A 72,089-nucleotide genomic window follows, 5' to 3' on the forward strand; every position below is an offset into this window, starting at 1 on the left:
AGAAACTGAAGCAAAATCACCTCTCTGACAGCATTTCTGAACTTCTCGGGTATGCTGTGTCAGCGTCAAGACGGGAAAAGCGGTGTGTGATGCTGAGGAAAGCCCCCTTTACTCTTCCTCAACAACATGAATCTGTCTCAATCTTAGCTTCCAGTCACATACCAGCAAATTGCAGCATCTCCAAGTCTGAGTGCCATTTAGTAGTTTTGGGCATTAGTCCACTGCTGACTGGATGGCTGAAAGTTGATCCATGTGGGACTCTCACAGCCATCAGGCAGAGGAGGTTTTACCCATCAGCCATGCCACAACTTAAGTCTCTAATCAGTTCCCAAAGAGGCTAACAATAATCTTAATACTTTATAACCGCTTCAATTAAAAAAAAACACACAATTTAGTGATGCAGGGATTGTTATCCCATGACCAAAGAGGATTAAGGATAGATTTAATAGAGCTTTTCAAAATTATGAACGGTTTTGATAGAGCTAATAAGGAGAAACTTTCCACTAGTAGAAGGATTGGTAACCAGCGGACACAAGTTAAAGATAATTGGCTAAGGAACTAAAGGAAAGATACAGAAAAAAATAAGCAGTGGATAATTATAATCTGTACAGCATGATGGCACAGTGGTTAGCACTGCTATCTCACAGTGCCAGGGACCCAGATTCAATTCCAGCTTCTGACACTGTGTGGAGTTTGTACGCTCTCCTCGTGTCCCCATGGGTTTCCTCTGAGTGCCCCCCACAGTCCAAAGAGATGCAGGTTAGGTCGATTGGCCATGGTAAATTGCCCCATAGTGTCGGGGGGGGGGGGGGGGGGGGGCGCTAGCAGGGTAAATATGTGGGGTTAAAGGGATAGGACCTGGTTGGGATTGTGGTTGGTGCAGACTTGATGGGCTGAATGGCCCCTTTCTGCACTGGATTCTATGATTCTATTCAATGTACTGTCTGAAAGAGTGGTGGAAACAGACTTAGTAGTAACTTTCTAAAGGAAATCAGATTAATACTTGAAAAGGAAACATTTGCAGGACTATGGGAAAGTGGAATTAATTGGATGGCTCTTTCAGAGGGCACATATAGGCTCAACGGGCCGAACAGCCCCCTTCTGTGAATGTGAAACCCACTATTTGAGGTAGTTTAGAGATTAATAGACCGATGCTAAGAAAGGGTTGCAGTATATAATATACACGATTCAAAAGTAAGAATGGTGATTTCATTGGAAATACATTTGGGTAAAGAACACTTATTTTAATACATTATCTATCACAAGCTCGCCCTTGTTAAATAATCAGGTCACAAAACTAGAAATAGAAAAAAGAGTTCAAAATAATAAATCAGTCATCAGTTGAATGAACAAACGCATAAATAAATCATAAACTTTATAATCTCTATGTACAGTGACACTGGTGTGTGAATTGTTTTCCTGAAGGCAGAGGTATATTAATAGCATACAAGCAATGCTAAATTATTGTGCAGCGATATCAGTGCCCATGATGAATGAGTGAACAAACTCTGTAGACTTTCAGAGTTCTATTTAGTTTTTTGTTTGACAAAAAGAGTTAATTTTTCTTAAATGCTTGTTCCAACTCATTAATAAAACGTGCTCAAAAATTTGATTGTGGGCTTGATTTAGATTCTTTCATGAGCATGAATGGTGAAAATTCACTGATCAGGATCTGAAATAGTTGCTGGAAGGGATGTGAGGAAAGAGATATGTATAGAAAGAGATTCTTAACCACATTTCCCAGAAGCAGCTGATGACTTTTGCATGGTAGAGAATTGCAGAAAGAATCAATTCAGTGTCCAGAACTTGCAGTACTTGGTAGGAACTAAAATAAACATTTCAGCTATGAAGAAATCTGCCAAAATTAGCGAACAGTTGTTGTCAACGCTGGTCCTCGAATGAGGCTTCACGATTTGTACGTCCTCTGCTGAATGAACAGGCCTGGAGTTTCAGGTCTTTGGGCAATTAGTGAATGTCCATTCTTCCACACATAAACATCCAAGAAAACCATTTCTGTTCAGATTGTAACTCTCATACTGGAAAACGCTATTCACTAATAGGAGGTTATCCAATCTAGCGTTGTCAAAATAGAAGCTGGGCAAGAAATAGTTTGCATGAATCAGGAGCTTTAGCGTGTAGAGTTTACGTACAATTAGACATTGCAAATGGCAATCAGTCCACGATTGGCAATTTCTAATTGAAGGGCCTTCATGCAAAGAACATGCAAAATGCCCACAAGGCATGCAAATACATTCGAACTATTTTAGTAACTCTGTACTATCCTTGCACTTCTAGCACAAGCTGATTTTTGTACGTGTTAGTTCCAAACAATTCAGGTTCCTTGTCACCTTTTAAGACATCTGTGACGTTATCACCCAGAAGAAGTAAAGAGAGCAAAGGAATGCTCTTGCCTAGATGAGTGCAACCCACTACACCCAAGAAGCTTGACACTTCTAGGAGAAAGCAGCCCACTTGATCAGTAACCCTTTTCCATCATGTTAAACAATCAACCCCTCCATCACCACCAAGCAGTGGTGGCACTGTGTGCCATCTACAAGCACACTTAGCAACTTCTGCAGAAAATCATGAAGGTTCCTTCGTCAGAACCCTCCGAACCCTTGATCTCCACCACCTTGAAGAGCAAGGGCAGCAGATGCATTGGAACACCACCACCTCCATGTTCCCTTCCAAGTAACACATTATCCTGACTTGGAAATAACTCACCACTCCTCCACTGTCACTGGAACTCTCTCCCTAGAGCATGGCAGCTCTCTATCATCTTATAAAGGGCAATGCAGGATGGGCAAAAATGCTGACCTTGCCAGTGACACTTGCAACCCTTGATTAAATAAAAAAGTAATATTTACAGAGTAAAATATTGAAGTTTTACTCCAACCTTCTGATGATACCACACTGTCACCTAACATTGTGCTTCTGAGTGACTATCACACTGGCATCTTGCTCAACTGGAATAATATCACAGGGCATGTCATGTACTCAAAAGGCAGTTGCTTGAGGTAGGATTATGACTGGGAAGAAAAAAAATCAAACCACGTATATGTCATCAAGAAAACATGCATAGATGGCATACCCTGAATTCCCAGCAATATCTGCCAATCAGGAACACAAATACAGTCTGTAGGTAGCAAGATCAAAGAGGGAGCATTAGGTGAATCATAGGTGTTGAGAAGTAAAGGTGGTGGCTGTTTAAGACTAAGCATTTGATGAACAGAGACCCAGCATGGTCCCTGCCTCTACTGTAACTAAGGATTCAGCCCAAACTAACTTTGGGACAGGTGATGGAGAGTTAGAGCTGGGTGATATTGAGGTACACATGGAGGCTAGCCCCATGTCTTCTCAATGATCTTGTCAAGCAGCTAACAAAAAAGTTTGTCTTACCAGCATCACCTGCATAAGACACTTGAGCCTATGGGGAGGCAGTGGCATAGCAGTGCTGTCACTGGGCTAGTAATCCAGAGACCAGGGTGACACTCTGGGAACACTAATTTGAACCCTACCAAAGCAGATCGTGAAGTTTGAAATCAATAAAAATTTCTGAAATTGAAAGTGTGATGATGATCACTGTTGATTGTTGTCAAGAACCATTTGGTTCACTAATGTCTGTGAAGGAAGGCAATCTGCCATTCTTATCTTGTCTGGCCTACTTGTGACTGCAGATCCATAACAATGTGATTGATTCTTAAATGCCCTCTGGAATGGCCTCAGTTCAGTGGCACTTGGTGATGAGCAATATATGCTGGCCCAGCCATTAACACCCACATCTTGTGAATGAATAAAAAAGGCATTATGAGTTCTGAAGAGTTAACTACTTGGATCTGTACAATCACCGACAATCAGCTTTGCAATCTGCCATGGAGCACAGGCTAACTCTTTTGGTGTTTGCAGTGACAAAGGTCACTGGCACACAGGAAACATCTTTTGTGAATGCTCACAACATTGCTTGCAGGGGTTCTAGCTTCAAATCTTAAAAGATGTTTTTTGGCCAGCTTCAACATGCTTGGAGATCTGATGGAGAAAACTTTGACTGAGGGAATCCTTGTATTGCAAGTAGATACCCGAGGAGTACTATATACCATGGGTGGCAGCCATCAGACGAATGGCCTCTGTAAGGTTCTTAGTTCTGGTGCAAAGAGCAAAGAACATCAATCTCAAATAGCTCTTATTTTCATGACGCGGTGGCCACCCATTGTTTTTGATGTTGCTGACTCATCAGGAATTATTCAGGAAAGTCCAATGTGTCCTATGGATATGAATGCATAGTCGTATGGCAGACATTTACAATTAATTCTTGTTGTGGTTTAATATTCTGAACTAATGGGTCAGTAGACAATCCAAGAGATTATCAATTACACCAGTTTATCTAATACAGAGGTGGAAATATTAATGTTCTGATCTGAAGGCTCCAGATTCATGTCCATTCAATCACAAAATCTGCTTACTTTCATTCTCCATAACGTCACTCAATCGCCACTTCAGGCCACCTGCTGCTGGAAACCTCACCCATGCCTTAATCATCTCCAGATTCAGTCAGTATCCCTTTGTAGGCGTCAGGCCTGGATCAGTTGCCTTTGAGTCAGAAGGTTTCGGGTTGAGTCTCACTCCAGAGACTTAAAAACATAGGCTAATACTCGAGGGAAGTGCTGCACTGCCAAAGATGCAGCCATCAGACGAAATGTTAACATGAAGCTCTGCCTGTTCTCTAAAGTGGAAGTAAAAGATCTCTTGGCACCATTTCAAAGAACATAAGAAATAGAAGCAGGTGCGGACCACATGGTCATTTGAGGCTATTCTGTCACCCAATACAATTATGGCTGATCTTCTACCTCTACACTTTCCCATCTACTCTCTAAATCTTTTGATTCCTGAAAAAACAAAAATTTATCTCAGCCTTAAATATACTCAGTAATGGAGTATCCAGAACTCTATAGCATAAAGAATTCCAAAAATTCACAACCCTCTGAACGACAAAATTTCTCCTCATCTAAGTACTAAATAATTGACTACTTATCCTGAAACTGTGCCTCTTGTGTTCTCGACAGATGTGAAGCTCTTAGAGCATCTTGTATGTTTCAACGCAGCCCAATGCATCACGCAAACCAGCCTCCCATCCATTGACTGTGCCTACGCATCTTGCTGCCTCGACAAAGCTGCCAGCATAATTAAGGACCCCACGCGTCCCGGACATTCTCTCTTCCATCTTCTTCCGTCGGGAAAAAGATACAAAAGTCTGAGGTCACGTACCAACCAACTCAAGAACAGCATCTTCCCTGCTGCCATCAGACTTTTGAATGGGTCTACCTTGCATTAAGTTGATCTTTCTCTGTACCCCAGCTATGACTGTAACACGACATTCTGCACTCTCCTTGATGAACAGTATGTTTTGTCTGGATAGCGTGCAAGAAACAATACTTTTCACTGTATGCTAATACATGTGAGAAAAATAAATCAAATCAAATTAAATTAGATCATCTCACATCCTTCCCAACTCCAGAGAATATAGGCCCAAATTCCTAAGCCTCTTATCCCAGGAACCCATTATCACTGCTCCCGGTTTTAACAGCACAGAGGAATACTGCAAACAGTGGTCAGGAATTCAAGAGAAAAATTGGATTTCCCATCTACTTAAGTTAACTATCAGAAAAGATTAAACAGGCTGAGACTCCTTTTTTTCTGGGAAAGTGAAGGCTAAAGGTGTTTGATAGAGTTAATGTTTCCATTTGTGGAGAAGTCTAAAACTAGGAGCCGGAAATACAAGATAGTCACTCATAAATCCAAAAGGAATTCAGGGCAAACTTCTTTAGCCAGAGAGTAGTTAGAATGCAGAACTCACTACCACGTGATGTGGAGATGCCGGCGTTGGACTGGAGTGGGCATAGTAAGAAGTTTCACAACACCAGATTTATTAGGTATCACGAGCTTTCAGAGCGCTGCTCCTTCATCAGAATTCTCCAAGCTCTTGCGGTGAGTCATTCACCTGATGAAGAAGCAGCACTCCAAAAGCTCGTGATACCAAATAAATCTGTAGGAGTTTAACCTGATGTTGTGAGGCATCTTAAAGTTTTTAACACATGACGAAATAGAAGCAATTAGCATAGATACATTTATGGGAAAGCTAGATAAACACCAGGGAGGAAAGAACAGCAAGTATACTGCTAGGGTGGGAGGAAGCTTGGGTAGAGCGTAAACACCTGCATTGACTGAAACAAAAAAAGCAGAGGTTATGGGCCCAAGATTTCACTGTTGGCATCCCCTACAAATGCTACTGCTTTTTGGGAGGGCCTAATCCGGGATTCAGCTCTTTGAAGTTTTTGCAGTAGGATGATGGACATGTGACTGTACAGTGTTCACCATTCATAACCTCTCAGATGTTGAAGCAGTCCATGCAGCAATACCCGGAAAACATTCAGGCTTGGGCTGATATGTGGCAAGTAACACTCGCACAACACGAGTGCCAGGCAATGACCATCTCCACCAAAAAAATTTAACCATCTCCATTGATGTTCATCAATATTACCATTGCTTAATCCCCCTATCATCGTGGGGCGGGGGGTTACCATTAATCTAAAATTTAACTGGATCAGCCATACAAATAGCAGGTCAGAGGCTGAGAATTCTGTGTCAAACAACTGACCACTTGACTCCCCAAAACTAGTCCACCATCTATGAGACACAAGTCAGGAATGTGATAGAATATTCTTCACTTGCCTTCGTGGCTGCAACTGCAACAACACCCTAGAGGCTTGATGCCCTCCAGGACAATGTAGCTACAATTCTGCTGAGAAAGAATCTTTCAAAGGAGCTGATAGCAACATATTTATGAAAACACAGAACAAAAGAGGAAGTCAGTTTCTTTGTTTCAACCATAAGCAATCTTCCCTGTCACAAATTCAGTCAGCTAACTCCGACCAGATTGAACTGGAGAGCAAAAGGCAAGGGGAGGGATTTTCCCAAAATCTGTCAAAGAGCGCTAGTGGGTGTGAAAAGCAGAAGTGAACCAGCTGACGGTAATGGCAGATTTTTGTGCCTTACTGTACGGCACTTTCATCCCATGGGATTCACAGCAGTTCAGTGGTAGACGACCTCTGCTTGGTCTTTCCAGCCATCACTTCAGTGCGTTAATGACGAGGGGTTGCTACAATTAAAGGCCATCCCAGCGCTTACCAGCCACTTTTCCTTGGTTGACGGCAAGTGATGGCTTCAAGGAAGGCTGCTCCCAGATTTTCTGATTCCTCCCTCAAGAGACTGCTGGGTGCAGTGGAGGAGCAGTGTGACATCCTGTACCCACGCACAGGGAGGAGTCCATCGAGCCGTGACACCAATCCAACATGGAGGCAGTCCCAGCAGTGGTCAGTGCCAGTGCCCTGCAGAGGAGGACAGGCATCCACTGCCAGAAAAGGATGAATGATCTCCTCTGTTCTGCCAGGTCAATCACTCTTCCCATCGCTCAACCCATGTTTTCACACACCCATTATACATGGGTATAATGGACCTCACTCGCTACCACTACAAGGGACACCACTACTTGCTCTTCCAAATGTAACGTCATCTCCCCTGTGCGTTGTGTCCTCATCATCTCACTGCTCCCACTCACCATCCACACATGCCAGGCATCCTCAGCATCTACCCTGGTACACATCCTGCTCATACTCTCCCCATCTATTTTCATAAGGACAAGCTGGCACATAATAGGGAAGCAATGACCTAATGATATTATCGCTAGATTATTAGTCCAGAAACTCAGCTAATGTTCTGGGGACCTGGATTCGAATCCCATCATGACAGATGGTGGAATTTGAATTCAATACAAAAATCTGGAATTAAGAATCTACTGATGGCCATGAAACCGTTGTTGCTTGTCGGAAAAAACCCATCTGGTTCACTAATGTCCTTTAGGAAAGGAAATCTACTATCCTTATCTGGTCTGGCCTTCATGTGACTCCAGAGTCACAGCAATGTGGTTGACTCTCAACTGCCCTCGGTCAACTAGAGATAGGCAATGAACGCTGGCCAGCCAGCGATGTCCATGTTCCACAAATGAATAAATAAAAGGAAGAGATCCCAGATGGGCAGAGGGATGGCAGAGATAAAAATGCTCACTGATTTTGATTTAACAGAAGAGACCATGAAAGATGGCTGGGGAGAAAATTGCTCCTGTGCCGACAGTAAAGTGTGCAGTGACAAACTAAGCAAGGACCCAGCACAGCATCATTCATTACAGAGCACTGCTGTGGGTTATGTATCCTGTGTCTAAAGGCCCTTGCCATGCACAGGCGTATCAAGAGAGCAGCCCAGGGAGTTCACCAGCCAGGCCCCAGATAGCTCTGAAACCAGCACAGGTAATTTCCCCGATGTAGAGGCTGAAGAACCATCACAGCTTTCACCCTCACTGTCCACCAGCGCAGAGACCCACACCATGTGAGACCTAGTCTTAGAGAGGCTTTAGAGTTACAATCTGGGGTGCACTTCAAACTTTCTGACCCACGGTAGGGAGAGGGAGGAACATCCCAGGGTGCAGGCACTCAGAGCAGCACTGGAGGCCACGAATCTGCTGAGGCCCAGTCAGATGATGAGCCTCTAAACTTGGTCATGCCTCAGTTCCTGGAGCTCCAAAGGAAATCAGGATCATCAGGAAGGGAGGCCAGCCACTGTCCTTGGATTGAAAGGCAAAATGGAGGAGTTCTACCACCTTTTGACAAGGAGATAGTGCTAACACTCTGTCGTAATGTGGTCAACACAGCAAAAGTGGCAGCTGCAGTGGAGACCTTGATGCAAGACTTTTGCCCTGCGCTGCTGCAGGATATGCACATAATGTGTAGGACATGCACTCCATGGTGCAGGTATTTGTGGGATCTGGGAGGCTGATGTCAGAGGACGACAGGACCTCTGTAGTTTACTCCAGCTGTGCCTCTATTTCTAGGGAGGAAGCCACGGAACCTCAAACACCCGTAAGGAGGAGAAACAGCTGGTGCACAGCTTGGGGCCATCCACCCAGGTGACTCCAGGAGCATTCTGCCCATCTGAATCCTCTCTTCCTGTGACTGCCTCAACTCCAGCTCCATAGGCCGAGGAAGGTGGCACTGCCAAATAGCAGGACCCCAAAAGCAAGCCCATGCCCTCTAGGTCTTGGCCCTCCAGAGCATGCCCGCCAAGGCCATCACAGACAACAGGATATGGCAGACAACAGGCTGCCTCCACCACCAAGGAAAACCCACTGAGGATGTCACTAATGACAGAGTGCAGCTGAAACTAGTTAGAATGAGGCTTAAAGTGCTATTCTCACTTTGGTGGAGCAGATCATAGGGATGCTGAAGATAAGGTTTTGGTGCCTGGACCAGTCTGGTAGAGCCCTTCTGTAGACTGTACTGAAGGGTATCATGCATTGTGGTCATTGCTGTGCTCTACACAATCTGCGGGGAAGAACTGCCTGAGAAGGAGATGGAAGAGCAGAATGTTTTCTTGGATGAGCAGGATATAGAGGCAGATGAAGAAGAGGAAATCCTGGAGGGAGAGGACGTTGGCCATGAGGCAGTAGCAATGGCCATACGGGGCAGAAGAGCCAGGTCACACTCATTGCCACCAGATTTATAAGGCCAAATACGGAGGATATCCCATCATCCTCATGTTCGTCCTGTGAGCATTGCTCTCCTGTGTGACTGGTGGCAGTACATACCCTCAGTGATAAGGCTCATATTATGGGGAGGGAGCTTTTGCCCGTAGTCCTTACGTTACAGGAGGATAATGACAACTTGCAATGGGGACATTGCATTGATCCTCACAGATCTTTTGTGAATGCCTGACTCATGTCTGGCTGATGACGGCTCACCTACTCTCAATGACCAGGACTTATGGCACTGTGGTGTTGAAAATTTCACCTTTCCTGATCTAAGGTCATCCTTGGAGATCTGTACCCTTGATGTTCACTGTCACCAGAGGGTGAAGCTCATGGAATTATGGGGACAAGCAGTCAGGCAAAATATGCAGACAGCACACTTGGACAATGCCTGGAATGAGTGACAGTGGTCGTGTACATTGTGGAAGATGTCCTCAATCCCTACAAGAAACAGGTACAACTAATGTGTTTAATCACTGTGAGGGGATGCCAGTAATATCAGAGGTGGAGGTGTCTTCAGCCAAGTCCTCAGTGGATATGCCATTTCCTCGAGGATCCTCAAACATGTCACGGATCTGAGAGCTGGTCAGGATGTATGAGTCATGTACATTCCCAGGCGACTAAGCCACTTTGTGTGGTTACAGGCCAGCTGAGTATTGAACATGGAGCCCTAATAGTTCATGAACTGCATTCCTTAATGTGACTCCCGATCTGACTCCACGGATCTTAGAGACACGTGTGTGCAGCCAACGGCACCCTGCACCTGTGGAAAGCCAGATATCTGCACAAATCCATGGTTCTTGCATTCTGGCCTGCCTGATCCCAGGCCAACTGGATGAAGTTGTGTGCCTTCATGAAAATTGAGGCAGTCACGTCCTGGATGTGCTTGTTCATGGGTGCTTGTGAGATGTTACAAAGGTCATCCATGGAGTCCTGGAGCGAACTGCATAAAAGTTGAGTGTGTCCGTGACTCTCAATGTCAAAGGCAGTGGATGCTCTCCAATTCCCCATGGCGCCAAATCCTGCAAAAGGATGTATAAGTGAGCAACCATTTCCCTTGACAGGCAAAGTCTTCAGAGACACTTGTTCTCACTTATTTGCATTAATGTCAAGTGCCATCTGTACACCCTAGGTTTAGTAACACCCCTCTGAACTACTGCTCTCTGGGGTACCTCCTCTGCCTGTGCCTCTGGAAAGCCAAGCCCCTCTGTTGACATTTTCTCTCCTCAATGAGCCAGAAGAACGATGGTCAGTTTAACAGGGTCCACGCTCCCACACTCTCCTCATAGCAATATGAAAGAGACTTGATGACTAGCATTTGTCTCGTCGCGTGCACCATTTGTTCAATCACTGTCAGGATCTGTGTCCCCATGGCCACTGACCCATCTGTTGGCCATCACATTGATATCAATCCTTCCCCAGAATGGGGAAGATCCCACGATACCTTTGCCCTGTGCAACTTGACTGACAGCTTTGGCCACTCAGTTGCACCCTAAGTTCTCATCTTAGGTGCAGGCATTGTCCCAAGCTTCACTCCAAGGTCTTGCGCGCAACCCAGTCAACAGGGACACCTGTCAAAGTGCACCTAAGCACACATCTTATGGGTCTGCATGTTCCCCTCAGCCAGTGTGCCCTTGCTTACTGTCTAAGGGGATGTATGTCATTGCGCAGTCAGCCAATGGTGCAGGAAACTATAGCAGTCACTTAATGTGGAGGTCAGTGTGCGAAGTCTGCTGGTTGGCATTTGCATACATCAGTGTTGATTTAGTGGACATAACTGGGTGAGCAGTCAGTCTCCAGGCATTTTAGTTGGGTTGTAGCTGAATGATCTCAGCTGCAATGGAATGTTCGTTACTGACATGTCTCACCATTAGATTTACCCTCATCAGGAATGAACCTGCAATCACCCACACCCATCCACCCAAAACATCTGAGTGGATCTATCAGTCAATGATGACTGGCCACCTACCCACTGCACTGGCCCACGCTTCCCTTCCCTTCCCATTGTGGTGGCCTTCCAAGAAGGTGGTGGCCCAGGAGCAGAAACAGCCTCAGGAACTGTGATTGAAAGCAGTCGTGATTCATATTGTTGTGACATCACACAGCCGTGTATGGATTTTTCAACGGAGGGGGTTGATGTACTGGATCCACTACAGTTTTCCTACCACCGCAATGGCAGACGCCATCTCCCTGGCCCTGCACTCAACCCTGGAACACCTAGATTACAAGGACACCTATATCAGACTCCTATTTATTGAGTACACTTAACACTATTATTCCTGTGAAATTCATCTCCAAACTCCATGCCCTAGGACTCGATTCCTCCCTCTGTGACTAAACTTCCTAACTCACAGGCCGCAATCCATGATCATCCTCAACACCGGTGTTCCACAAGGCTGTGTTCTCAGCCCCCTACTGTACTCCTTAAACACCTATGACTTTGTAGCCAAATTCCCTCCAACTCAATTTTCAAGTTTGCTGACAACACCACCATATCTCAAACAATGATGAGACAGAGTACCGGAATGAGATAGAGAATCTGGTGAACTGGTGCAGCAACAATAATCTCTCCCTCAATGTCAACAAAACGAAGGAGATTGTCATCAACTTCAGAAAGCATAGAGGAGAACATGCCCCTGTCTGCATCAATAGGGATGAAGGAGAAAGGGTCGAGAGTTTCAAGTTTTTAGTTGTCCAGATCATCAACAACCTGCTGTGGTTCCCCCCGTAGTTAAGAAAGCCCACTACTTTCTCAGAAGACTAAGACAATTTGGCATGTCAGGTACGACTCTCACCAACTTTTACAGATGTACCATAGAAAGCATTCTTTCTGGTTGTACCACAGCTTGGTATGGCTCCTGCTCTGCCCAAGACCACAAGGAACTATAAAAGGTTGTGAATGTAGCCCATTCCATCACGCAAACCAGCCTCCCATCCACTGACTCTCTCTCCTCTTCCCGTTGCCTCGGCAAAGCAGCCGGCATAATTAAGAACCCCACGTACCCCAGACATATTCTCTTCCACCTTCATCCTTTGGGAAAAAGATACAAAAGTCTGAAGTCACATACCAACCAACTCAAGAAGCATTTTCCCTGCTGCCATCAGACTTTTGACTTATCTCGCATTAAGCTGATCTTTCTTTACACCCTAGCTATGATTGTAACACTACATTTTTCAGTGTCTCGTTTCTTCTCTATGAACAGTATGCTCTGCCTGTATGGTGCACAAGAAACAATACTTTTCACTGCATGCTAATACATGTGATAATAATAAATCAAATCAAATCCTGTGTAGAGGCTATAACGAGATGTAAATGAATGGAAATATGGATCCCGATGTTACATGGTGGGAACGTGGTCCACCACTGATGAAGGGAGGGGACAATTGTGGCAGGTTTTCTGGCCAAGTAAAACACAATTTGGGCTTCTTGCAAGATTTTCTGCTCCCATCACCAAACCAGCCTGAGAAAAACAGGAGGGAAAAATCTCGGCCAATGTTTTTGCTCACTGAATCACTGGCATATTCTTAATATATATCGAATAAAGTGTAAATAAAGGAAATTGTTATTGGAGGCAAGGGTTGGGGCAAACAGGTGGAAAAGTTCCAAGAATTGTGTTGTGTTGAGATGCAAACATGATCTCATGTTTGCCCCACTTTCCCCTGGGTGGGATTGCAGACTAGTGAATTTGTTGAAAAGCCACTTAAGAGGACATTTAGCATTCAATTCTGTAATTTTCAGCCATGGAAGCTGTTTCTTAATCTGTCAGCAATTTGCCAGGATACCCAGATAAGAACACAGTCCTTCAACAGTGAAACTGACACAGTTGGGAAGGCTTTCATCAGTTGCAGTGAAGGGCTCAAGCCGTGGCCAGGTAATGGGCTAGTGTTCAAAATTCTTCTCTCAGAGAGTGCTTTCCCTGCTTGACAAGTGATTGCCAACATCTTAGAAGGCACTCCACCTGTTTAACACTTCACTTACCTTCAGTTCCCTTCTGTCAGCCTTTTCCTGAGTATGGGAGCAAATTACACAGCACCACTTCTGCTAACACCACCAGCAGCAGGAGCAATAGCAGCTGTCTTTTCCTCAGTGGTGTGTTATTCCATGCTGAGATCCAACTCGAAGGAGGTGAGAATCCCCCCCTTCCCCCCCCCCAACACATACAAATACTACACACAACTCTCCCTCAAATTCTCTAATCACCAGTATCTCAGAAGGCTCAAAATTGTTTTCAGCAAGTCACTGCAACCTTCTAGAACAAGATCTCCTCAGCGGAGCAGATAAGTACGTATTCCCAATAGCTGACAATGCCTCGTGTGGAGAGGAAGAATAGACACCCTTTGTGGGGAGTAATGTGAAGCATGAATGCAAATGGACAATAGACTGAGGGTGACTGAGTGCTGGCTGCTCAGAGGAAGATTAGGCAACGGCAGGGAGAGAAGTGAGTAAAGTTGCAAGGTGCTTTGCTCTGAGGAGAACTTTACAGGAGAATGTAGGGAAACTCAGGGCATAGGACTTGGCACCTGAAAGGTCCTGGATCCGCTTGTGCATTGTTCCCTGGCTGGAGGGAGCACGCTACTGGCACTGACTTTCTCAACCACTTTAGCCCCTCAGATCCCCCAGGTAAGAATGAGAGACCCAAAGAGCAAATCTTTCCAGGTCTCCTTTTCATTCCAGTGGATGCTACAATCGGAAAAAGCCAAGTGGTGCTGATCTTTTTTCTGAAGCATGCTGCAGTCAATTCTTTGACATAATGGATGCATCACCCCACCTATCCAGCTTCCCTAATTGGTTTGGTTGGGGGGGGCGGGTTCAGAGGTGGGGTCTTAATTGGTTTGCTTTGGTAAAGAGAAACCATAAAATCTATGAGCATTGGTTGATTTTAAATCCCTTCTTGACTATTGCATTTTTGACCAACTTTTCATTCAGCCTCTCCTGATCTGTCTTTGGTCTGATGTCCTTTTTTCCTTACACTTATTTATTGGTGCTTAGGACATTTTCCTAAGTTAAAGATGTTCTGTTAATGTAAGTAATAGTTTACACAACAACTATTGAGAGCATGATGCCGTAACTGATGACCATGTTTATTTAACAATAATTTGCTTTTATCTGCTGACGCTTGTCCATGCGCTAATTGTTTGCTATGGATTTAATGGAGTTTATGTGCAGAAATTGGAGCTGAAAAGGTATATCTGTACAGGAAAATACACCTTGATCATACATGGATAACAAAATGGAAATGGGTGCTACTAACTGAATGGATGAGACAAATTTACAGTAGTTGATTGTGCTCTTATGGTTTTAATATTCTTCCTCAAATCTATGGACACTAATCTGCCTCTACGTACTATATCATACATGTGGAGGTACATGGGAAGGCCACTCAACCCATCGGTGTGCCATCTAAGAAAAAGATCATTCAGCGTAATCCCAGTTTCTAGCTTTGGCCTGTACGTTATGGCACTTCAAAGTATTTTTTTAAAAGAAATTAGGGTTTTGTACCTCTACCAACCTTACAGGCAGTGAGTTCTAGACCTACACCATCCTCTGGATGAAGAAGATTCTCAACTCTCCTCTAATCTTTCTACCAATAGGAGATGATGGCCTAGTGGTATTGTCATTGTACTATTAATCCAGAAACTCAGCTAATGCTCTGGGAGCTCAGGTTCAAATCCCACCAAAGCAGATAGTGCAATTTGTATTCAATAAAAAAAAACTAGAATTAAGTATGTACTGATGACCATGAAACCATTGTTGATTGTCAGGAAAAGCTTATCTCATTTGCTAATGTCCTTCAGGGAAGGAAATCTGTCATCTTTACCTGGTCTGGCCAACATGTGACTCCAGAGCCACAGCAATGTGGTTGACTCTCAACTATCCTCCAAGGGTAACTAAAGATGGGCAATAAGTGCTGACCAGCTAACGATGCCCAAGTCCCATAAATTAATGAAAAAAATTAAACCTGTTCCCCTTGATTATTGATCTCACTGCTAAGGGCAGTAGCTCTTTCCAATCCAATCTGTCTAGGCCCCTCTTAATTTTTCACACCTCCTTTGAATCTGAGTCTCTTCCGTTCCAAACAACCCAGTCCATCTATATTATTTTCTCATAACTAAAATTCTGTATTCCTAACAACTTCCTCAGAATCTCATCTGTACCCTTTCTAGAGTAGTCATATCCATCCTGTAAAGTGCTGACCTGAGCATATTCTAGCAGCAGTCCAAATTATATTTTCTAAAATTCTAGCAGTGGTGCTGGCTGTAAAATGTTTCTATCTACTGGCTTACGAGCAGATTGCTCTCCTATGTTTCGTCATGAGAATTCCTGATGCACCTGCCTTAGTCCCAAGAGTCTACCAAGAGGTTCTTGCCCTCCAGCAAAAGTATCAGACAGGTGTTCCACTGAGATTCGTGTGTGGGATTTGGCGTAGCCCAAGAAAATTCAAATGCAACTGCTGGCTATTAAATTGCTTTGCTATTGCAATTGTATTGTGACCAGTTGTTATGGTCACAGAACCATGAAGGGGCCAATGAGCAATAGTCATCATAGGCCAGTGCCAATGCTGGAAAGGGCTGGCTGTTCCTCCTGAGGGTAGGAGAGTTAGTTAATTTGCATGCCTTGAAGCTAGTTACTTTGCTAAGAAGATGTATTAAGCTTGTAGATAAGCTAAATTCCTTCCTGTTTAAGCAGCTGATTCCATTGCTCAAAGACTGGTTTCTCTGCATACAGAGGAACTGACTCCTTTGCTGAATAACAGATCTCTTAATCCTGAGAGGCTGATGTAGTAATGCTGAGCAACAGAATCCTTTGCTGACTGATATCTTGATCTTATTTGAACGGCTGGTTACCCTTTAAGCGGCTAGACTTTTTTTTGCTGTTGAGATAATTTCTTTGATCAGCTACTTTTTTTTTGCTGAGATTGGCCTATTTTTTCTGGGAAGCAATTCTTTCTTGAAGCATAATAATCGGCAGGTCTGGATGCATCTGTGGAGAAGAGGGTGCAGTCTCTCCACAGATAACGATAGTCATGCTGAGTATTTCCCGCACTTTGTGTTTTTATTTCAGGATTTCCAGCGTCCATAGCATTTTGCTTTTATTTTCTTTTTTCAAAGTTGGTTCCTCCATTCTTTTGTTTGTGAAAATTGTAACTCATGGGATCGTGCATTTGTTTTAATTGGTGACGAATGAGGATTGAGTTTTCCATCCCACCATCTACCTGCTTCATAGAGATTGGAACAAAAGCCGAATACTGCAGATGCTGTAAATTTGAAGTAACATTTGAAATGTTTGGCAGGCCGGACAGTATCTGTGGAGAGAAAAACCATCAATTACCTTTCATGAGAAGTAGGACATTAGAAAAATAATGTTTTGAGTGAAAGAGGTGGAAGATGGGAAAAAATCCGAAAGGAAAGATCTGTAATAGATTGAAAGAAAGGAGAGATTAAATGATACAAAACAATTGAGGTGGTGAGGCCAAAATAAGCGGTAATTGAATTTATAAAGAAACAAAAGATGTGTCTAGTAGATGATAGTAGGATGAACAGCTACCAAAGAAAGGTAACAAAATTGAGTATTTCCAACATTTTGCTTTTTAATCATACATTGGGTCAATGCATTTCAGCATTGGCTGGATAATTGACAGTCAAACGTGGGACGCAGAATCCAGTTCTACTATCAGGGATTGGAGGCTGTGAGGGTTGCCTCACAGTGTGGAGTGTATGAGGCTTCTTTAAAATCTGAGTCCCCCAGGAGATTGGAGTCTGTGAGGGATCCTTAGGGGGAGAAGAGTTCGAGGTCTCCTCAGGGGATTAGAATTGGTGGGCATTCCAAAAGGGTTGGAGACTGAAGGTTCCATAAGGGGTGGAGTCTGATGTCATCCTGCAAGGGTGGAATCTGTGAGGGGCCCCTCAGAGGGGGGGGATTCTGAGAGTCCCTCAGGGTGGAATCTAGTTCCTCAGTGTGTGAGGATCTGGGCAGTTTGTGAGGGTATTTCGACGGGTGGAGCCTTTGGTGGTCCCTCAGGGGATAGAGTCTGGGATGGATTCTTGGTGGAGACTGGGGGTCCTTCCAGGATGGAGTCTATATCTTTAGGGGTGGAGTCTGAGGGTCCGTCAGCGGGTAGAGTGGCTCTTCGTGGGGGTAGTGTCTGACATTGTTCCTCTGACAGGATCCTGGAGGCAGAGTCTAGTTCCTCAGGGGATGGAGTCTTGAGTGTCCCACAGTGGGTAGTGTGTGGGATGGTTCCTCAGGGGATGGAGTTTGCTCTCTGGGGAGGGGAGGTAATATTTGGGGTTGTTCCTCAGGGATGGAGTTTGCTCCTCGGGTGGGGGGGGTGGATAATATTTGAAGTTGTTCCTCAGGGATGGAGTTTGCTCCGGGGGCGGGGGGGTGGATAATATTTGGGATGGTTCCTCAGGGGTGGAGTTTGCTCCTGGGGAGGGGGGGTAATATTTGGGATGGTTCCTCAGGGGTGGAGTTTGCTCCCAGGGAGGGGGGGGTAATATTTGGGATGGTTCCTCAGGGGTGGAGTTTGCTCCCTGGGGGGTAGATAATATTTGGGATGGTTCCTCAGGGGTGGAGTTTGCTCCCTGGGGGGTAGATAATATTTGGGATGGTTCCTCGGGGTGGAGTTTGCTCCCTGGGGGAGAGGGTGGATAATATTTGGGATGGTTCCTCAGGGGTGGAGTGTACTCCTGGAGGAGGGTGACATTTGGGATTGTTCCTCAGGGGTGGAGTTTGCTTCCTGGGGGGGTGGTGAATAATATTTGGGGTTGTTTCTCAGGGGTGGAGTTTGCTTTGGTGGGGGGGTGGTGAATAATATTTGGGGTTGTTCCTCAGGGGTGGAGTTTGCTTCCTTGGGGAGTGGGGTAATATTTGGGGTTGTTCCTCAGGGGTGGAGTTTGCTTTCTGCGGGAGGGGTGGTGAATAATATTTGGGGTTGTTCCGCAGGGGTGGAGTTTGCTTCCTGGGGGTGGGGTTAATATTTGGGGTCGGTCCTCAGGGGTGCAGTTTGCTTTGGGGGGGGTGGTGAATAATATTTGGGGTTGTTCCTCAGGGGTGGAGTTTGCTTTCTGGGGGAGGGGTGGTGAATAATATTTGGGGTTGTTCCTCAGGGGTGGAGTTTGCTTTCTGGGGGAGGGGTGGTGAATAATATTTGGGGTTGTTCCTCAGGGGTGGAGTTTGCTTTCTGGGGGAGGGTGGGGGGGTGGGGTTAATATTTGGGGTTGTTCCGCAGGGGTGGAGTTTGCTTCCTGGGGGTGGGTGGGGGGGTGGGGTTAATATTTGGGGTTGTTCCTCAGGGGTGGAGTTTGCTTTCTGGGGGGTGGGGTTAATATTTGGGGTCGGTCCTCAGGGGTGCAGTTTGCTCCCTCAGGGGCGGGGCTTGCTGCGGAGGGGGCGGGGCCTGGGTCTGGGCTGCGGGGGCGGGGGAGGATCCTGTGACACTGAGTGAGTCAGAGCCGCACCGGCATCGAGAGAGAGAGAGAGCGGATCACATCACATCACAGAGTCACCGTCCACACGCACAGGGAGGGAGGGAGGTCACTGCAGAATGGCGGTGCTGGAACTCGCTCTGCAGGGTCTCTCCATCTTCGGCCTGATTCTGTTCGTCATCCTGTGGCTGATGCACTTCATGTCCATCGTGTACGGGTAAGAGGGGCAGGAGAGGCCGGGGCGGGGGGGTGTGGGGAGGGGGGAGAGGCTGGGGGATGGGGGTGGGGGAGAGAGGCCGGGGGTTGGGGGGGGGAGAGGAGAGGAGAGACCCGGGGTTTGAGGGGGGCACAGGGGAGGCCGGAGAGAAGCCCGGGGGGAAGGGGCATCAATCCCCGGCTCCTCACCCTTTCCCGCTGGTTTGACTGTTGGTGATCGGCCCGCGGCCCCCCCTCTCTCTGTCCCTCTCTTTGCTTTTAGACTAAAACCTTCCACTTTAACTCCGCTGCCCGGACTGATTTGGGCCTAGCTCGCCTCTGGGTCACTTTGGGGCGCTGTACATTCTTTAATCCCTTGGGTGCCTGGACATTGTGTTTTATTTCTTTATAAAACTACTCTCATATGTTCTCTCTAATGCCAGCCTCGCCGCTGAATTTGAAGCGAGTGTGTTGGAAGATTGATTTCAACAAAAGCACCCCTCCCTCAGTTCCTCCTTTCTTAGGAAAAAACCCTTTCGAATTTATTCATTGAATTATTCCCCTCTGGTGCTTCAGGCGACATTGCGGCGTTGAAAAAATATGTTTTGATGTCCTGTTTTGCAAATAGTGATTCCTACAAATTTAACATTTGGCTTGTTGGGTACATGTTTAAAATTTAACTCAGCATACATGTACAATCTTTTGTGGTATAGATTAAAGCGAACTAATTTAAACCCTTCAATTAAAATCATTGTCGGAATGATAAGGTGCGAAACGCTTGTATCCTGAGGACGGACACACACACAGACCGGTGTCATAAACTATTAAAATACGTCTGTACGTGTATTAATATTATGATGGGAATGATGTAAACTCTTCTCCCTCCCCCATCCCCCCCCCCCCATCATAAAGCTGTCTCAGCCATATGTGTATTTTCATGATCATCAGTGCCTTTACGAAATAGAATTTGTCCTTTTTCTTGTTTCTCAAAAAGATGAAATCTAATTTTGAGAATTATTGTTGGAAGGATGGTTTTCTTTTCACGTAATCCAAAAGGATACATGCAGGAAATCCTCTTCCATTGTTGGCTGTGTGGAAAGGTCATGCCCAGCATCCTCTTTTCAACATGTAACTTATTTTTACAGGAAACATTCCCGCTCTAGTGAAAAAAAGAATGCTTAGCCTGTAAACATGCCCTCGAAACAGACCCTTAAATTATTCCTGAGTTGATTTGCCACAGGAACATGAGGTGGAAAAATTGTTTTTGAGAATTTACTTGGTGTGCAGCATAGCTGCTCGAGTCAAACATGGGAGCTGATTTCAACTGGATGGGCAGTATGGAGCTGACAGCTGCTTCGTTAACTCCATGACAATAACAGTGTTTCAATTTTTGTTTTGTTACATAGTAAGCTGTGTTGGGAGTGTGTGTGGATATGGTATTGGACTCAGCAGTAATGTGCTACAGTTGAATAACTTGGTGGCATTTGATAGTAACTGAAGGATAACAGTGCTACTGCAGAAAAAAAGAAAAAATATCAACGAAAGGAGTTTGACTGGAAGGAGCATGTTTGGAATCTCAATTAAAGAGGATGTGTCCTAACATGTCACTGTGCCAACTGGTGGATACTTCCCACTTTTGTACAAATGTGTCCTGCCACTTGTGGCTCCGGTATTTGTATAACTTATTCTGCAGACACCCAGCTGTAATGACAAAGCAATGTGTGTGCAACAGTTAAAATATGACAATTATAACTTTCTGACTTGTGAAGGTTTCCCACTTTCCCCCCTTGCGCCCCGCCCCCCCCCCCCCCAAACCATGCCCAAAAAATCTGCTGTTACCATTTGTTCTTCACTGGCAGACCACAAAAAGACGAATCGTAGAGTTTTACTGCACAGAAGTCCTCCAACCCATCATATCTGCACTGGCCATCAAGCACTTGTCTGTTCCTATCCCATTTTCCAGCACTTGGGTCCATAGCCTTATGTGCTATGTTATTTCAGTGCTCACCTACATGTTTCTTAACAGTTGAGGGTTCCTGTCTATCACCCTTTTGGGCAGAGTATTCCAGATTCCCACCATCCTCTGGTTGAAAATCTTTTCCACAGATCCCTTCTAAGTCTCCTGCCCCTTACCTTAAATCTATGCCCCCTGTTTATTGACCCCTTTACTAAGGAGAAAGGTCCTTTCCTATCTAATCTATCTACGTCCCTCATAATTTTGTACACCTCAATCAGGCCCCCCCTCAGCCTTCTCTGCTCTAAGGAACGCAACCCCGGCCGAACCACCCTCTCTTCATAGTTGAAACACTCCAGCCCAGGCAACATCTTGGTGAATCCCTTCTGCATCGTCACTAGTGCGATCCTTCAGATCCTCCCTATTTGGTGACAGAACTACACACTATATTCTTGTTATGGTTTAACAAGTGTTTTATAATAACCTTACTGTCCTTACATTCTATGCCTTGGCTAATAAATACCAGCTGGAGAGTATACCAGCAAGTATTCCATACGCTGCCTCAACCACTTTGTCACCTGTCCTGATGCATTCGGGGATCTTTGGACATATACTCCAATATCCCTCTGTACTTCCTAGTACCCTACCATTTATTGTGTATTCTCTTAAGTTTGTCCTCCCAAATATATCACCTCACATTTTTCGGGATTAAATTCCATTTACCACTGTTCTGCGCATTTAACCAGGCTGTCTGTATCTTCATATAATCTACAGCTTTCTGTGTCACTGTTTACCACACCACTAATTGAAACTTGATTAATCACATTGCCCCACATTCATATCTAGATCACTAACCTCCTGGTCTGGTACCCTTCCCCTGAAGCTCATACATGTTATGAATGAACTTGAGAGTTCCAATAGTGGAAGAAGTCTGGTAGTAGAGCAGTGGTGGTGTTTAATTGTCATGAAATTTGTTTAATTGTCATGAGATGTGTACCTATCGACAAATGTTGTGAAATTACTGTTTTGTAAATGGACCTTTTATTGATATGCTGCTACTTGACATCACTTCATGGTGTGAAGTTTGAATAATACTTTGCTAACTCTTTGTTTGTAAAGCAGGCTTTTCAGCATTTTTTTATACTTTATTCCAATTCAATCCAATCCAATTAAATCAAATTCACAGTCTTAAGTTGAGACATTCCTGATCCAAGCTGACAAGACAGGGCCCTCACCTCCCGTCTTGGGCTTGATCTACATGATCCAAGCTGATTGGAGTAGGTGTAGCTCCTCCAAGGCTTGATCTTATTTGCATCTTAGCCAAAAGGCCGAGATGCTGCTTTAAAAAATTGCTTCAAATGAAGCTAAAATGTAACTTCAACCAAGTACAGCATGTCAATACTACACTTGATCTTAGCCAAAAGGCCGAGAAGCGAAAGACTCAGAACAGATGAACGGTCTGTCCCCAGTGTGAACTACCTTGTGTCTTCACAGGCTTGATGAGCATCATTTTTATTTCTGTTATCTGAACCTTGTGTAACCTTCTTTGTCAATTCTGGCTTTGTACTAGTCATGTGAATTCAGCTGATCCTTAATCATTTGTTGGTCCACATGGCCATGACTCTGGTATACTAAATAGCTACTTTGGAAGGAAATTTGTTAGTGTCTAAACTTCCAAACTAAAGCTGAATGATTAATTTTGTGGAAACTGCAATGAGAGCTGACATTTTTCAAGCCTATGTGACTAAATGTAAATTTTTAGTGTCGCATTAGGACAGCAAGCCATAGCCAGCTTTATTTGGGTTTTTCTAAACAAGCTGTCTCTGTTTCTTGTCAGTAATGTTATATGAAACTCAGCAGTTTTTTTAGATCAAAGATATTGCACTTGCAGAATAGTTCCTGTTTTAGCAACTCTTGACCTGACTGCATCACAGCAGAAAATCTCAGTTTCTGCAGTTAAAAATCCATCATCCTGTTGTAACTTCTAAAATTCATTTGTAATGTCTCATAAATCGTACTGCTCAAGGTAATGAGGGATAAGATTTCAACCAAGCTTTGGCAGATCCATTCATAATTTTGGGTCTTCCATATGGCTTAGTTAATGTAGGAAATAGAATCGAGTTTTTCTTTTTCACAATCGACCCAGGAATTCCCTTCATCTGTGTTTTGAGAGCCAGAATGGCCATAATCTATTCTTTTTAATTGGACTGTAAAAGAACTTCATTAAAATCATAACTTATACTCCATATTGTGTTTTAGAATTCTGCCACTAAATAGCCTTGTGTGAATAATACTGCTTCATTCTTCTATTTGGCATCTGGGCATAATCCATGTGGTTGTCATTGCTTTACAGAGTGTCTGTTTCCTCTTCAATGAGGTACAGTTGCTCCATTGCCCTCCTGAGAACAAGCACAACTTTTAATGGAATACAGGTGGCACGTTTGACTCCCTCAAAGGCTGAATTTTATATCAAGCCCTTACTGAGTGTGCATCTGCATTTGTTCTGTGCTAGTTTTTACTTGTAGATTTCGAACGCAAATTTTGATCTTTTTAAAAAGAGACAGTTTAATCTGTGCAAATAGGGAACCAAGATTATGATAATTCAAGATGTGCTTAAAAACGCAGCTTCCAAAACGGTCACGTCCGTGATTTAAACATGCAGTCTTTCAAGAGACACCCTTTTGCATGGTGACCATCTGTCAGGCTATGTTCCATGCTTCAAAGCCCAGAAACAATGCTGGTCCTATGATGCTTATTAAAATGAGAGGCAAATATTCTTTGTTGGTTCTGGACTATATAGCAATACAGCTGAATAGGGCAGAGGTGAAATGATTCAGCCAGTGAATTATCTAGGAGCAGCGTTTGTAAAATAAGCTACATTCCAGTCTCTCTCTCTCAATAATGTTTCTTGCTGCAACCAAGTTTAGCACATTTGTGACTCATGACAGTTTAATTCTATGGTAGTAGCAACCTCTCAGCCTTCAGTGTCGTAATAATCAAAGTAATAATATTACTTTCTTTTTTACAGTTCTTCATTTTCACCATTTGATTTCCAGTGGTCTTAGTTTTTAAAGTATGTTTCTGATGTAGTGCCTTCCACACTGCAGTGGTACATCTGTATGTCAGTCACATTGTATCACATCTGGAGGTGGCTACAGTCTTATTTGCATATCTATATCTGATCATTTACACTAAAACTGAGAGGAAGTATCAGTTCGCAAGCACAGAATGATACAATATAGAAGGCAGCCATTTAACCCAATGTGCCTGTGCATCTACAATTATTTACATTTCCACGGAATGCATTTCTCAAAATTTGTGTTGGGTTGATCACTTTCCTCCCAATTTATATTTATTCCATTTGATACTCTAAGACGTTCTGTTGAACAATCAAAATAATTAGCAGAAATTGCTCTTATGTTACTTGTCATGGCATCTATCTTGAGACCGACTGGAAGAGACTATGAGCGGTGATAATTTTTTAAATGGCATTGCTCAAATATAGTGGGAAGATGATCATGGTGTTTTTGTTAGCTCTGTTCGGCCCTGGGATAATTCTACTGCAGGTTCCACATGAGATTCTCCATCCACTTAACAGGAAGAGTGGTGGTTGTGGGGTTTTTTTGCTGCCCTTCTCATACTTTCTTTCTTCATGGGAAGTAGAAGCAGGAGGCAGCTAATTGGCATCTTGAGCCTGTTCCGGCATTCAGCTATCCTCAACCCCAATGCAATTTCCCCAACTGTCCCCATATCTCGGAAATCTGTCAACCTCTGTCACGAATATGTTCAATGACTAAACATCCACAGATCTGTACGTAGAAAATTTCAAAGATTCATCACTGCACGAAGAAATTCCTTCTCATCTCAGTCCTAAATGGCCTTCCTCTTATTTTGAGACTGTCTCTCTTGGTTCTAGAGCCAGGCAGATAAAGGAAGACTTCAGAAAACTGCAAAACAGGGATTTGTGGAGCCCTCATGCATAATTCTTCACAAAAAGATAGCATCCAAGCTCATCAGGTAATTGTCAAGGCAAATGGAATGTTGGCCTTTATTTCAAAGGGAATGGAGTATAAAAGTATGCACGTATTGCTAAAACTATACAAGGCACTAGTTAGACCATATCTAGAATACTGTGAGCAGTTTTGGTCCCCTTATCTGAGGAATGATGCACTGGCAATGGAGACAAGAAGATTCACTAGGTTGTTTGTAGGTATGGAGGCATTGTCTTATAAGGGGAGGCTAAGTAGGCTGGGCCAGTATTCATTAGTTTAGAAGAATGAGGGGTGACCTTATTGACACATATAGGATTCTCAGTGGGCTTGACTGGATAGATGCTGAGAGGATGTTTCCTCTTGTGGGAGAATCCAGGACCAGAAGGTATAATCTGAGTAAGGGGTTGCACGTTTAAGGATTTTTCTCGGATGGTAGTGGACCTGTGAAATTCTTTACTGCAGACAACTGTTGAGGTTGGGGTCTTTAAGAACGTTCAAGGCTGAGATAGATTTTTAATCGGTCAGGGAGTCAAGGATTATGGGGACGAGGCAGGAAAATGGAGTTGAGGGTTTTATTAGCCATGATCTCATTGATTGGCAGAGCAGACTTGATGGACCAAATGGCTGACTTCTGCTCATTTGTCTTATGGGAAATATCAATTTTTGCCTCTACCCTGTAAAACCCTGTAAGGATTCTCTTTGGTATCCATTTGCCTCAGGGGGGCTACAACCAGGGTTGAAGAACCTCATCCACTCTCTAAATGGAATGGGAACACACCCGTACTTCATTGGAAGCTGGACATCATTTCAGCATCCAGAGGCAGTGCTCCTAACTGCTCACCATGCAACAGTCTTGTCTTTTTCTGACTTACCATGAGCAACATCTTGGGAATTTCACTAATATGCATCTATGATCCTTAATTTTACATTACATTGGTAATTTTGCCATCTGCTGCTATGGTCTGGAAATTCTTCCCTTAAATCTCTCCTCACTTACTCCTTTAGGTATTTTTGAGGTTGTAACTAGTGAATGATTAAGATGGAAGGATGTACTTGCCTTCAGAATGCAATAGAAGTTAACAGGACTCATTCTAAGAAGAGAAGCTTGTCCTGTGGGGAGAGATTGTGTTGACTAGATCTGTATTTTCAAGGGTTTCGCAGAATGAGGGATGATCAGTTTGAAATACGTACAATTCTTAAGGGGGTTGACACTGAGGCTGTTTTCCCCTGGCTGGGGAGATAAGAATTTGATGTCCAGTCTTGGGTTAAGGAATTGACCACTTACAACTGAAATGAGAAATGTTTTCATTCAAATAGTGTGAATAGTATCCCAGAAATCTCTGAATGCATAGTGTTGAGAATATTCAAGTGAGGTAGAGAGATTCTGGGATGTGTGACTGTAGGAAAGTGGAGTTGAAATAGATCGACCTAATCATATTGAATGGCTAAAGAAGTTTGAAGAGCCAAATGGGCCTTGTCCAGCTCCTTTCTCTTCTGTTTATATGTTTTTGCATTAAGGGAACCATATACATCCATTGGTTATGTTTGAACCTGCCTATAAGGATTTGTTTTTTAATCTACAAAATGTAACGTCCTTTTGTCACATTGATGGTGTGGGTTAGGCAAGGTGCTGTGGTCTTGTTGAGATAAACCCTGTAAGGGTCTGGGACAGGTGGGTCCAAGCCAGGGGCAGGGAATTGCGTGACTTCATGGGATGGTGGAAATGGGAAGGGAAAATGAGCTAAACTAATGGTGCCATAGTTGTTAGTCCAGGAAGATTAAGGAGGAAGGACATAGGATTAAGTCGATAGTTGGTAACAGAGAAAATAAGTTGAGGTACTTTTGTTGCCATCCAGGATGACCCTTTTGGTTGTGGAATTGTTTTGTTAGAGTGTGAAGTTAATGATATACTGTGGTTATCTGATAAATGATTCAACTAGTTGTGGGATTGTTGCACCCATGTTCGCAATCTTGGGCTTAAAATGTAGATTGGAATATACCCAGGAATAATAAGAATCAGAGAACAAAAGTTTTGCTGGGAGGCGTTCTTTAGCTGGACAATTGTGGTAAACAAATCCAAAGACTGTGCAGTTGGATCTTTGAAAGTGTGGTTGTAAGTAATTTAGCTTGGGCGAGGGGGGCAGATGTTTCTAGAAACCAATACAAAAGGAAAGGGGTTGAAAGCAGCTGAGGGATGATGAGAGGTACACATAGTAGTGGTTGGAAGTGGCCTTGACACTGATTGTGATTATGGTTGGGGAGTAGCCATGAATATGGATAGGAGATGTATCTATAGGGAAGAGTTCAGGGGAGTGAATTAAGAATGAATAGTTAGAGGTTTGAAGTCACCTAAGGATAAGGAAACCTTGGAAAACATGGTAACAAATATAGTCTTATAGATAACTGTAGAGGCTGAATTGCTTTCTGTGGCATAAGTGTCTGTAGGTGTTTGTCCAATGGCATGCTTTTTAAATTTCAGTTTCAGAAATAATTTTCAAATAACATTGATATTCAGTCTGATATATTGTATGTGTTGCAAGGTTTTAACCTAATTAAGAGAATTCAGGGTAAATGACGGCGAAGCTCAGAATGCCTTATAAACATTTGAGACCTTTTGTTTTGAAAGAAATTTGGTTGCTGGTGCCCAATTCCTGTGTGAAACTTTATATGGGAGAGTTTGCTTTAAATCTGGAAGTATTCCAGTATATTGTTGATTGACCTTCGGATTTATGTGAGAATTTGTGATTAGACAACACAATTGCACAAGTTACATGTTAGTTTGTGGCTTTTATAAACTTTCTGTTTGGCATTTTGTATTTGGTACAAATACATGGCCATACGCTCCAAGAATATGCTTTTTAATTACTGAAAGGAGTTTCAAAATAGGTTTTTTGTATAATTCCATACAAATGTTGTTGCAGATTTCAAATAGAATTGGCAGAGGCTCATGATCTTTATTCTACTGTTAACATGTACTCTAGTCTAAAGAATACTTTAGTCTTTCATGCTATCATTACCACTCCCTGTGCTTCACATTCCATTATGCCATTCAATCAATAGCATTTGGCATGGTGGTGTTGTACTGCTTTGGAATTTTTTATTTCCTTCTGTGAAGTTGGTAAAATAGCTTCCAAAATCATTTTCAAAGCTCTGGAAACACGTGTGAAGTTGTAAAAAGACAAACTGAAGATCTATAGTTGTTGCATTGTATTACTAACGCAATAGATCTGAGTTTGTTTACTGTGATCACAAGCAGTGAGCCTTGGTAGTAATTTTTGTAACCAAACATTTCCTCATTCTAAAAAATACACAAAAAGGAACAAGGCGAATGATGTTAAAGCAAATTGCTGTGTATGCCGGAAATCTGATATAAAAACAGAAAATGCTGTAAAAACCCAGCACGTGTGGCAGCATCTATGGAGAGAGAAACGTTTTCAGTCCAGTATGACTCTTTGGAACTACAGTATTCCAACCATTATTTTGTAAATTGAGTTTGTCTTTATATGCCCTGTTTGTGAACAGAACTCCCACTCACTTGACGAAGGGGCAGCGCTCCGAAAGCTAGTGGCTTTTGCTACCAAATAAATCTGTTGGACTTTAACCTGGTGTTGTGAGACTTCTTGCTGTGTTTACCCCAGTCCAATGCTGGCGTCTCCACATCTTTGGAACTAGACAGAGGTAGAAATGTGATGGGTTTTATGCTTTTGGAAAAGGGGTGAAGGGTAGGTGGAGCAAAATAGAATACTAGGGATAGGTTAGAAGGTGGGGAAGATTAAATGACACAACGAAACGTGAAGCACAGAGAGTGGTAATGATAGCATGAAAGAGTAAAGAATTCTTTAGACTAGAGTACGTGTATGGAATTAAACAAGAAAACCTGTTTTGAAAGCCTTTTCAGTAATTAAGAAGCATATTCTTGGAACATATGGCCATGTATTTGCTAAAAAGACACCACGTTCTGTAAAAATTCTATTCGCTTGTGTGAGAATGAAACTTGTGCATGGATGTTTTTGTCCGGCCTTGCCATTCTCCTTTTCCTCTCCCTGTCTGAAATCTATTAACATCCCCTGCTGTTGTGCACTTTCTCAACACTCCTGCCACATGCTTGTTTTTAGCAAGGAAGGCAAGAAAACATTTTTTGCAATGCTGCAATTGCTGGGGACTGGAGGTGCAGAGGCAGGAGAGAAGGTCATTAGGAGTGAAAGAGGTCTGCCTTCGTTTTGATAACTTTCTTCAAATAAAAGTAGATTGTACTGTCAGTGATTCTTCTGATCTTTCTGGTGTTAGTGTTGTTCTGAATGTAGCTAAATACCAATCTGCATTCGATGAAAAGAACATCATGTATAGTAAATACAAGCTTTCCTTTGAAAGGACTATGAGAAGTGTATAATTTAACCTCAGCAATGTTATGTATATTGAAAAGCAAGGTTGTTCTTCATTTGGTATTTTAAATAAATGAAAGACACGTCGAATAGGAAATTCATCCATTGTTAAAAATTACTAAATATATATTATGAAATTCTAATTGCTGTTTTGCCTTGAGAACATTTGAATTTAAAACTGAGAATCGGGTATGATCTATCTGGCTGGAATAAATTCCCTCCTAGAGAGTAGTTTCATTGCAGATGTAAGGATGATGACTTCAGCTTTTGTGCTTTGCATGTTTGAAACCCTGCAATGCACTATCACTGCAGAAAGCAAGGTCAAGGGTTTCTTGAAGCCAGGATTTCAAAGTGAGTGGTCTCCCCTTCCCCCACCGTCACCACCACATTTGCTTTCTTTCCCCACACAGCCTGTTTTACCTTGGTGATGCATATTTTTCAAAGCACAAATTTTAAGATCCCATGTCAACCTGATTTGACAAAGCAGGAATATTACTATTTGGATATTGAAATTCAGATGTTTGACAATGTAAGCTACAAACTGGGTTTTGCAGACTTTAGTAAGACCATAAGACAAGAGCAGAAATAGGCCACTTGGCCCAGTGAAATAAATTGCAAATCTTTGCTATTTCAAAGCTGATCTTGCTAGTATACTACAAATCTATTGATGTAATATGCAAAACAAGGAATACATATTCTAAGCAAGTATTTGCACATTTAATTGGACTTCTAAATTAGATGTTAGAAGGCAACTATTCTGATACTGTTAGTGAAGTTTTGTCAAGTATAGGAGCCTTCATAATTGAAATAAAATTATGATCTTCTCACACTTAAAGGTGGAATTTGTTACTTAAAATTAATAGTGTTGTGCAATCTGCTTTTTTATTTTGGAAAATGTAATGTAGTACAGAACATTCTTGTGCTTGCTGTGTGTTTCTGGATTTCACCAGGATCACTTTGTGTGAAGTGCTGAGTGGCTAAAATTCTGAAGGTAAATCAAGTTGACTCATAGTCATTGAGCACATTTGCTTTGCAACTGGCCATTAAAGTATTGGATGTAGGTTGTCACACCACTTAAGCAGGATTAAAAATTGTGTGCCTTACTGCTGTATCTGCTGTTGCCTAGTGCAATCCTGGCCAGCCTCCCATCATTCACCCTCCATAAACATGAGCTTACCCAAAAACTTGCAGCAGACGCCGTTCACCTATCACCTCTGTGCTCATTGACCTACATTAGCTGGCAAAGCCTTATTGTTAAAATGATCATGCATGTTTACCAGCTCTTCCCCTCCCTATCACTTCTCTAGTCCAAAACGCTCCTAGATTTCTGTGATCTTCTAATGCTGGACTCTTGACATCTCTCTTTCTGTTTGATAAAATTGCTTGTGAAGTACCTTAGGATCCTTTTGCCATGTAAGAGGTGCTATACAAATGTAAGTTGGTATTGCTGCTACCAAGAAAACCACAAACTGTTTTTGCTTGTGTTTTTGTCACCATTACAAATTTACTATTAACCTATTTTGTAAGGTTATCTATTTTGCTAAGGTACTCCCTACCCTAACCTTAAATTCACATTTTTCTCTCCTTTCTTCCTCTCCAAGGTTATCATGTTCAAAAAGCCCTTGTCCTGCTCTCTAATTCATATATCTACTAACCTGTTGAGCACCCAGTTTCCTTCCCTGGTCCCTATGTTATAGCCTTCCCTCTTAAGATCTTTTAAGAAAGCATTTGACAAAGACCCACACGAGATTATTGCGCAAGATTAAAGCGCACGGGATTGGGGGAAGTATATTGCGATGGATAGAAAACTGGTTGGCAGAGAGGAAACAAAGAGTAGGAATTAATGGGAGCTTTTCAAATTGGCAGGCAGTAACAGGGATCGGTGCTGAGACCCCAGCTATTCACAATGTATATTAATGATTTGGATGAGGGGACAAAATGTAACATCTCAAAATTTGCAGATGATATCAAGTTGGGTGGGAGAGTGAACTGTGGCGAGGATGCAGAGATCCTTCAGAATGATCTGGACAGGTTGGGTGAGAGGACAAATCAATGGCAGACGCAGTATACTTTGGATAAGTGTGAGGCTATCTGCTTTGGAAGCAAAAACAAGACAGATTACTACCTGAATGGCTGAATTGGGAGAGGGGAGTGTGCAGCAGGGCCTGGGTGTCCTTGTGCACCAGTCGTTGAAGGTAAGCATGCAGGTGCAGCAGGCGGTAAAGGAAGCGAATGGCATGTTGGCCTTCATTGTGAGAGCTTTCGAGAACAGGAGCAGGAATGTGTTGTTGCAACTATACTGGGCCTCAGTGAGGCCACACTTAAAGTATTGTGTGCAGTTTTGGTCTCCTTTTCTGAGGAAGGATGTTCTTGCTCTAGAGAGAGTGCAGTGAAGATTTACCAGGCTGATGTATGAGGAAAGATTGACTAGGTTAGGATTGTTTTCGCTGGAGTTCAGACGAATGCAGGGAGATCTCATGAGACTTATAAAATTCTAACAGGTCTAGACACAATAGATGCAGGGAGGATGTTCCTGACGGTGGGGAATCCAAAACCAGGGGTCACAGTCCGAGGATTCAGGGTAGACTGTTTAGGACAGAGGTGAGAAGACATTTCTTCACACAGAGTGGTGATCCTGTGGAATTCATTACCACGGGAAAAAGTTGATGCCAAAACGTTGAATATATTCAAGAGGTGGCTGGATATAGCACTTGGGGCAAATGGGATCAAAGGTTATGGGGAGAAAGCAGGATTAGGCTATCGAGTTGGATGTTCAGCCGTGATCTTAACGAATGGCGGAGCAGGCTCAAAGGGTCAAATGGCCTCCTGCTCCTATCTTCGGTTCCTTTTTTAAGTACCTCCCACTTTTCTTCAATTCTATCATCATTGCCCCCTCCTCAAATAATCATCCTTGAACTCTTCTCCCTACCCTGTCTTTGCAAACTAATGTTCAAGTGCCCTCCCCTCTCCAAGAAACTGCTGTTGCCTCCCAAATCCACACCGAGTTTTTCCTGAACTTCGCGTTTAAATCTCTTTAATCTGATTTCTGCCCAGAGCTGTATTCTGAAATGGCTGTAGCCAAAATTACAACTGATGTTCTATGTGACTGTTATGGTAATCCTTCCTCATCCTTCTTGACCTGTCTGAAATTTTTGACGTTGATTGCACTGTGTACAGCTAGATGCAATAGCGGTTGCCTGGCCCCATTCTTGTTTGGTCAATCATAGCCAGATTATCACCAGTAGTGGCTTCTCTTCTATTCCCACAGTATTACCTCTTGGTGACCCCAAGAGTCTATACTTATCCCCCCCTTATTTCCCATTTAGATTCGGATCCATGCCAACATTATCTGAAAATGCAACGTCAGATTCAGCACACATGTCAACAATACCCAGCTCTATCTCATCATCTCTCTCGACCCCTCTACTGTGTCTCAATTCTCACTGCTTATTTGACGTGCAGCACTAGATTTTGTTTCATTTGTTGTTTCATGGCATGATTGCCTTTGAATTGAGGACAGTTAAGAGTCAACCACGTTGCTATGAGTCAGGAGTCACATGTAAGCCAGATCAGGTGAGAACAGGTTTCCTTTCTTAAATGGAAGTAATGAATCAGATGGGTTTTTTTTCAACAATCAATGATAGTAGTCATGATCACCATTACTGAGGTGAGCTTTAGTTTCCAAATTTATTAATTTAAATTCCACCAGTTGCCATGATGGGATTTTATCCCATGACCCCAGATCATTAGGCTGGTTGTCTGAATTTCCAGTCCAGTGACATTGCTACTATGCCACCATTGCTAGTAGAAGCTTGCTGCAACTAGATATTTTGGAAGACGAAAGCTATTGCTTACATCACCATCACAAACTCTGTTTCGTACCAACAATATCCCTTTCGCTGAATTCCTGTGCCCATTCCTCACTTTAAATTTAATCTTTTTTAATTAGTTTGATAGGACAAGCTTCCTTTTTATAAGGTAGAATCAAGGATGTCTGTCAATACAGGCAGAGACTCATTTGCCTTGCCCAATATGTTCCTGGAGCAAAGGGTGATTTATTGAATACTTCATAAAGCACATTTGTGGGTCTATGGGAATGCGTGTGCATGATCTTGGAAAACCACTGAAATTAAGTATCAATAAATATTCTTGATGGTGCTTTGCATATTCATTAATGGTTAATCTCCATTTCCTCCATGTCACCCAAAAACAATTCTTGTAATGCAATCCACATTTTTAGGGAATGAATGATTTATGTTAAAAAGAAAATCTGTAAGTCTTGGCCTGAGTTGTCCCATTTTGGGATATACAGTTGAAAGATATTATTTGGCATGCGTGGGGAATGGGTGTGCTGGTTAATCAAAAACACCAGTTCTATTTACTAATTGAATATAGCCCAATACTTGTAGTATGAACTAATATGCAAAATGCATATTTTAAAATGCAGTATTCTTACCTTCAACAGTACATAAAACATATTTTAAAATGTAAAATAATACAGTATGCAAGTACAGATAACTTTGCAATTGCTTTTGGTAGATAAAGTGACAATTCATATTAGGGGAACATGAAAAATTCCAGATTAGTAGAGACTTGCAGCTAGTTGATTACTGGGTAACAATGTTTACTGTGTTAAATGTTTGCTTGGTTTGGAGGAAACTTGAGAATGTAGTCTCCGCTCGAGGCTAAACTGCTGCAAACATTGCAATTATGATTTTATGTCTCCTTCCTACTCATTGTACTGAGCCAATTTTGTATGTTGTAACTAACTGTAAACTGTGCTTTGAAGATTGCAGGCGTGTTTTTAGATAATTGCAATAGGGAAGTGCAGACTTCTTTTCCTGCTGCCATAGTGGAAAAGTAAAATGGCATTTATCTTTTGGCACCAGGATTCTCTTTGGCAACAAATGTTTTCTGTCCATGTTCTGTAGGTTTGACGTTTTTGTGCGTCATTGTGTGGTTCTCAGTTGCTTCTCTCTTGCCGTAGCCTCTGTGGAGGCCCCTTATGGGAAAGAGCAATGAAAATATAAAAAACGAAAGTGCCACATGGAGATTATATGTTCAAAGCTGCCTAAAAATGAACTCAATACTTGTAATGCCACATTCTTGTTCCACCTGATTTCATTTCAGACTTTTGTGCCCAGGAGGAGACCATTTATAAACTGAATTCCAGTAAATGTTCATTACCAATCTACTATTATTTCTATTGCAAAATGTTTACCTGAAAACTTGTCCCTTTACGGCAGCAAGCCAGCCATTGTTTAATGTTTCAGATAATTGTCGGGTAATCTGGATTTCCAGATGCTTGAATTTTTAAACCAGAAGTCAGTTTCTTTATTGTATGTTCATTTAACATAAATCTGCATATAAAATGTATTTCTCTGTACACAGTTAGTACAAAATGTAAATGGGCCCAGTTTTTGGGATAATTCAGTTTTCTAGAACCGGTAACTTATTCTCCTTGATTTTTGAAAAAAAAAATCCTCAACAGATTTTCAGTAATGGGTGTTTTTCATCAAATTTATTGACACATTACATTTTTACATAATATTTGGCAATCGGATAACAGGTAGGAGCCATGAATTGGCTCATGTTGTTGCTGAGAGCACAGAGACTTGGAAAGTTACCAAACAAGTTTGTTGTGGATTTTCCATTAGCCTACTGCAGGTTGTTACGGTTGTGCTGATGTCGTATAGCCATTGCTACCATGTTCCACCAAACACAGAATAGTGTTTTTTTAGATGGATGCTGTTTCGCAGAGTTAAAAAGCACTCAACAGCAACTCACTGTACTTGGCTTAGACTTCACAGCAATATTTTAGTTTGTAAACATTGCCTCTTTTCTTTAGTCACAGCATTTAAGCAGAAGAAATCCAAAGTACAAACGTACATTAATTTGTATTATGCTGCTTAACACCAAAAAGCCTCATTTAGTTATAAGCCTTTTGATGATGTAGGTGCTATGTAAGTGTGCAAGTCTGCTTTTTATAATGGAACTCTCCCAATTTTCATGGTGCCCATTGTCCCATGTTTTTATTGGGTCATTATTCAGTTTCCTTGAAGGATGTCCTCTTGTTGCCTATTAACTCCTGGGTCTAAGTTGACATTTATTTCCCACTGTAATGGATTAAATATTTCTGAAGAATAAATTTGCTCAGAATAAATATTAAGGTTCTTGATACCTTTGGAAAAACTTCTTTAAAAATAAGAGTACAGACCACTTCAACTGAATTGAACATCTGGCATTCCTCAATACCCAAACGGGTGTTAATACCTGTAATTAGCTGTTTTAGTTGACATTCTGACACTGCACAATTTTTCAATGCAAAGTTCACCTGTTGATGCACCATACAAAGCATTCTTTCTGGTTGTTTCACAGCTTGATATGGCTCCTGCCTTGCCCAAGACCGTAAGAAACTACAAAAGGTTGAGAATGTAGCCCAGTCCTTCATGCAAACCAGCCTCCCATCCATTGACTCAGTCTACACTTCCTGCTGCCTCGGCAAAGCAGCCAGCATTATTAAGGACCCCATTCTGTCTTCCACCACCTTCCAGTGGGAAAAAGATACAAAAGTCTGAGGTCACGTACCAACCGACTCAAGAATAGCTTTACCCTGCCGCTGTCAGACTTTTGAATGGACCTACGTTGCGTTAAGTTGATCTTTCTCTGCACCCTAGCTATGACTGTAACACTACACTACATTCTGCACTCTCTCGTTTCCTTCTCTATGGACGATATGCTTTGTCTGTATAGCGCTCAAGATAGAATACTTTTCACTGTGTCCTAATATATGTGAAAACCAAATGTTGAGAGCACCAACATCATCAACTAAGCAGTTTAGCCAGCTGCAAGAATTCTCCATTCCAAAATCATGATGTGTTCATGTTCAGTTATATCTCTGTTTTAATGACATTTAATATCATAAAACAATTTCTAACCATGATGATTTTACATTTTCCTCTCAGGCGCCTTCATCTAAACAAGAAGACAACAGACAAGCAACCTTACAGCAAGCTTCCTGGTGTGTCCCTGCTTAAACCCCTGAAAGGAGTGGATCCAAATCTCATAAACAATTTGGAAACTTTCTTTGAACTTGATTATCCTAAAGTATGTAAACATTTCATGGACTGCTATTAACTAGTAAATTTTATAGTGAGAAAAGTATGGATCACAGAGACCTAATTGTTTTAAGGTCGCCTTAAGTGATAAGTGAGCTAATGGAAGATTTGTGTATTAAACCTGTTTGTCCTTACAATTGACAAGATAATTATATTTGAAATCCATTATTGTGCATCCAAAGCGACACCAGATTTTTACTTTTATTGCTATAATCCATGTGTTCATTGTGCGTGTGAAGTAAAACTTTAAGATTCAAGTTTTGAATTTGCCAGGACAAGGTTAAACCTGTAATCGCTTGTCAACCTTTATCTTCCAAAAGTAACTAACGTTACAATTTACATTTTGCATATCGCTTACCATCTTGTACGTATCTGATTCTATAAGACACCCTCTCTGATGCCTGTTTCGAAAATTTCATACGCATCTACAATATCTTCCTAACTCGCCTTTCATTCTTGTGGCTTGTAATTTGCATTGCATTGAATTCTTACCTTGAGTCTGGTTGATCAAAAGTGAACGCAGTACTTAAGTTGTACTCTCAATATTATAAAGTCCTATCATAACTTGCATTGTGCTTCTATTTTGACTGTAGTTCAATGTTCTGTGGACTTTGCTTTCTAGTCTGAAATGACTGGGCATAGTACACATTGAATCCATTTAAGATTAAGGTATCAATATGCAAAACTCTGCATTGGCCAGCACTGAACTTAATTTGTGCTGCATGCATACATGCTTTATCCCAACTCATCTATAATGCCTGAGCTGCCTCCAATTCCACTTTAATATTGTCTGTAACATGTGTAAGGTGTCTTGAGTTTCCTATTGATTTAAATTGGAAGCAATAAATAAATATCCTCCTCAATAACATTCCTCGCAGCCTCCAATTCATAAACTTTACTTTGTATTCTATCAATTTCTTATCCATGCCTGGGTTTTACCGTGTATCGTCACAGCTTTCAGCTACGATCTGCTCAATTCACTGTTAATCGATGAGTCAGATTTGAAGGGATGTTTAAGCATTTTTAAACCTCTTGCGTAGATTTTGTTTAATTCAGATCATGTGAGAAATGCTTTTAAAAGGAGGTTTATTTAAAAATGGATTACACTTGATAGATTTTGGGGAGGAGCTATTCAGAATTCTATCGTACTTTTACCTTAGTTTGTGTTAGTATTGTTGAAAATCAGTTGAGCCATCTGAGATAAGAGTATTTGAACCAGAAGATGTTAGGTTCATTTCCTGAGCCTAAGAGGCAGTATGTGGGGATCACAGTTGGGCCAGGATTCCTAGAAATTCACTTGCTTTTGAGGAATGATCACTTGAGTGAGGAAATTGGCACTTTTTTTGTATTTTTATCTTTACTCTGAACTTTATGAAGTTACTGACCAGCGCATGTTCTATTTATTAGACTGTGCCTTTAGCTGTTTTGGGGCCTAACTCTGGATATTACCCCTCTCATCTTCTCTGGGATGGTCATGAAATTGAAAATTGGGACTTTGATAAATGCGCGGATTCAGGGCCACGATCTAAAGAAGGGTTTTGGGCTAAGATGAGAGATTTCTTTGGGCACGTGGTTGTAGATCTTCCAAAATTCTCCTGTCCCAGAGTGCTGTAGGCATTCAGTCATTAAACATTTTAACACCGAGGTAGGTAAATTTGAAACTAGGGAAATGAATAGATATTGGATGATGCAGGAAAGTGGAATTGATGTAGATGATTAGCCATTATTGTGTTGATTGTTGGAGGAGACTTGGAGCAGCCAAACAGCCTGCTGCTTCTATTTATTACGTTTTTATCTGTCTCTCATCTTTAAAGTATCTCCTTACTAAGTATGTATTTGAAAAAGCTTTTTGGTCCTAATACCATCTCGTGTGGCTTGCTGTCAAATTGTGCCTGATTTATGCTGCCTTCTCTTGCGCTCTCTCTCTCCCCCACTGCCACCACCGCGACAAAAAAAAACACCATAATATATTAATGTCCTTGATGTACCCAAGATGCTCATTCTCTCTTTTTCAAGTTATTGCTACTGGTTCTCTTTACATTATTATAACACAAGCTTAGGAGCAATAGATGTTCCCAACAACTATTTTTAAACTTGAATGAAATGAATGGACATAGATTAAAGGACCCACGATAAGCTTTGAATGCATCGGTGACTATGTAAATTGCAAGCTTAATGTGCTCGCATTTATTTGTATGCTAGAATTTTGAAGCTGTAATCAGATCAAGGTTTGAAAGATTTGCTTAACCGTAGAAAGGAAACTTGAGCAGTTTTTTTCATTGTAATAAGTATACGCCTCTTTAATGTTGGACAATCATACTTGTACAAAGGCATCAGATGCCATCCTAATTTATCAAAATGGTCTAACTGGTCATTGGGAAATTCTGGGACCCCGTGGCCCTGTGGGCTAAATAGCTCTTTGTGTGTTATAACAAAACCTTTGAAAGATTTCATGTAGCCCCGAAAGCTTACAAGTTATGGCATTGAAGAAATCTGAGAGACTCTAAAAGTAACTTGATTTGTTGAATGATTTATTTTGAGTTCTTGTCTCGCTGTTCTCTTGAATCGTCAAGCACCCATTCAGGGTCTGCCAGTGTTGAACTGGCTTCTGAAAGTTCACAAGAATTGTGTCTCCAGCTTTCCTTGTTTTCCTCATCTAATGATGAGGAAATATCTTTCCTTTGCCAGACTTGAAAGTTTGCTGCAGGAGGGCTGTGGGAATAGTGAAAAAATAGAGACAGAGAAACCTATCTGGCAACTGAATTAATTAACTTTATAGTGGTGCAAAGCTCAACAGTGAATCTATATTGAGACTGTTTTGAGAATGGCACCATGCTTTTCCAGTACTCCATTGCATGGTTGTGACCTCTTTCCTTCCCTTCCCCATTTTTCACCAGTTTGAGATTCTCCTTTGCGTACAAGACCTCGATGATCCTGCAGTTGATGTTTGCAAAAAGCTGCTGGGCAAATACACAAATGTGGATGCCAAATTGCTTATTGGTAAGCAGATTTAATGTATGCAGTTTTCCTGGTATTAACAGAAATTGATTAGCTGCATTGAAGTGAGATTATAAATAATGTTTGGCATCATTCCTCAAACCTCACTAAACTAATGCTTTTCAAGATTATAAATTGAAAGTTTTTTTGTGAATTTGTTTTTAAGTAAGTTGAACTCCTGCTCTCCCTCAATCAAATCATGTTAATGTGGCAGATTTAATTTTTCAGTGTTGATGTTTACCAATAGAGACACCGTTGTTGCACAAGTTACTGCATTAATTCTGTTTTGTTGATATTGCTCCCATTTTGAAATCAATACGATTGAATTAACTTGGTTACAATAATCCTTGATTTATTTTAAATAAACCATTCTCCCAAAATTGATTATGTTTTCTAGGACCTGGCTTAGATCAGTGAGAGATTGAATTATTAAACGGTTAAATTGACACTGTTAGTCGTAATAAGGATGGTAAGATTGTGGAACTGGATATGCTGTGGATTAGTTAAAATGAATTGTGTAGGTGTATTGAGGAGGAAACTGGATAAACATGAGCAAAAGCAATAGAAAGATATGTTGATAGGGTGAGATGAAGTTAATAGTGGGAAGGGTATGGGACAAAAAACTAATCGGTTGAAAGGCCTGTTTCTGGACTATGAACTCTGTTACTCTTCCACTAATTATACCAATTTAATTACAAGAATTGCACACTTTTTAAAAAAGTGAATTGTGTGAGAGAGGATATGTTTATATTTACTCTTGACCACGTACCTGCGAATGCATTCATTCGATACGGGTTTAATCCAAGCTCTCAGGGTGTTTTTATTTTCCAAAGTAATCTTTGGGTCTGTTGTAACTAAAATGAAATATGCAGCCACACTCTCTTTTTCAGATAGCTAGATCCTTTTTCTGGATTTCTTGGCTAGACTATTCTGAACAGAGGAGAGCAGGAGAAAATGTGTTTCAGGTTAATTGTTAAAATAAAATGTTTTTAATGGCTGTGTGATAATTTGCTTGTAAAATAATACCAATGGGAAATTCTTATAATCTCCAGGTGGCAAAAAGGTTGGTATTAATCCCAAGATAAATAATTTGATGCCAGGTTATGAAGTAGCCAAATATGAACTTGTGTGGATCTGTGACAGTGGAATTCGGGGTAAGCAGCATTTTATGTTGGCTATAAAATTGACCTATCTTTTGCTATTTATCAGTTTATGAATATGTATTTGTGTACTATTATCTAATATTTCAAGTCATAATGTTTTTGAATCATTGCTTCTTCCAAGCTGAGAGAGCAAACACTGGAAATCGTGCTGATGGCACACATGAGCATGATTTCTGGTCAAACTGCCTGCATTTGCTCATCAATTTGTTGTCAGAGTATTTTTGGGAGAGGGCTACCTTTGTTGTATTGAACATTTGAACATTTTGGATGCATCAATCCTGTTCTTCAAAGATGTAACTTTTAGTTGGAAACGAGAATCAACCTTTAGGGAATTGAAATAGCAGAACAACCTTGTTGTGCGATAAACACTGAGGATGGATTAGCTTTTAAACTTCTTCCATGTTACTTCCTAATGCTCAGTGAAGTCAGACACTCTGACAGACATGGCCAACATGATGACTGAGAAAGTGGGCCTAGTACATGGACTACCCTATGTGGCTGACAGACAAGGATTTGCTGCCACTTTAGAACAGGTAAGATTGGAAATGTTTATGTACTGTTTGTATTTTTTAATCAAATAAAAGTGCAGGCATAAACTATGTTTCATTAATATTTTGAATGTACTGGAGAAGCTTTGCTCCCCTGTTGGCTGTTTAACATGTTTAAATCATCTGACTGTGTAGATCCAAAAGATTATGTGGAATAAAAGAAACTTTGTACATTTATAATAGCGCTGTCGAGAAGTATAAATTGAAACCACCTTTTAGGTATTAAAGTTTCATCTCTGACGAAATTGTTTTCTTTGCAACCTGTATCTCCCTATCTTTCTTTGAATTCTAGTCCCTTCCATGTCTGTTCTGGCGAGGGAATGGGATTGGAGATTAACCGCCCACATTTACAAAGTAACTTACAACTGCATTTGGAAACTCTAAACCTCCAAGTGTTTTAAAGCCTTTCATCTGCCATTTTGCTTCTGTAGCTGTCGGTTTGCCAAATCATTGCCACCTTTCATGCTTACATCATTAGTAAAAGCTTTCCTTTTTCTAATTCTAGTTCATATCTCTGGTATAGTGCTCCTTTTCGCCTCTGATCCCAGGCTGCAGACTGGATTATGTATGGTTTGTGGCTGCTTCAGGCATCCATTTTGAAACCTGGATGGACAGTGTTGGGTCTGTAAATAGATGAGGTCTACAAAGTATGATGCTAGCAAAGGTCTTCCCCATGACCTGAAGGAGTGAAATGCCTCTGGCAGCAGCTGCAGTCCCTTATGTCTTTTTGTTTTTATTGCTGATAATTGCAGAGTTTTAGCATAAAAGCAGTACTGAGGAAGAACACTGACCAAATTTACAATCCTTTAAAACAAAAAATGAAATATCTGTACACTCTCCAAAAATCTGACTTGTGTTTTGAGATGTTCTGCGTAACCTGATATGAAATATTTTAACTAGAACCAGATCCTAAAACAGAAGAATTATTGAGGAGTTTACTATAAATGTCTTCAAACTGTGCCAATTCCCTCATTTATAAGCATGAAGTTAATGTATCACCATAGATGCAGACTCTTATAGAACAGTCCTTATAAATTAGAAGCAGCAACCTTTTCCAACATACTCAAAACTAACTTCCTGTTTAACACAATGTTAAAAATATGTTGTGTAAAGTAGGACAAAAGCAAAAGTTTTGATATAATGTGTTTTCCCTTGTCTCTCTCTCGCTCTCCCCCCCCCCCCCCCCCCGATTTAACACTTAACAGAAACGTGGAGAGTTTTTAGTACATGGCGTTTATGCAGAGGGACCTGATGTATCCGGATAGATTTTGGGTGTTGGGTTGTTGGCCGTCATGTGACCTCAGCAGCAGAACAATGGGGAGCAGGATCCTGTTTATCCTGGGCTGTTAGCAAAGGCGGATACTGATTCCCTAAACTGATGCCGACCAGTGTCTTGTTACGTACTTTGCTTGAGCTGTTTTAAGGAATCTGTCATTATTCCTGATTGGTGTAATTTTCATGATGTGGAGATGCCGGCGTTGGACTGGGGTGGGCACAGTAAGAAGTCTCACAACACCAGGTTAAAAGTACTTTAAGTTTGTTTGGAATCACGAGCTTTTGGATCATTTCCCCTTCATCAGGTTCATCACTCACCTGATGAAGGAGCAGCGCTACAAAAGCTTGTGATTCCAGATAAACCTGTTGGACTTTAATCTGGTGTTGTGAGGCTCCTTTTACTGTGTAATTTTCATCACTAAATGCCATTACTGTGTTAATGCAGATATTCTTTTGAATTGGCAGGGTACAAGTTGTATATGATTGACCTGATCGGTTTATGCTTTTAGCAGTTTATCTATACTCTGTGTCACTTTGTGCTTCTTTTTTAACATTACTTATATAAAATGTAACCCAGTTTTGGAAACGTGATGAATTTATAGGGAACCACGTATTTCTAAACTTGTGTACCCTTGTTACATTGTAGGTGTACTTTGGCACGTCACATCCAAGGACATATCTATCAGCCAATGTGACTGGCTTCAAATGTGTAACGGGAATGTCGTGTCTGATGAGAAAAGATGTATTGGATCAAGCTGGAGGACTTATTGCTTTTGCTCAGTATATTGCTGAAGATTATTTTATGTCCAAGGCGATAGCAGACAGGTAAGCATTTGGCAATTCATAGTACACAAACCTCAAGTGCCTAAAAAGTACAGAACTTAACCTTGAGTTAAGCAACTATTTATGGTATATAATTATCTGACTGATTACTTTTGGACGGAATTAGCTTTTGTAAATTTGTTTTTATAGCGCTAGTGGTTAATCAAAGAATCTAGACTGTGTGATAAGGTGCATATTCTTCGATGCGTTTCTACTACTGGTGCATCCCAGTTTCAACCGGGGTAATCCACCAAGCAACCACAAGGTTCTTGTCCATTGTGGGGGAATACCCATTTTGGCCTTTCAGAGCACTTGTAGTTTGGTTCTGCAGTAGCCACAGTGTGACTTTGTTGGATTTGTTTGTTCAGGCAATGTGTGGGCTTTACTCTGGAAAGAAAATAAGTTACAAAATGGTGGGAAAATAAAAACATGGCAAATCAAATTATCGAGGAATGCAGGAATAAGAGTGTAGATTGTTCCATCAGCCAGTGGCTGATATATATCCTTACTCCATTTATTCATCTTGAATCCATACCTTTGGCTAGCAAATTCTATCAATCTCATTACAATTATCAATAGAGCTAGCTACTGAGTTCAGTGGGAGCATTTTACACTTCTTCTGAATGGCTTTATGTGAATTTATGTTTACATGTCCTCCAGAGAGGAGCATTTCTCTGTCTACCCTGTCAATCCTTTCAAATTCCTAAACATGTCAAAATCTGTGATATTCCTTCCAATGTCAGCATATCCTTCCTAAAAGCTACCTTATAAGACTGTACCCAATGTTCAAGTTGTTTAGAATGAGTGACCTTGAGAAATTTATTACCCATCTGAAATCCAGATTAAGTTTATACTTTCCTTTCCCCTTTTTCTATACCTACTTGGCAATGGCCATCTTTGCAGCTACCAGTGAGTTGATAATTTTGGGGTATGATGGCATCTAATTGTGGAACATCTACTTGTACTAAAAACAACTGAGGAGGATGTGCCTAGTATTACTTTGTTCAAAAATAAAAAAAGCGCAATGTTTTCAAAGATGTGATCTGATTGTGATTTAATTATGTTGATTTTATTTTTAGGGGATGGAAATTTGCTATGGCAAGCCAAGTAGCAATGCAGAATTCTGGCAGCTATTCCATTTCTCTGTTCCAGTCGCGAATGATCAGGTGGGACGTTTATGGCTGGTTAATGTGATGGTCTAGGCTCTTCTATATCTTAATTGCCGTCAAAGAATTTATGACCCTTTGCATCACGCTTCAACCTTTTGAAGTTATAAAAACAAGCTATTGCTCTAGTATATCACCTTTAACGTTGATAAAGATCCCGAGTCACTTGCAGAACTATAATCAGACAAAAGTTAACAATGCTGAAGGAAATATTAGAAAGAGGTTACCAAATCTTTTCCAAAGGAGAGGATAGAGAAGAAATTCCAGAGTTTGGGACTTAGAAAAATGGGGCCATGGTGGGTGAAAGGAGTGGGACATGCACAGGAAGTCATAGTTAGAGGGCTAAATAGAATTCTCAGAGAGTTGTAAGGCTGGTGAAGTGACCAAGATATGGAGACTTTGAAAGCATTTGAACTAGAGGGTGAGAATTTAAACTTGGTGGTTTTGGGATTCTGGGACCCCCAATGTAGGTCAACAAGGACAGTGGTGAGGGCTAGGCTACAGAAAGCGGAGATTAGAATAAGCTGGATTGCAGAAGGTGGAGAGTGCAGGCTGACCAGAAGAGCATTGAGAATTGTCATTGAGAATTTTTTACTTGGCAGTAAAAAAAAGACGAGAGTTTCAGTGGGAAATAGCCTGAAGCAGCGATGGTGATGTAGTGCCTCAAGAGCATACCAGGGTTGAAAACAAAAGATGATTGCTTCAGCCCTCCCACTGATTAATGGAGTAATTGCAGCTTGTCCACAGCTGGCTATCAAAGCTGCCTGGCTGTCCAGATGCAGTGGAGAGGTTGAGAGAGATTCAGGAGAGGTATAATATATTTAGAAACTGGCCCCTTGTCTGTGGATGATATCAAGGGAGCAGCACGTAGCTGGGGAAGTAAATCACCTCCAAGGTCGATCATTGGTTGACACTGGAGATAACTGTACAGTGGGATGGGAAGAACAGCCAAGCTTGATGCTGTGACATTGATTGAATTGATAAGGATGAAAACAGTCCCACTGAGCTTGGGAGGGGAGGGGTTGGGGGGGGAGGAGTGGGGGTGTGGATGTATGGATGGTCTGGTCAACAATGTGGAGAGATTCTTGGTGTTGAGAAGCAATTGTGTATCACAGAAGATACAATTTATGATTTCACTTTTGGTGCTGTCACAAGGCTTAGAAACTTGAGTAAAGAAATTTCAGATAGAGTTGGAGTGAGGAAAGGGTGGTTGAAGAATGGGGAGGTGGTATGCATGAGAAGAGGGACAAAGGTGGGGGTTTTCTGAGTAAGCAAATAAAGTGGCGGGGGGGGGGGGGATGCAGGGGCAGCACCAGAGAGTGAACAATTTACAATGTCGGTTAGCCAGGGCCATGAAAGAAAAGTCGATTAACCAATTGTTTACTGGGAATGGGATTAATTGCAGCAGCATGTGCTGCAATTCATTCACAAAATGAACTTGGAGAAAGAGGATTGTGTGAATAAGAGAAAGGGGGAGGCAGCAGAGTACCAGAATGATTCTGGAGATCACAAAGATATGGGTTTCAGTAAGAGCAAGAGGTATGGAGAGGGGAATGTGGTTGAAGTGGAAGCAGACAGTGATAGTGAAAATGGGGTTGGTGCTGATTGCTCACAAATCAGCTTTTAGATGATCTATTTTCAGAGATTTATCCAGAAAGCCTGTGATCAGTTTAAAATCTTACTGCAAAATTAATTTGGGCAATTATTACAACAATCAAACAACACTCCAAAGCTCCTACAACACATCCAAACTCTGTCAAATAAACTGGTTGGATTTAACCTGGTGTTGTGAGACTTCTTACTGTGTACATATCCAAACTGCCGGTTTTTGTTGCTGATGTATTAGGAAAGTGGTCATGGAGTATGTTGGGTCAGTTTATTTTAAGACTGATGATGGAAATAGCAGTAGATTAATGGGCATGGTTCAAATTGTAATCACAAGTGTCACTTGAATTCTGTTGGACTGTGTCTGAGCCAAACTATTTTTGGTTGGATAATTGCAGGATATGATAGATTTTGATGTTGTCTTCCATGAATGAGTATTTCATGTTCTCTTTTCAGAGCAAAAAGATTAGGGAAGTTGTATAATGTAATGAAAGCTTTCAATTGTAAAACTGAACAGAAAGACTTTTATTTGTGTAATGTCCTTTACCACTTCGAGAACCACCACTGTGCTTTGTAGCCAGTGAAGTACTTATAAAGTACAGTCACTATTGTAACATAGAAAATGCAGCAGCCAATTTACACATAGCAAAGTCCCACAAACAACAATGAGAGAATGAACTTATAGCCTTTGCGTGATGTTGGCTGATGGAAAAATGTTGCCTAGGACACCAGGGGCTGCTTCCCTCTACTTTGAAATAGTGACGATTTAATGTCTCGTTGAAAAAATCTTCAATAGTTCAGTACTCCCCCAGTATTGCACTGCGAGTGTCAGCAACCAACAAATTTCTGACTCTGAATTTAGACTGCTATCCACTTGAGTACCACTTTCAAATAGAGTAACACACGCAAGTGACGTGATGAATTGTTTTTAAAGTTATTGTTTAATTTTAATTTTTCTTTGTCTTATAAGGTGGTCAAAACTGCGTATCAACATGCTGCCTGCTACAATTATATGTGAACCAATTTCTGAGTGCTTTGTTGCAAGTTTAATAATTGGATGGGCTGCTCATCATGTCTTCAAATGGGACATTATGGTATTTTTTATGTGTCACTGCTTGGCGTGGTTTATATCGGATTACATCCAGCTCCGAGGAGTCCAGGTACGTATAAAGGGCTGACTCAGAATGATGTCAGTCATGGGAAACTAAGTGTAATATTTCATATATCACGGGTGTAGTACAATAGTTTCAAACTGTTTGTTTTTGAATTGTCTGTTTTAACCATGCATTTACTTTCTTTACAATGGGAACTCTATCCCCACGTGTTGTCATCCACAATCTGTTCTGATGTCCCTACCAACGTAGCTTTTGAAATGGTTTGTTACAAAACACAAAACCAGCCACCAGGCTAGGCAAAGAAGTGACTTCAACACTTATTCCATTCACAGCACTCATCGCAATCTTCAATGTGACAGATCGTGGGCGGAAACCTGAAACTTACCACCTCTTGGTAGCATAGTCACTTCCATGAATCGTGCAATATTTCTGTATTTGATGCAACAGAAAACTAATTGCACAAAATCAAAATGCTAGATTAGTCATCATTCGGTAATTATAGTTTTCTTATTCCAAGGTGGCATTATTCTATAGGTGTTGCCAGCTTTGGATTGGGAGAGTTGAGAGCACATTATTCAGAATCAATACTCCTGATTCTGTTCCAGCAGCTGCTCTGTTCAGACTTGCTTGTGATGGCTTCTTCATTTCAATAGCTGGTTATTCCATTGCTTTGGCTCTCATATCCAGAAATTCAACCTATTTCAGACATCAATGAATCTTGTGCATCTAGGGTAAGAGAAAGCAAGAAAATCTGAGGGAAAAGATTGTCATATTCATTAAATATGAACCAAAATATGGTTAGGCTGCATCATGATGTGGAGATGCCGGCGTTCGTTCACTTGACGAAGAGCAAACCCTGAAAGCTTGTGAGTTTACTACAAATAAATTGGTTGGACTTAAACCTGGTGTTGTCAGACTTCTTACTAGGCTACATCGCACAGAGCATCTAAACATGGGGAGCTGTAAGTACCAACATCTCGAATGCAGCGTCTTTTTAAGTTCTTTTTAATTTCTTGAGTAACTGAGGAGATTTTGGAGAGCAGGGGACATGCAACTTGTAAAAACCAAAGGAGAAAATTGCTGGAAAATCTCAGCAGGCTTGGCAGCATCGTAAGGAGAGAAAAGAGCTGACATTTCGAGTCCAGACGGCCCTTCTTTAAAGCCAACAGGCATGGAAAGTGGGGGATATTTATATTGTAAGGTGAGGGAATGAAAGATGAGTCATAGCCACAGAAACCAGGAAAACTAGCTAATAGCTGTCCACAGAGAGAATAAAGGGCCTGAATGGCCAAACGGCAGAGAAGCCAAAATGAAAACGTTGGGGAGGAAAATGAATGGGACAGAGGTGAGATTTAGACAAGAAAAGACGTGCAACTTGTGTTTGCAGCTCACTTCAGATGGCTTTTCCTCATGCCGAGTGAGGAAAGCTTGAACTCCTATTCTCCTATAAACCAGAATGTGGCTGTCCTCAGCACAATTATGTACCCTAAGCAAACAAATCCTTTGGGATTCTTGCTGACGATCTTGGAGGTGTGTATCTAGTTGGAAGTGGATGGCGAACGATGCTGTACACCTTTTCTGTAATATTCTGCCAAGCAGTTTATTGAAGCTGTGCAATTACAGCTTTGAATCTTTTCAGACAATTCAGTCTGGAACCGGTTCAGATAAAGAAAGGATAAACTGGTCAAATTAGAGTACTTCCTTGCAGGACTTGTGATAAAGCTTACCAGAAAGGAGAAATGGCTGTGTCCCTAGAGGGCAAAAGGAATGTTCTCAGCTTGCTGACCTGCACTGTTTGTAAAACTGGCTTTGTGGATCATGCATGCACATACTCTCATACATACATGCTGTCCATTTGTTAGTTGTGTGCTCACTAGTCATGTTTCAATGGAATTGGCCTCCAACTTATCCAGGTGGCATGCAGCGGTTGTGAAGCCCAGAAAACTTTACAAAGGCAATAATGAAATACTAAACCAGCTGCTTGCTGGATATGTGCTTTTGGTTATAGAGCACTTCAATCACTGCAGAGTACATGCAGCCAAAAGCCTTTAGATAAAAATAAAGATGATGAGGTCTTTTGTGTGATTTTGTTTTTTCAATTTAAATGGCAATAAACCTTAACTTTACAACTTGCCTGTAGTTAGATTTGAATTATAAGCCTTTTAGTACAATTAATTAACCTATGAGTTCAATATTAATGTTTTTTTTCCCTCTCCCCAACTCCCATTCAGGGTGGACCTCTGTGTTTCTCAAAACTGGATTATGCAGTAGCTTGGTTTATCAGAGAATCCATGACGATATACATATTCTTGTCTGCCCTCTGGGATCCCACTATAAGGTGGCGGACAGGTCGCTACAGACTGCGTTGTGGTGGCACAGCTGAAGAAATCATTGATGTATGAACACCCCAGTACTGACTGTATAAATGAAGAAAAGTATTATGTATGATGTTTGTACAAAGACTTTTAAATTGTTCTACCTTCAATAGTTTTTACTTGTGTCCTTGTATTGAGTTAATTTATTTGCCTGGCACTTGCAGCTGAAATAAAGATAAACTTGCAGAAAATGAATAAATGAGGCCAAAAAACTTGTTTTTCGATCCCTCTGTGGGTTAGAAATTTATTTTTTTAAATACATTTTAACTTCACGAGTTTTTAAAACCAGACGTAAGATGTGCTATCCCTTTAAACATTATGTTTGGATACCCCGACAATCCAACAGCATGGCACTACTTACAAAAGGAATAAAAACACCTGATGGATAACTGTTACTTCTCTAGTGCAAACAATTTAATCATACTTCAACAATGAGGGTGACAAACAGGCAATTTTTTTGGCCTCGTGTAGTAATGACCAAAAATAGGCTTATGTTAGTTTTATCATCTGTAATCTTCTGGAACAACTTTAGTATTAATCACTGCATGTGTATAAGCTTTTAGTTCTGTTTTTTGGTTGCCTTTTGAACAGCCAAGTAGCCTTTTTAAACAAAAAGGATCAAAGCTACCTTTGGCTGTGTGATATTTCTCTGCTAAGTGGATGATAACTCAAACATTTCAAAACAGAGCGAAATGGGACATCCTCATTCAAAACCAAAAACTGGATGCTGGAAATCTGAACTATAATCAGAAAGTGCCGGAAAGAGAGACTCAGCTGGTCTGGCAACACCTGTAGAGAGAGAGAATGTTTTAGGTCGATGATTTCTGTCTGAAAAGGTCCTCCACCTGAAATGTTAGTTCTCTTTCTCTCTCCACAGATGCTATCTGACCTGCTGAGTACTTCCTGGATTTTGTGTTTTTTTTACATTATCAGGCATCCTGAAGTTAACTTTTCAGTGTTTAGAAATAAGGATGCAAAGTTCAGCAGCTTGTAAATATTAAAATGACCTTCAGCGTTACTGAATAATGTTTAATAGGTGGGAGGGCATGTATCGGGTTATAATTACGACTGCAGCAACTAATTCAGAAACTGTCAAACTGGATCTGCTGATGGTTTTTATTTCGGTATTACTATCTTGATCCAGTCTTCAATTAAGACTAGTCGGGTATTCATGTGGAAATTCAATAATTTTGCTGAAAGTTGTTGATGCATGCAGTCTACTTTCTACTTCCCCCTGTCTTGAGTATTAATGTTTGTATTCAAAAATGCTGGATTTGGTGAGCTCGTTGTCATAACTTATAACCAATTGCAGTGGTGAACTGGATCTGTTAAAGGGAGTTGATGATGCTATTTGTGTGCTTGGGTCTATGGAGATGGGACCGAAAGGGATTTTTTTTTTGTGCCCTGAATCTTGCGCAGCATTTTGTCTTTTTTCTTGTGGCCATTAGAAATGGCATAATGTGTATTTCATAAACTGTGACTTGTAAAATTGTTTGCATTCTGAACAATACCTTGCATCTAGACTTAAAAATGTTCTTTTTTTAAAAACGGTTGGTTTACTCAAATCACTGCTGGACAGTCACTCCATAGTGTAAGCAATAATGCTTCTTTTCAAACTGCATGGCGGTGAATGATGCACTTTAAGCTTAGGTTATCTGGTTCATCTTGTGGCCAGACTAATCTTAGCTTATAATATTGCCGTTCATGCATCTTTTGTAAATTGTTTTAAATTCAGTGAAATTTTCACAAGTACTTTTTTACAGTCAACCATTCATGGAATATTCAGATTGAAATTGGGAAGTTCCAGAAAATATCTGCCATTTGTTACACTACTGGTTGAGCCACTGTCCCTTCCTTCACTTTATTTTGACATTTTACCCTTGTGGTATAATTAAATTGGTTTGAAGGGTTACTTGGTATGACCTTTGCACTGCTCAAGCATAACATTGTGTGTATGATCCCACCTCACCCATCCATTGGCATGAATCAGGTGAAACCTGAGGAAGTCCTATGTTATTGAAAAACTGTCTAGTTGTGATCCACCAATTTTAGGGTTTTGTCATTTGAGCTGCTTTTGTTTACCATTATCTGTGTTATTTGTACTGAAATTTTTTATAGCTCACTTTTTTGTTTTATTTATGAATTTTCGTTAGCCTGGACAGTGCTGAAATGAGAATTCTACTTGCAGCTTAGTGCAGCGCTAGTTTTTTTCCATGACATTTCAGCTGTGGCTTAAAAAAAAATGAAAGTGGTTGAAATGTAATCACTTCTATGTAATTACGAAGCCGTGTGTGGCACAGCTGAAACTAGCTTAACTAAAAATGAAGTGGCACCAAAGCATGATCTCATGATTTTCATACCTTTTCCTTCATTGAGCCATTTGTGTATCAATTGCAAGTACAAAGCACACAGAGGTATGTCAGCACTAACTGCAGTTGGGTGTACAGGATTTATTCAGGGACCCCCACGACCTGTTGCAAAATTCCACTGATGTATCTTTAGTTGTTAAAACAATCCTGTACTAAACAGGTCCCTGTGATTGTGTCTCTCTGTGGACTTTGGTGTTAAAAGATGAGCCTTAATGTCAATTGTATGTTCCAGGGCCATGTGTGCAATGACTACAGTCATGTAGAATGTATCAGCTTTGCCCTAATTGGTTTAAATCTGAGACTGCGAAGTGACACTGACCTGGCTGTGCACATGAGCAGACACTAAAATACAAGTGTGCTTTATTTAATTGTCAACTTTGTGTTATGTTCCAGACTCTGCCACTAAACGCTTAAAACCGTGAAATTTTGCTTCAGAAGACTATATATTCAGATGTCAATTGTACATTCAACTTTTTACGGAATAAAACAGATTTGAATGTAGTTGTAATGTGAATAGTTTTTGTATATGAGTTATTTGTCACTGCTTTATGAAGTGGTATAGAATATAACGTATGCATTCATGTTTTAATTGTTATTAAAAAATCAAGTGGGGAAAAAACTGTTTTGTGCTTTTTTTTGTTGGGATGCAATCGTTAAAATCTTAGTGTCTGCTGACTCCGGCAACTTCTTGGTAAATATGTGTAAGGAATGGTCATCTGGAGGTCTGTACCATTGCTTCGAAGAAGGATCTAGGAGTCCTCGTTCATGGGTCACAGAAAACTAGTATGCAGGTACAGCAAATGATAAAGCAAAATAATGTTGGTGTTTATAGCTGGAGGAATAGAATATAAAGATAAGGAAGTATTGTTGCAAGTCTACAAGGCATTGGTGAGACCGCAGCTGGAGTTTTGTGCATAGTTTTGGTCCCCTTATTTGAGGAAAGTGGTTGTGGCTTTGGAGGCAGCTCTGAGGAGGTTCACTAGATTGATTCTCTAGAGATGAGGGGATTGTCATATGAAGAGAGATTGAACAGTTTAGGCCAATACTCTGGAATTTAGAATGAAGGGAGATCAAATTGAGGTGCAGAAGCTGATAAATGATATGGATAAAGTAAACGTGGAGCAGATGCTTCCTCTTGTGGGGCATTCTAGGACGAGATCGTAGCCTTAGGATAAGGGGTAACAAATTTGAGTTGAGAAGAAACTACTCCCAACAAGTTGTGAATCTGTGGAATTCACTACCCCAAAAGTGTGATGTCCAGGACTGAGAGTAAATTTAAGGAGGAGTTAGACAGATTTTTAATTGGTAAAGGGGAGAAGGCAAGAAAATGGGGGTGAGGAGCATATCAGCCGAGATTGAATGGTGGCATAGACTTGATGGGCCAAATCATCTAATTCTGCTCCTCTATGAGCTTGAGAGTTTTCCACCTTGGTAGTGGAGGAATTTAGTCAATTGGAAAATCTTTGAAGAGCTAAGCTCAGAAATGGTGACCATGAATCTAATGGCTTGCCATAACAGCCTCGTTCTGTAATGTTCTCTATTAGGAAAGGAGATCAGTCTTTCTGTCGCTCTGGACCTAGAGCAGTGTTTAATAGTAACCTGTCCCCTGAAGTGATCCAGCAAGCCACTTTTTTCTCAAGATAGCTCACCACCTCTACCTTGAAGAAAATTAGAAATTAATGTTGGTCTTGCTGATGGCACCAATATCCTGTAAATGAATTTTTTTAAATGTTAAATAATTTTTATAAATTCAAGCAATTAAGCTGTATTGAAACAGTGATCCAAGTTGGGAATTGAACGCGGGTCCCTGGCTCCGAGGCAGCAGTGTACACTTTCTCCTTGACCGTGCAAAAGTAATCAAGCAAAACTCCACAGTTTTAACAGTCCTCAAATCAACCAATTGCATTATGTGGTTTATTTTTAACCTTTGCTTACACCTAGTGCTGTAGAGACTGTTGCATCCTTTTGATAATATCCATCTATGCTTATCCTTATCCCAAGTTGCAGAATTAGGAGGGAAATTGTGAACGTGATGGCTGATATCAACTATGTTGGTTTCAAATTTACTATGTCATTAGTAGTACTTCCTCCAGGAGAGGCCCACACACTGGTACTGTGCAGGCAACATGGTGGCACAGTTAGCACTGCATCACAGTGCCAAGGACCTGGGTTCGATTCCTGGCTTGGGTTATTGTGGAGTTTGCACATTGTGTCTGCATGGGTTTCCTCTGGGCGCTACAGTTTCCTACCACGCTACAAAGATATGCGAGTCAGATGGATTGGCAATGCTAAATTCCCCTCGAGTGTCAGGGGGACTAGCTAGGGGTAAATGCATAGGGTGATGGAGCCTGGGTAGGATTATGGTCGGTGCAGACTTGATGGGCTGAATGGCCTGCACCGTTGGATTATGAGATTCTCTAAATCCCTTGCATTGTAGTTTGAGGCAGCTACAATGAAGAATTAAAGGGAGGTGGAGGGAGAGTGTTTTTTAATATTGCATTGTTGAGTACACTACCTAAGAATATCCCAAAGTGCTTTTCAGGCAATTAAGGAATTTTTGAAGTCACTTGTAATGTAGGAAACAGATCAGTTTTGTGCTCAGCATGATCCAGTGTGCTTTGCTAGGGTGTCCCAAAATGGCAAGTAATGTACAAAAGGTGGCCAATTTGTGTGGAGCAAGCTTCTACAACCAACAACTCAATAAGAATTAAGATAACTATTGGTTAGAACTTCAAGGAAAACACCCTTGTATCACTCTGGGATCTTTCATATCTGTCTGAGATCGTACATGGAACCTCAATTTAACATCTCATCCAAAAGACGAGGCAGGACAAAATCAAAGTTCGAATCTGAGGTTTAATTAAAAGGGAAACAGCATCGTCATTCTGGTCAGGGAGCAAGTTATTTATGTAAATAAAAGCACAGATTGAAACTGCACCATAGAAAGCATTCTGTGCGGTTGTATCACAGCTTGGCATAGCTCCTACTCTGCCCAAGACCGCAAGGAACTACAAAAGGTGGTCAATGTAACCCAATCCATCTCACAAACCAGCCTTCCATCTATTGACTCTGCCTACATTTCCTGCAAAGCAGCCAACATAATTAAGGATCCCGTGCACCCCGGATATTCTGTCTTCCACTTCCGTCAGGAAAAAGATACAAAAGTCTGAGGTCACATACCAACCGACTCAAGAACAGCTCCTTCCCTGCTGCTGTCAGACTTCTGAATGGATCTAAGTTGATCTTTCTCTACACCTTGGCTGTGACTGTAGCACTACATTCTGCACTCTCTCGTTTCCTTCTCTATGAACAGTATAGCGCTCAAGAAACAATATTTTTTACTGTATGTTAATACATGTGACAATAAATCAAAAATAAAATCAAATCAAAGTGGTAAGTTAATACAGTTGTGGGGTGAGCATCCTTTCTGGTTAGACACATTCGAAGCTTATTTACATATGGGTAAAGCATGAAACATTTTCGGCAGGGTATTTAAACATGAGAATGCCTGAGGCATCGCTAGCTGACTCTGCTGATCAAAAAGATCTTAGCTGCCCTGATTGTAACTTCAACCTCCACATTCCTGCCTATCCCCAACTATCTTTCACCACCCCCTCACCCTACCTTGTTAATCAAGAATCTTACACAAAGATGTGTGGGTTAGAGAGATTGGCCATACAAATTGTCCCTTAGTGTCCCTTGTATTTTTATAGAGAATGGTGGGTACCTGGAACTTGCTGCCGGGTGAGGTAGTGGAAGAAGGTACGATAGTTACTTTCAAGGGGCGTCTTAACAAATAGGTGAATAGAATGGGAATGGAGGGATGTGGTCCCTGGAAGAGTAGGGGGTTTTAGTTACGTCAGGCAGCATGGTCAGTGTAGACTTGGAGAGCCAAAGGGCCTGTTCCTGCGCTGTAATTTTCTTTGTTCTTCAATTGTTTCAAGATGTGTAGATTAGGGGAAATTAGTGGGGTAAGTACATGGGTTGCGGGGATAGGGCTTGAGTAAGATGCTCTGCCAGAGAGTCAGTGCAGACTTGCTGGGCCAAATGCCTCCATCTGCACTTTAGGGGAATCTTATCAGCTCTGCCTTATGAGTATTCAAAGACTATCTTTTGAAGAGGAGAGTGCTAGAGATTCACAGTCCTCTGCCTGTGTTGGGTGAGGTCCTAGATAGTGCTAACTGCCCACAGAAGTGCCGCCCAGCAAATGTTGGCATCATTGGGGAAGAACTGCTCTGTTTAAAAGAAACCTTTGCACGGTGTTCCTCGTTTTATCAACAAACCTTCAAACAACACTAGATTTTCCACCTCTTGCTGCCAAAAACGTTTGTGTGCTTGACACGGTTTAGATTCAACATTTTGAAATTGTGCAGAAGAAATGAATCTTTAAATTTCAAAGAAAGCCAATGGATTAAATGCCATTAGAGCGCTGTATGTAGACAAACATTTTGATTCTCAGAACAAAGGAAGATACGTAGTAGGGTTTCATTGAATCTTACAGTGCAGAAGGAGGCCATTCGGCCCATCTGGTCTGCACCGACCGCAATCCCACCCAGGTTCTATCCCCATAACCCCATGAATTTACCCTAGCTAGTCCCACTGACACGAAAGGGCAATTTACCATGGCCAATCCACCCAACCTGCGCATCTTTGGACTGTGGGAAGAAACCAGAGGAAAGCCACGCAGATACGGGGAGAACGTTCAGACTCCGCACAGACAGTGACCTAAGCCGGGAATCAAACCCGGGTCCCTGACGCGGTGAGGCAGCAGTGCCAACCACTGTAGCCCAAGAAGCCAATCCCAACCCTTGGACTTCTTCCATCCCAAAGAAGGCCAATAGCGTAGGATTGGGAAAAGAGGGAGATTCTCAGACAAAGAGCACCAGCCGCCATTAGCAATGCAACCCGTAATAACTTATTGAGACTAGACATACTAGGCGCCTCACATGGACCCCGCCTGGATGTCTAGTTTTAGTCTACAGAATTAATCTCTGGAGACGTCAACCATACTGATGGTAGCCATCCAGGGTAGCAGTCAAGTTGGTGTGCGGCCTCTTGACGCAACCAAAATCCACTCCTGGTGGTGTGGACATCTACGACAGAGATAACATTTAAGTGCCACCTTCCCAGAAGGGGGGTTAGATTAAAATCACCTTCAAAACATTTCAGTTTCATGACATCTCAGAATTTAGTATAGTTGGATGATCATAGACTCCCTACAGTACAGAAAGAGGCCATTCAGCCCATCAAGTCTATGCTGACAACAATCCCATCTAGACCCTATCCCCACGACCCCATGTATTTACCCCATTAATCCCCCTGGCATTAAAAGGCAGTTTAGCATGGCCAATCCATCTAACCCGCATGTCTTTGGACTGCGGGAGGGAACTGGAGCAAACCCATACAGGCACGGGGAGAATGTGCAGACTCCACACGGACAGTGACCCAAGCTGGGAATTGAACCTGGGTCCCTGGCACTGTGCTAACCACTGTGCCACCGCTTACAACAAAAGAGGGGCCCAGAAGTGGTGTAAAATGGTTACAGCAAAAGAGCGGGGAGTCTGGAAACGGCGGTAAAGAGGAGAATGGCAGGCAGATGTCAGGCACGGAGGCCAGAATGTGCAATGTTATTATGGAAGTCTGACAGCATGATGGTTTACAAAGGGGTTTATTTTTCAGCCACTTGAGAGAGGTTTTCTTGCTCAGAAACTTTAACTTACTATTTGGCCCAAATTACAACGCACAAAATAGAAGTCTATTAGCAACCCTATAACTGCACAAAAGTTTGCCTGTAGCTGCTACTGAAATAGATCGAGAAGCCACAGACAGGATGATTACACCCTCCACTCTCTTTTAATTCTCAAAAAATGTTCATGTCCTAATGAGATCTTTCCCCCACAACAGATTTCCTGTCTGTTTTCTCTCATTAAGAAAACCCATGGGCACAAATTGTCTCCATACTTTTAAACGGGATGCAACATCCTGTTTAATATACCCCCCTGCCCCCCCCGCCACCCCTCCCCTGTGTAGCTACCACAAGAAAGAGGTCCTGTGACCCATGTAAGAAAATGTCCCAAAGTCTTTTACAGGGTCACTCCTAAAACAGAATTTGAAACTGAGAGTAGGGTTTTCCTGCTGGCAGGGCCTTCCTTTCCCACTAAAGGTGACACTTCCACAACCCCCCCCTCCCCCACCCCCGCCAACAACCCCCCACACTCCCCCGCCACACATGGCGGGTTCCCAACGCCAGAACAGGTGAGCTATGCAAAACACCATGGGCATCAGTGGAATCAGAAGACCACAGCAGCTCAGTGACTATCACTGTTTGCTGTGCAGATACATGGATTTGGGCCGGTGTCTGTGGGAGTTTGCGCATTCTCCCCGTGGTTGCGTGAGTTTCCTCCGGGTGCTCCGGTTTCCTCCCACACCCCAAAGATGTGCTGTTAGGCAGATTAGTGTAACAAATTGTCCCTAAATTATCCTCCCCTGAATCTGGTTTCCAATGGGGGTACCATAAGCATAGACATGGGTCAAGGGAGGTGTAGGAAAAATGCTTTGTTAAGATGGCGGCGCGGGCTCGTTGGGCCGAAGGGCCTGTTTCCCGTGCTGTGTTGTTCTTTGTTCTTTGTATTCTTTCCAATTCTTCCAATTCCACCGATGGCTAATGGCGAACCATCTCCATCTTGAGTCACACAAGGCGATATAAGGAAAGAGCCAAGATGCATACTGGAAGTGGGAGCTGTTAGAGAATGTCTTCAGATAGGAGTGGGGGGGGATTCCAGAGCTTAAGGTGTTGAAGTCATCAATAGTGGAATTCCTAGAATCAGGAATGCCCAAGTCTCTCTGTTTGGACCTTTGCCTTTCTGTCCCCTCATGAGAACATAAGAACATAAGAAATAGGAGCAGGAGTAGGCCAACTAGCCCTTCGAGCCTGCCCTGCCATTCAATAAGATCATGGCTGATCTGTCGCTGCTCAGTTCCACATTCCCGCCCTCTCCCCATAACCCTTAATCCCCTCTCTCATCAAAAACCCATCAACCCGCGTATTAAAAATATTTAGCGAGGCAGCCTCCACCACTTCAACGGGCAGAGAATTCCAGAGATTCACCACCCTTTGAGTGAAGAAGTTCCTCCTCAACTCCGTTCTAAACCGCCCCCCCCTTTATCTTGAGGCTGTGCCCCCTAGTCCTACTGTCCTTTCTGAGCGGGAAGAGTCTCTCCACCTCTATCCTATCCATCCCATTCATCATCTTATACGTCTCAATGAGATCTCCCCTCATTCTTCTAAACTCTAACGAGTACAAGCCTAATCTATTCAGCCTCTCCTCATAGCTCAACCCCCTCAACTCCGGCATCAGCCTAGTAAACCTCCTCTGCACTCCCTCCCACCCATCTCGCCATTCAAATCTGGATCTTTAGAGATCCTGGCACTGCAGCTTGCTTTACGGTGGCGAACACTTACCCTGAATTTAAAAGCACTAACTGAACCATTTGCCATCAGTCCACGGGGTTGGGTCACACTGGGAGAATCCGTTTCATTTTGTGTGGGTTTTGTGCTCCTCCTCTTGTGCCAGGTAAGGAGCCTTTTAGATACCTAATCACTTATTAACTGGGGGACACCACAGTGCATTAAACCAGTGCATTGCCAAGGGATGGGCAATAAATGTTGGTCTGACCAGCGATGCTCACATCCCATAAGTGAATAAAAGCTGGTGTTGGGGGCCAGCTGGTGAGTTAGGTTCACGTTCCTAGCGTTTGTTCCCAGTGTTGTGTCTCAAATGTGTCTTGTAATTGCTGCATATTGCTTGTTCAGTTAAAGAAACTTCAAAGAATCATTAACAGACACAGTGCGCGATATGGTAGTTTAAATATTAACTGTGTCCCCTGGGATCTGAAAATTGGCCATGTTCCCATTGAAAGAAACAATGTTATCCAATCATCTCACTATCTTCCTCATCTTCAGAGAATTAAAATCCAAGGGTTTTGGCTAAAGAATTAGTTCTGAGGCTACATAGTCCGAGGCATTTTTAAATTTCCTAAAAAATCATTCCAGTGTAGGGAGAATGCTAACCACCGTGCCACCCTTGATCAAAGAGGTAGATTTTAGGGGCTGACACGGTGGCACAGTGGTTAGCACTGCAGCCTCACAGCGCCACGGATCTGGGTTCAATTCCAGCCTTGTCTGTGTGGAGTTTGCACGTCCACCCCGTGTCTGCATGGGTTTCCTCCTGGTGCTCCAGTTTCCTCCCACAGTACGAAAATGTGTGGGTGAGGTGGATTGGCCATGCTAAATTGCCCCTTAGTGACCCAAAGTGCATAGCTTAGGGGGATTAGCGAGGTTAATGTATGTGGATGTGTGTAAGATGCTCGGTTGGTGAGGCAGTGCAGACTCAATGGGCCGAATGGCTTCCTTTGGCACTGTAGGGATTCTTTGTGTCTTAGAGAAGAAGCAAAACTTTGTGAGGTAGAGAGAGAACTTCGAAACATGGGGCCTTGGTAGTTGAAGATAATGGCCAATGATGGATTGATAAAAATTGGGGATTTGCAAGAGGCCAGATTGGAAAAGTGCAGAGGGCTGTGGGTCTGGACGAGGTTACAGAGATAGACTTACTTATTCTTGATGATTAGTATCCCGAGTTCAAAATAATTCTCCAACATGGCCATCACTGCCACTGAACGTTATTATGTGACATTTTCGTATTGCTTACAAAAAAGACCTACATTTGAGTTATTTAAAAGTAATAATTATTTATCATAGAATCCCTATGTGCAGCAGGAGGCCATTTGGCCCATTGAATCGACAACTATCCCACTCTGCCCTATCCCCATAGCCTCACATATTTACCCCACTAATCCTTCTACACATCACGGGACAACAAAGGACAATTAAGCATGGCCAGTGCACCTAACCTGCAAATCTTTGGACTGTGAGAGGAAACCGGAGCACCCGGAGGAAACCCACACAGGGAGAACATGCAAGACTCTACATAGTCACCCAAGTTGGGAAGCAAACTTGGGTTCCTGGAGCTGTGAGGCAGCAGTGCTAACCACTGTGCCACTGTGTCACCCCCTCAGCTGAGGCACAGAACATAAGAGTTGGGAAGCTGTGCTAGAACTGTTTAAAAGACTAGTTAGGTCACAGCTAGAGTAATGTGTACATAACTGGAAGGTGGGTACAGAGGAGATTTACAAGGATGTTGCCAGGACAGCAGAATTTTAGTTATGAAAAATGGATTGGATAGGCTAGGAGTGTTTCCTTTCTAATGGAGGAGATTTAATTGAAGTGTACAAAATTACGAGGGGCCCAGCTAAGAGTGAACAGGAAGAACCTGTTTCCATTGGCAGGGAGGCCAATCATTGAGGGCATTGACTTAAACCAATTGCTGGAAGGACTAGAAAGGTCTTGGGAGTGAAAATGATGTTACCCAGAGGGTGGTGGGGGTTCTGGAACTTACTGAAAGAGTGGAGGAGGCAGAAACCTCGATCACATTAAAAAAAAATGTGAATTTCAAATGCTATGCCCTACAGGGCTACAAAGCAAGAGCTGGAAAGTGGGGTCTCTTGATTGTACAGACACAGTGCCTCCACAAGTGGTCTCTGTATTAGCGTGGTACCCCCTCAGGCCACTTCAGACTCCGTTTAGAACAAAAGGCCTTCATTGAGAACGAGAAATCTGTGCACAGGGCCTTGTATTTCATTGCTGCCTTGGGGCACAGCTCCAGCCCCCACGTCTTTACTACGTGGCTTCTAGATGATTCTACCCGAGAGAGGATTCCACCCTCTGAGGTGATCAGTGGCTCTCAGTTCCCATTGGTCCCCCAAACCAGGTGACCCTTTTTCTATTGTGCTGACTTAATGAGGACAATCGCCTCCTTCTGTGTTGTAAATACCCAGGATTCTACGCAGCACCATGCACAATGGTACGGAGATTAGCACTGCTGCCTCACAGCACCAGGGACTTGGGTTTGGTTCTGATCTTGGGCCACTGTCTGTGTGGAGTTTGCACGTCTGCGTGGGTTTCCTCCGGGTGCTATGGTTTCTTCCCACAGTCCAAAGGTGTGTTGTGTGGGTTGGGTGGATTGGCCATTGTAAATTGCTCCTCAGTGTCCAAAATCGTGCAGGCAAGCTGGATGAGCCAAAATAAATTAGGGTTGGATTTTATGACCTTGCTCATCCTGAAACTGTAAAATCCTGCCCAAGGCCAACAGACTTTTCCATTTCATTGAAACATAGAATCCTACAGTGCAGAAGGAGGCCATTCAGCCTATCAAATCTGTACAATCCCACTCAGGTCCTATTCCCATAACCCTGTTTACCCTGCTAATCCCCCTGACACCAGGGTTAATTTAGCACGGCTAATCAACCTAAGCTGCACATCTTTGGACTGTGGGAGGAAACTGGAGCACCCGGAGGAAACCCACGCAGACATGGGGAGAAAATGCAAACTCCTTGCAGACAGTGACCCGAGGCTGGAATTGAACCCGGGTTCCTGGCGCTGTGAGGCAGCAGTGCTAACCACTGGGCCACTGTGCCGCCCATTGTCCGCCCCTCGCCTGCTCTGATTCCTGTGGCGGGCAGGGTGGTAAAATTCTGTCCTTAGATGTGTAGGATGGGTGGCATGGCCATGCTAAATGGGCAGAGTTACGGGGATGGGGATGGGTTTGGTTCCTGGGCAAGATGCTGTTTTGGGGAGTCAGTGCAGACTTGATGGGCTGAATGGCCTCCTTCTGCACTGGAGGGATTCTATTGCCGGGATGCTATTGCAGAATTAATGCAAAATGCATGTTATCCAGCTTGAAGATTCATCCACTGCACACAGCTTCAGAGACCCAGTAACATCTCAGAAACATCCTATCATGAATTCTCCTTCTGGGAGCTGGGAAGAACTTTGGGCTGCTGTAATCATGCGATTTTGAAATTAAACCCTTAGCTTTAAGGGCTGGATATAACTAAAAGGAAAGAAAAGCGAATATGACCAGGGGAAAGGGGAATATTAAAGCTTTCCCCTAAATGTGACCGCATCTTAAATGAGGAGTGAAAGAAACTCTTGTGCAGGTGTTTAAAACTCTCTTCCCAATTGAAATTGCCCAATTCTCAGAATCCCAAAGGTGAAACAACTGTGGCAAGTAAGAGATAAGGCGTTGTTTAGGGAGTTAGATTCCATCGCAAAAGTTCGCCATGAAGTTTCTCACTCCAGACAGAGTGTAATCAAATTAAACATTCCATGTGCATTCTTTGCTCAGATCCTGTGACGTTACAAATAAAATCTGTATCACGAGTTAAACGCTTAATGTGATTTTTTTTTAACCAGCTCAAAATTTAGTGTCCTCTACACCACATGGAACCGTAGAGACATAGCAAAGTTACGACACAGCAGGAGGCCATTCAGCCCATCTTGTTCATGCCAACCCCAGGGCACACAGCTGCCCTTTTTAATCCCATCTTTTGGGTGGCACCGTGATTAGCACTGCTGCCTCACAGCATCAGGGACCCAGGTTCAGTTCCTGGCCTCGGGTTACAGTCAGCGTGGGGTTTGCGTGTTCTTCTTGTGTCTGCATGGGTTTCCTCTGGATGTCCCAGTTTCGTCCCACAATCCAAAGATGTGCAGATTAAGTTGATTAGTCTCAGGGGTATTAGCAGGGTAAGTATGAGGGGCTACAGGAATAGGGTCTGGCTGAGATTGTGGATGGTGTAGACTCGATGGACAAATGGTCTCCTTCTGCACTGTAGGGATTCTATGATTCCAGCATCTGGCCCATACCCATCGCCCTGTAACTTACAGCATTCAAGCTGCAGATCCAGGTACTTTTTAAAAGAGTTTAGGAGTTTCTGCCTCCACCACCAAATTGTGCAGCGAATCCCAGTTTCCCACCACCCTCTGCGTAAAAAAGTTCTTCCTCATGCCCTCTCTACACCTACTGCCACTTTATCTTGAATCTATGTCCTCAGGTTTTAGAATTCTTCACCAACAGAAACAATTTTAAACTGTCTGCTCTTAGCTTCCTTCCCCCTCATAATTTTGTATACCTCTATCGAGTCATCCTTCTCTCAGCCTCCTTTGTTCCAAGGAAAAAACCCCAACCTACCCAATCTCCCCTCGTAGCTACGGTTTCGATTCCGGCCCTGGGTGACTGTGTGGAGTTCACTTATTCTCCCCGTGTCTGTGTGGGTTTCCTCTGGGTGCTCCAGTTTCCTCCCACAGTCTGAAAGACATGCGGGTTAGGTGGATTGGCCATGCTGAGTTGCCCCTTAGTGCCACTGGCGTAACAACGTGGGGATGGGACCTGGGTCAATGCAGACTTGATGGGCCAAATGGTGTCTTTCTGGTCTGCAGGGATTGTATGATTCTGTGAATACCTGTGCCTCTCCCTGATCTATTACTTACAGCAAATTCCCAATCTACGTTGTTGCAAGTTGACAAAGTGATTTCCCACTTTATTTAATTCTTTCTGGAAAAGAAAATCAAATTATCAGCAAAAATATGATGCATTCACTTTTACAGGGTTAAACGTGAGAAAAGTGATTTGTGGGACATTGTTTCACATCTCTACGTAATATTTCTACTTGCTTGAGTCTATATCACATTGGAAATATATTGGCTGTCGATGTCAAAATCATCATTCTCAAATGCAAAACATGACTTTGTTAAATCAAATTTGTAGCAACAAGGGCAAATTAAAACAGGTGGAGAACATTCGGGTTTAGTTGCCATAATACAAAGATTTTTTTTTATTCATTCATGGGACATGGGCGTCGCTGGCTGGCCAGCATTTATTGCCCATCTCTACTTGCCCAAGGGCAGTTGAGAGTCAACGACATTGCTGTGGCTCTGGAGTCACATGTAGGCCAGACCAGGTAAGGACAGCAGATTTCCCTCCCTCAAGGACATTAGTGAACCAGATGGGTTTTTCCGTCAATCAACAAACAGATTCTTAATTCCAGGCATTTTTTATTCAATTCAAATTCCGCCATCTGCCTTGGCAGGATTCGATCCCAGGTCCGCAGATGAGTTTAATACCACTATGCCATCACCTCCCCACTCAATTAACATCTTCAATCTGTAAACATGAAAAGTTGGTTCTGTAAACCCTATCTAAACTAAAATGGGTTTATTTCCATACGCACTTAATCAACCATCTTTTCCAGAGCAGATATATCCAAGAATATCCAAATGACCACACTACAAAGATTAGTGAATATTAACTGTTGGCAGAACTTGAAGGAAAGAAAACTAAAGATTAAATGTGGTTTGCAAAAATAGTCAGAAATCTTTCTCCTTGAGTAAATTTATGTTCACATATTTCCCTGGGGCAACAAACAACAATTAGACTAATATAGTCCACATGCGACAAGGGAAGATTTAAATTTCAAATCCAAAGATTTTCCTTTTACTTTGCACGTAGGAACAGGAGTAGGCCATTCAGTCCACCGAGCCTGTTCTACCATTCAGCCCATTGAGTCTGTCGTATGAGGAACGGTTAAGGACTCTGGGTCTGTACTTGTTGGAGTTTAGGATGATGAGGGGGGATCTTATTGAGACTTACAGGATAGTGTGAGGCCTGAATAGAGTGGACATGGAGAGGATGCTTCCACTAGTAGGAAAAACTAGAACCAGGGAGCACAACCTCAGGCTAAAGGGATGATCCCTTAAAACGGAGAGGAGGAGGAACTTCTTCAGCCAAACAGTGGTGAATCCATGGAACTCTTTGCTGCAGAAGGCTGTGGAAGCCGGCTCATTGAGTGTCTTTAAGACAGAGATAGATAGGTTCTTGATTAATAAGGGGATCAGGGGTTATGGGGAAAAGGCAGGAGAATGGGGATGAGAAAAATATCAGCCATGATTGAATGGCGGAGCAGACTCGATGGGCTGAGTGGCCTAATTCTGCACCTATGTCTTATAGTCTTATGATTAAGCAATTCAATGCCTTTTACACACACTATCCCCACAACCATTCACATTGCTGCTAATCATAAATCAATCTCTATTTTTAACATACTCAGTGATTGAGCTTCCACAGTCCTTTGGGATAGAGAATTCCAAAGATTCACAACCATCTGTGCAAAGAAATTTCTCCTCATCTCTGTCCAAAGTGGCTTCCCCCGTGTTTTGAAATTGTGCCCCTGGTTCCAGACTCTCTTCAACCAAGAGAACCATCTTACCTGTATTTACCCTGTCTATTCCTGTAAGTATTTTGTAGGTTTCAATGAGATCAGCTCTCATTCTTCAAAACTCTAGAGAAAACAGTCTCAGTTTCCCCAATCTCCCTGCATCAGACCATCCCACCATTCAAGTAACAAGACTAATAAACTTCAGTTGCATTCCCACTATGGCAATAACATCCAAACTGAAGCTTAAAGTTTATTTATCAGTGTCACAAGTAGGCTTGCATTAACACTGCAATGAAGTTACTGTGAAAACCCCCTAGTCGCCACACTCTGGCACTGTTTGGGGACACTGAGGGAAAAATTATCATGGCCAATCCACCTAACCAGCACAACTTTGGAACTGTGGAAAAAACTGGAGCAAACCCATGCAGACACGGGGAGAATGTGCAGACTCCACACAGACAGTGACCCATAGCCAGGGACTGAACCCAGGTCCTTGAAGCGGTGAGGCAGGAGTGCTAACTGCTGTCCCAAACTGCACACAGACGACTCCAGGTGCGGACTAACCAAACTTCTGTACAATTGAAGCAAGACCTCACTCCTGCTGTGCTCAAATATCTTGCCACTTCATCGAATCCTACAGCATAGAAAGAGGCCATTCAGCCTATCATGGCTGTGCTGGCTCTTTGAATAAGCTTTCCCATTTGTCCCACTCTCCCGTTCTTTCCCCCATGGATCTGCACATTCCTTTCCATGTATTTATCCAATTTCTCTTTGAACATTCAATTTGTTTCCACCAGCCTTGAATTTCTGATGATAATCAGCTGCTGCGTAAAATCTTTGTCTCAGTTCTGGTTCTTTTATTGCGAAGAATTTTAAACGTGCGTTTTCTGGTTAATGACCCTTCCAGTCACTGGAAACACTTCCATGAGAACAGAATCATGGAATCCCTACAGTACAGAAGGAGGCCATTCGGCCCATCGAGCCTGCACCGACCACAATCCCACCCAGGCCCTATTCCCACATATTTACCCTGCCAATCCCCCCGGCTTCAGGGTCAATTTGCCATGGCCAATCCACCTAAGCCGCACATCTTTAGACTGTGGGAGGAAACCGGAGCACCCGGAGGAAACCCACGCAGACACAGGGAGAATGTGCAAACTCCACACAGACAGTGACCCTAATCGGGAATTGAACCCAGGTCCCTGGCACTGTGAAGCAACAGTGCCAACCACTGTGACACCCGCTTTCTCCTTTTTAACTCTATTGACGCCCGCCATGATTTTGAGCTCTCCTTCTAACCTTCTCTGCTCTATGGAGTTTGACCCCAGCTTCTCCAGTCTCTCCAAGAAGTGGGTATCATTTCAAAATTTAAATAACTAAACCTGGAAGTATTTGCCGTCTCCCAAACTCAAGAGGAAAGTGTCTGGTTAAAGATGGTGGGAAGGATTCCCTGATGTCATTCGCCCCACCACCGCTGACAGCAAGTATGGAGAATCTGGCACTCAGCCAAAACTCCATTCACGGCAGCGGGGCTGGAGAACCCCAGCTGCCAGCGGGGCTGGAGAATCCCAGCTGCCGGCGGGGTCGGAGAATCCCTGCTGAGGTAACTCATGAGATTGAGTCTGAATAAGATCAAAGGAAGAGTAATTGAGTTTGATGGATCATTCGCGCAAGGTGAAATTAACATTACTTGATTTTGGCTCAGTCCTGTGACTGAAGTTGTGTCTATAGAAAGAATTTAAGGCATTTGCCCACATGATAGCTGCCCATCAACATAAGCTGTGCAATAATTAGGTGTATTGCTCCAAAACAACTCGCTTCTCAACTAAATGCTTTCACAGGCAGCTAAGTTTCTGGGTGAAACACCAGGTACAGTTGGTAACTTTTGCAAGTTTGAGCTTATGTATTTGTTAGTGTCACAAGTAGACTGACATTAACACTGCAGTGAAGTTACTGTGAAAATCCCCTAGTTGCCACACTCCGGCACCTGTTCAGGTGCGCTGAGGGAGGATTTAGCATGGCCAGTGCACCTAGCCAACACATCTTTTGGACTGTGGGAGAAAACCGGAGCATCCGGAGGAAACCCACGCAGACACGGGCAGGCTCCGCACAGACTGCGAACCAAGCTGGGAAGCGAACCCGGGTCCCTGGCGCTGTGAGGCAGCAGTGCTAACCACTGTGCCACCATGGTAAGGAAGGAATCACACGGTAAAATTAGCACCGAAGATTTCACTTCACTTCTATTAAGGGTCCACTTCATAGAATCCTACAGTGCAGAAGGAGGCCATTTGGCCCATTGAGTCTGCACTGACCACAATCCCACCCAGCCCTTATTTGCACAACCCCTCAACCCTGCTAATCCCCCTGACGCTATGGTCAGTTTACCATGATCAATCAACCTAATGATCAATCAACCTAATGATCAATCAACATTGTGATCAAAAAGGCGAATGAAATGTTGGCCTTCATAACGAGGGGGATAGAATATAAAAGCAGGGAGGTCTTGCTCCAACTGTACAGGGTACTGGTGAGGCCACAGCTGGAGTACTGTGTGCAGTTTTGGTCGCCGCACTTGCGGAAGGATATATTGGCCTTGGAGGGAGTGCAGAGGAGGTTCACTAGGCTGATACTGGAGATGAGGGGGTTGGACTATGAAGAGAGACTGAATAGACTGGGTCTGTACTCGTTGGAGTTTAGAAGGATGAGGGGGGATCTTATAGAGACGTATAAGATAATGAAGGGGATGGATAGGGTAGAGGTAGAGAGATTCTTCCCGCTCAGAAAGGACAGTAGGACTAGAGGGCACAGCCTCAAGATAAGGCGGGGGGGGCGCAGTTTAGATCAGAGTTGAGGAGGAACTTCTTCACTCAAAGGGTGGTGAATCTCTGGAATTCTCTGCCCATTGAAGTGGTGGAGGCTACCTCGCTAAATATATTTAAGTCACGGGTAGATAGGTTTCTGATAGACAAGGGAATTAAGGGTTATGGAGAGAAAGCGGGAAAGTGGAACTGATCCACTTCAGATCAGCCATGATCTTATTGAATGGCGGGGCAGGCTCGAAGGGCTAGATGGCCTACTCCTGCTCCTATTTCTTATGTTCTAACCTGTACATCTTTGGACTGTGGGATGAAACCAGAGCACCCAGACGAAACCCACGGAGACACGGGGAGAATGTGCAAACTCCACACAGAGAGTGACCCAAGATGGGAATTGAACCCAGGTCCCCGGCCCTGTGAGGCAACAATGCGAACCACTGTGCCGATTATGAGTGCTTCAAAATGTCATTGGTTTCGCTTTGCTGGGGCCCCAGCTCTACATCTCTCTAAGATAGCCATGTTCCTTCCGTATCCGGCCCCTTGTGCATCCCCAGTCGTCGCCGCTTCACCCGTCTGTAGGACTGGATTGAAATTTGAGCATTTGTTGACTGCGAAAGCCTGGTGAATAAACTGCAGATGACGTGAGAGAATCACACATCTCCTCTGCGGTATGTTAAGACCAGTGCGTCCCTCACCCACACTTTAAGCTGCTGCTTGGCCGCTTCCTGTGGCTTCACATCACTGCCAACTGGATCAAACTAATGAGACATGCGAATGAAATAAATCCGGGACAGATTAACATTCTCCCCACTAATTGCTCATTAGCAAGGATTTCAACAAGTAAAAATCCTGTCACCTTCAGATCTGCACATGAGTGGTTAGTCAGGGGGTGGGGGGCTGCGGTGGGGGGGTGGGGGGATATCAATGAACAGTTGAGATGATAACATTAACTATTGCCTCTTGGAAATTTCTGCCCTTTAATAATGCGCCAGGAGTCTCTCCGTTTTCTGAGCTGAGACCAACACTCTGCCATTCAATTAATGCGAGACTGCCAAAGGCTCACGGTTCTCTGAGGGGAAAAGAATTCTCCTCATCCTTATTTTGAAATGGCCAAACACTTATTTTTAAACTGTGAACGCCCCCCCACCCCCCCAAACCCCCCACCACCTCCCCCCACCCCCGCCCCATCCCCCCAAGGTTTAGATTCTTCCACAAGAGGAAACGTCCTCTCCACATCCACCCTGTCACTGAATCATAGAACCCTACAGTGCAGAAGAAGGCCGTTCGGCCCACTGTGTCTGCACCGACCACAATCCCACCCAAGGCCTATCCCCATAACCCCATGTATGTACTGAGCGCTGACGCTAAGGCGCAAATTTAGCACGTCCAATCCACCGAACCCGCACATCTTTGGACTGCGGGAGGAATCCGGAGCACCCGGAGGAAACCCGCGCAGACACGGGGAGAATGTGCAAACTCCACACAGACACTGAGGGAGAATTTAGCATGGCCAATGTACCTAACCACCATGTCTTTCGGACCATGAGAGGAGATCTGAGCGCCCGGAGGAAGCCTGCACAGACACAGGGAGAATGTGCAGACTGCATGCAGACAGTGACCCGAGCTGGGAATCGAACCCGGGTCCCTGGAGCTGTGAGGCAGCAGTGCTAACCACTGTGCCACCATGCCTCCTCCCACCCACCCCCCCCCCGGCCCCTCAGGATCCTATGTATTTCCATCACTGGAAAAGCTATAGTTTGAGTACTCTAGGTGGGTCAGTTTTTGTCCAATGTGTGCAGGAGGGTTTCCTGACACAGTATGTGGACAGACCAACAAGAGGCGAGGCCACATTGGATTTGGTATGGGGCGATGAACCAGACCAGGTGTTAGATTTGGAGGTAGGTGAGCACTTTGGTGATAGTGACCACAATTTGGTTACGTTTACATTAGTGATGGCAGGGATAGGTATATACCACAGGGCAAGAGTTATAGCTGGGGGAAAGGAAATTATGATGCAAATAGGCAAAATTTAGGATGCACAGGGTGTGGAAGGAAACTGCAGGGGATGGGCACAATTGAAACGTGGAGCTTGTTCAAGGAACAGCTACCGCGTGTCCTCGGTAAGTATGTACCTGTCAGGCAGGCAGGAAGTGGTCGAGCGTGGTTGAATCGCTTGTGAAGAGGAAGAAGGAGACTTATGTTAAGATAAAACATGAAGGCTCAGTTAGGGCACTTAAGATTTACAAGTTAGCCAGGAAGGCCCTAAAGAGAGAGCTAAGAAGAGGGAAGATGAGAAGTCTTTGGCAGGTAGGATCAAGGAAAACCCTAAAGTTTTCTATAGATATGTCAGGAATAAAAGAATGACTAGGGTAAGATTAGGGCCAGTCAAGGACAGTAGTGGGAAGTTGTGTGTGGAATCCGAAGAGATAGGAGAGGCGCTAAATGAGTATTTTTCATCAGTATTCACACGGGAAGAAGACAATGTTGTCGAGGAAAACACTGAGATACAGGCTGTTAGATTAGTTGGGACTGAGGGTCATAAGGAGGAGGTATTAGCAATTTTGGAAAATATGAAAATAGATAAGTCTCCTGGGGTGAATGGGATTTATCCTAGGATTCTTTGGGAGGCTAGGGAGGAGATTGCAGAGCCTTTGGCTTTGATCTTTAGGTCATCATTACCTACAGGAATAGTGCCAGAAGACTGGAGGATAGCAAATATTGTCCCCTTGTTCAAGAAGGGGAGGAGAGACAACCCTGGTAATTATAGACCAGTGAGCCTTAACTTCTATTGTGGGCAAAGTTTTGGAAAGGGTTATAAGAGATAGGATTTATAATTATCCAGAAAGGAATAATTTGATTAGGGATAGTCAACAAGGTTTTGTGAAGGGTAGATCGTGCCTCACAAGCCTTATTGAGATCTTTGAGAAGATGGCCAAAGAGGTGGATGAGGGTAAAACAGTTGATGTGGTGTATATGGATTTCAGTAAAGTGTTTGATAACGTTCCCCACGGTAAGCTATTGCAGAAGA

The 72,089-nt window shown here is 42.6% G+C and overlaps 1 protein-coding gene and 1 non-coding gene across 2 annotated transcripts; one reads left to right on the forward strand and one right to left on the reverse strand.

The window, feature by feature from the left end:
- Nucleotides 1–19,112: 19,112 nt before the first annotated feature.
- ugcg (UDP-glucose ceramide glucosyltransferase) lies at nucleotides 19,113–52,744 on the forward strand. Its single transcript, XM_080188427.1, has 9 exons — nucleotides 19,113–19,277; nucleotides 36,549–36,690; nucleotides 39,599–39,701; nucleotides 40,751–40,852; nucleotides 41,282–41,394; nucleotides 43,331–43,509; nucleotides 44,586–44,672; nucleotides 47,248–47,437; nucleotides 49,624–52,744. Exons 1-9 carry the CDS (start codon nucleotides 19,180–19,182, stop codon nucleotides 49,792–49,794), a joined length of 1,185 nt encoding a protein of 394 aa, XP_080044553.1. The 5' UTR covers nucleotides 19,113–19,179; the 3' UTR covers nucleotides 49,795–52,744.
- Nucleotides 22,459–22,646, reverse strand: LOC145343610 (U2 spliceosomal RNA). Its single transcript, XR_013886753.1, has one exon. It is a non-coding gene; the product is annotated as a U2 spliceosomal RNA (small nuclear RNA).
- Nucleotides 52,745–72,089: the final 19,345 nt, after the last annotated feature.

This window comes from Carcharhinus amblyrhynchos, chromosome 5 (assembly GCF_965287045.1).
Source record: "Carcharhinus amblyrhynchos chromosome 5, sCarAmb.v2.hapA, whole genome shotgun sequence".
NCBI lineage: Eukaryota > Metazoa > Chordata > Chondrichthyes > Carcharhiniformes > Carcharhinidae > Carcharhinus > Carcharhinus amblyrhynchos.

Bases quoted from the DNA above. Each gene is read 5' to 3' on its own strand.
- ugcg (XM_080188427.1), top strand. From the start codon at position 19,180: ATGGCGGTGCTGGAACTCGCTCTGCAGGGTCTCTCCATCTTCGGCCTG. The intron at 41,395-43,330 runs GTAAGATTGGAA...GTTACATTGTAG, and splicing joins TTGCTGCCACTTTAGAACAG to GTGTACTTTGGCACGTCACA. The intron at 47,438-49,623 runs GTACGTATAAAG...ACTCCCATTCAG, and splicing joins TCCAGCTCCGAGGAGTCCAG to GGTGGACCTCTGTGTTTCTC.